This window comes from Numida meleagris, chromosome 3 (assembly GCF_002078875.1).
Source record: "Numida meleagris isolate 19003 breed g44 Domestic line chromosome 3, NumMel1.0, whole genome shotgun sequence".
Taxonomy (NCBI): Eukaryota; Metazoa; Chordata; class Aves; order Galliformes; family Numididae; genus Numida; species Numida meleagris.
This window is the reverse complement of record NC_034411.1, coordinates 33,033,153-33,105,241: the sequence shown is the minus strand read 5'-3', so window position 1 is coordinate 33,105,241 and position 72,089 is coordinate 33,033,153. Positions and strand designations below refer to the sequence as shown.

General features: G+C 38.9%; 1 long non-coding RNA gene across 1 annotated transcript; it reads left to right on the top strand.

Annotated features, from left to right (window-relative positions):
- On the top strand, positions 35,465–53,286 carry LOC110396700. Its single transcript, XR_002437182.1, has 3 exons — positions 35,465–36,252; positions 36,876–37,014; positions 47,943–53,286. It is a non-coding gene; the product is annotated as an uncharacterized LOC110396700 (long non-coding RNA).

Sequence of the window (72,089 nt, the reverse complement as noted above, 5' to 3'; positions counted from 1 at the left end):
CTAGATTGTCCAATTTACCTATAATTATTTGTCTACAAGTATAAGGGTGGAATTTCATGTATTGTGCTCACAAAGAGACACTTTATGTGAAGGAGATCGTTGTTTAGGTTTGAATAAGTATTAGTGTTTAAATGGCTTTCTCCTCTCATCCCCAGAACTTTACATTTCAATCTTTCCTCTACAAACCATGAAAATACTTTTGGTGGACAGGCAGCTCTTCAGCACATCCTCATGTGCTTTTTGAGATAAGACAGAGATGAAAAATATCTGTATACTGGATGATAAGGGTGGAAACATAACGTCACAGTGATTTATAGTATCTCTATGATGTACGTGGAGAACCTTTATTTTTGCTCCTTTAAAAGAAATGGAGCCTTGTACTCGAGGCTGAGGTTGAGACCATTAATTGGGAATTGTCAGAGTGAATTGCAAGTGCAGTGAGGTCTCCCTCAGATTACGAAGCTGAAGCACAATAAAACTATTCCAGTACATGGAAACTGTACACAATTTATCTGCTGGGGTGTGCATTATGTTTCAAAACACTTTTGATCTTAATGGTCATGGTATTCATTAAGGAACTATTATCTATTGGAGAAACTCTTCAGGTAAAATTTAGACAGCAGTTCTGTTATTTATTTACTTGCTAGGTCTTTAGGAACTAAGTTGTGTTGCTTAATCCCATCCGGTTTTAGAGGATGGGTGAAAGCGTGGCTCTGAATGGCCTTACCTCTTTTTGAGGAAGAAAGAGATAGTCCAAAAGCTGTCAAGATCTGTGTGGTAAACCATAAAGTGGGAACATCCTTCTGAACCTTATTTTGCACTTGTAAATCAAGGCCAAGACCTTGAAGAGCCCCCTTTTTCCTCAGTAAGAGGGGAGAGGCTGTGGATAAGACTAGGAATGGGCCAATTTGATACAACAAAGCTCTGAGCATCAAGCCAAATCTCTGCTAGGTATGAGTACTGCACCTCCAATACATCACTTATGCTACACTTGCTCTTTCTTTATCTCCTCTCTACTTGCTCCCTCTGATGAGGTGCCAACATGTTTCAGAAAATGGAACTGATGGTGAATGAACTGCAGCATGTTTTTCTCTCCCAGTTCCCACTGACAAACCAAACCCAGCATCTATACCAACTGCTTTGCATGGATTTCTCTCCCAAGAGTGTCACCCTTAAAGGGAGGACTAATGACACCGCTGCTGCTGCTGGTACTGGAAGACTTTGCACTGATCTTGGGAAACTCACAGGAAGGAGTTTCATGGCCCTTTATCCCTCTCTCTTATCCTGAAGAAAAACTGCAGGGCACTTCTCAAACCACAGTTAACTTCTTTGTTACTTTTAGTCATGAGAACAGAGGCATCTAATACGCACAACACAAAATATTTCTTAGAAGGTAGATACATGTGGTTTAAAAAAAAAAAAGCTATATTTTTTCTGTTCTTCCTGCTGAAGTTTTATCCACAGAGAGGGAAAGAGTGTACGAAGAAGTACTTACAAATCACTTATGTCAAAACTTGAAGGAAACTTTTAAAGCACTCAGAAAAGTTGCACGTGGAGCTATTTTAAAACTAACAACAGAGTGATGACATCTTGGAATGAATTCCTACAGAATTAGAAAGCGTAAGGTAAATTAGTTTCAGATGGACAACAGATATTTTTTTTAAAAATGCCTAAGTGAGTTAGAAACTTAAATCTTCATTTCAGACTTGACTAAAAGCACTTAGAGACAGTGTTGGAAATATCCAAATAATTGATCAGGACGGTATCTCTGATAAAAGCAGATTTTATTCGCAATTGCAATGGCGGGCGTCCTGCAAGCAGGCGCGCCTCCAGAAAGCAGTGTTACATCTTTTATGTCCTATTGCTCGACGCTTATCTTTTTCTCCCCTGGTTCCTCATTGGCTGAGTACTTCAGGTTCACAATATTCCCGACGCTCAACTAAACATAAAGATATTGGTTGAACATAAATTGTTGCTAGCTAAGCATGTATATTGCTAATTAACTTCTAACTCTTGCCTACTCAGCACCAGGTCATTATTTCTGGACACCTGTTGATTCTTGGATAAAGATAAGTGTGGAAGGAGGATAGAGGGAAGCATCCTGAGGGTTGCCTGTTGTATCCCTCCCCTAATCCTAGAGTGAGACAATTTGACCTTGTGTGGAGGCCCTAGCTTCTTTGATATTTGATAAACCTGCTATTCTTTTGCTGAGGGCCTCTTAGCAAAACAGAATAACCTTACAATATGCTTTTAGTCTAAAATACAGAAGCTGTGGTCTTGGTACTTACTAATTACTTCATCTACTTACTAAGCATGCATCAATATCTAAAGGACAGTTGATGAAAACAATCAGAGACCCCCCTTTCAATGAAATAAAGAGAACCTCAGAAAGAATTATTAGTATCAATAAAGAGACCACGAAATAAAGTACAAATCTTATTAGTTCTATATGCAGAAGCAACATCCCATTCCCACAACAGGAGATCAAGTCACAGTTTGAAAAAGAAGCTGAGTAACAGGCACACATGCAAAGCTGCCTAAATTTAAGATAGCTTTCCTTGTGAAGTACAAAATGCAAGAAACTTAGATAGCCTTATTAGGGGAGGATTGTAAGGAGCCTTACTGAGTATTGTCAAGATGAGATTTGAAGAAAATAGGTTTCTTAGAAGCCTCAAGGCTTGGCCTGAAGAATCTCAGGTTATTTATGGACACTTGTTGCTCATTTCCCCAGATGAGGAGCACTAGAGATAGCAGGTGAGAATATGAAGGAGATTAACAAAAGCAAATTATGTCTAGATTTCTCCAGTAAGCAATAAGGAGAAAAACTGGTTTTCCCAGAAATTCAAGCAAAAGGTACATGTGTGTCACGATATTGTCTAAGGGTCTGCGTCCGTGACAAGGGGGACAGGCCCGAAAGAGGAAAAAAAAACCGAGAAAAGAGGAAGGAAAGAAAAAAATAAAAATAAAAAAATTGCCGGCGATAAGAGCCAGCCCCCGGGCGGTCCGGCGGCTAAAGCGGCAGAGAAGCCGCGGAGCCGCAACCTGGGAAGAGGGGGACCCGTAGACGGATCTAACACAAAAACAGCGGCACCGATCTGAGGAGGAACAACTAATTTTACTAAATATATCAAAATGAGGCTAGTAGAATTATGATAGAGGGTTTACAGGCTGAAAATCTTACACAGTAAACTGCAGGAGGACCACGTGCTTTCTCCGCCGGGCTGGGAAGAACAGACCCCACGTCTCCCACGTGGCTTCACCACCCCCTCTAACACAAAGACCCCTGGGGAGTGCACCACCTCCCCTCCCCCTCAGAGGGCCACACCAAAAAAGGTAGTTTGCAGTAACCGGGGAATTAACTCTTTAACTGCCCGTACCTTACATGATGTAATGATGTGGAATACCGACAACAAAAAATCACAAAACCATAACAATGTGTATAGCAACTTATCCTATAATGTTCTCAAAGAGAAGGATATGAACAGAGGAGTGTATTGCCATTGCTGAAATGTTTGTGGTCATCTTGCAGCAGGGAGACACTTCCTGTAGGAAGTGCTATGTCCTGTCTGCTCTCTTGTCAGTCCTTGTGCATAATGTGCTCTGAAACTCACCATGAAGAATAAGTTGGTTTATTTTATTCATTTAGCAGTTATATATGAGTTATTTTTCCTGCTCAAAAGGGATTGCTGATTTTCTTGTCTTACAGCCTAAGACCACTTGCTTGCAAATGACAAACTCTGTTATTACCACTTAATTTGCTAATACCTTAGGTCCAAGTCTACAGACTTCTATGACAACATTTTGATACAAATTTGGGATAAGGATTACTTTATCCTGATATTGAAAACACAATCTGGGCAGTGCATGATATGTACACTTCTGATAAATAATTCTAACATATCTCATTTAGGTCAAATAACATCAACCGTTTTTCTATGAAGACTTATTCTCTATATACAGCTATACTTTCCATGATATGTATTTACAGTTAGTACACTATGGTGGCACCTCTATTGAAACATAAATCTTTGTCATTCCTTTTGGTATAAGGAGTATAACAACATGACACAAGAAACAATCATATTTCCAATGTCCGAGGTGGTGATTCTATATAGTGAATCAGTATTAGTAGGCTTGAAAAAACTCCACTATTTTTTTGTTTGCCAGTCTGTCCTGAACACCTAAATGACTTTCTGCATGCATCAAGGTCCTGATCTACCTGTTATCATAACACGAAAAAGTATCATCATATAACAATACATTTAAAGAGATACTATCAGAACCTTTACCACTAGTTTAAGTTTGGTTCTCTTTTCAATGTTAATTACTTCTTAGTTAGTATTCGATGGAACAGGTTAATTCATGAAGCCATGTTATGGCCAGGAAAATTGCAAGACCATTTTGGATAAACAAATCTAAATAACCTGGTTACATCAAATACAGACTCTAGCAAAATAACCTTCATTGATTCTAAGGCAGACATTTTCAAAAAAACAAGCCACTGACAGATGAATTTAATCTCCCTAATAAAGATGATTTTATTTTCTGTAGCAACCAAACATCTGTCAGTGACTTCCCTGATATTTCAAATTTTTTTAATTCAAAATGGACATCCACAGCACCTTTTGAATATTTGATGTTCCATCTGGTTAAGGTGTGTACTCCTACTACCGTCTTTGTCTTGCCTCAGATTTTTAAGAGGAAAGCTTATAAGCATAGTTGTCTAGTACTGCTTTCTCAAAGTGTGTGCTGGCAGTAGTGATATTTCACGTATTGGCTAGGTGATCTAACAGATTTCTGATATATCTTGATATATTAACAGATACAGTATAATTTGTAGGAAACATTCTTTGTAAGGAAAACTTTGCAATTTATTAACACTGAATTGTTGGTCTATTTGCAGATCTATTGCTTCTGTGTAACTCAAATTCCGTAAAAAGAGATGCATAATTGTTCTTACGTACCAGGAGCCTATACTGACTAAATCAGGAATGATTGTTGTAAAATAAGTTTTGCTGGAAATTCAATGCTCTTTGAAAATTTGTCTACCCTTTACTGGATCCAGTGCTGAAGTCTCATTTATACAAATTGTAGAAGAGCCAATAGTGCTTCTTTTAATTTTTGCAGCAAAATGGAAATATATCTGCCATGTCAGAATCTATAAAATTCTTCTACCAGAAGTGTACATGAATTTGATATTTTGATTAATTTTATATTACATATTCTGCCCTTGGATATTTATTTCAGTGTTTGTGCATCAGATGAGAACACGACTCACAATCTACAATTAAGAAAGAATGGACAAAACTTAAAATGAAGCAAGGACAAAAAGAAAGGCTTCTAGGTTTATGTAAAAAGATGTTAAACATGTCAAACATGTGTAATCTGAAATTTAATTCTGCCTTCAGAAGACCAGAAAGTGAAACTCAAGATTTCAGAGACATTTATATTGTTTTATGACATAGCTTAGTACCTCAATCTATTGGAAAACCATGTGTAATTACCTTCTTGTTGAGAGAATTTAAAAATTATTCCAAGGATACAAAGTCTTTATGGATAGATTTTAAGATATCCAATAGCCAGTGGTTCAGTTTCTCCTGGTGACATTTTCTTAATTCTATGGTCTTAGTATCCATGAACTCATAGTTCACCCATGAATCGAGCTCCAAAGCTTCTGGGTCAGTGAGCTCTTTCTACGTGACTTAACAAACTTTGCAGTTTACCTTGAGTTCAATTTGCATTCATTTCACAGTAGTTCATCAGAGGCAGAAAGCACTTCCCAGGAGATGATTACATCTAGTACCCCAGATGAGGCAGGATTTTTGAGAAATATATTGTGCTTACAATGTATTTTTCAAAACATGTGTAAGTTTGACATGTAAATATTGACATGTAAATATTCACAAGAGGATGAGTTAAGATTTCAGATTTACTTTTGAACATCAGGGCCAACTAAGAGAAAGTGAAGAGAGTGCATGCAAACACTCAAGCATACACAGGCATATAAAAACCTCAAATGAATAAAAATTACGTTATGACCATTGAAAGCACACTGATACATAAAAGTGCCAGAATCAGGAACTGGACCTTCAGGTGCATTCATCATAACCTCACTTTATATTTTTGACCTATTTTTTCAGTTTAGAGACTTACCTGATGGAAGAATATTTTGCTGCAGAAATCAAAAGAGATCCCATACTACATTCACTATATTATAGGATAGATATGCTACGATCTCAAGGTTAATATCACTGCCATGTAATTTTTTTGTATACCACACAAGATTGTATTAACATCTTGGGCGTTTTGTTTGCACAAATGAAGAATAAATTAATGGTACTGGATAAGTCGTTATCCCTTCTTTAGAATGTGTGTGTTGGTGTAGTGGTATACTGGTGACGTATAACTGGGAGGATATAAACAGTGATATCACTTTGGAGTTTATTGTAAGAAAAACAAGCAGTTTCTGTATGTAACTTAAAAAGTCAGCAGGTGAACAACTTTGGCAAATTTAATTAAAAGAATCCAATGATGTTTTCCTGTTTCCTCAAAATGAATTTCTTTGATTATTAGTAAGTGTATCCTTACACGATGCATTAAAAGTTACTTTGTCAATGATTCTGCAAAGTCTAAAAGCAATATATCACCTCCCTGTTTTTGCAATCATGAGCACAAGATGTGTTCTACCTGTGGGAGATCAATATTCCAAATTGTTTCCATAAAATACAACTACTCTTTCAGTGACAAATTTTGCACAGTATGGCTTGGTTATTTAAGTAAGGTATGGATTTTTCTTGGTCATGTGTTTCAACAGTTTCAAATTGCTACACCAGTTGATCTTGTAACATTCTCTACTTATAAGATTATTAAACTTCTTATCTGTAACTTCATTCAAGTATTTAATTTATGATTCTGTAATACCTTGTAGGACTGTACCATCAGACAATTCTATTGAATAGTAGCTTTTATAGCAGTCACTTTCTTCATTTTTTTCAGCTATTTGAATTATATACAGAAATCTCTGAAGATTTCCTTTATTAATATCTGTGTTAATTTAAATGTGATCTTCCATAGTAATTGCATCTTCTGGTCTATCCTGTTAGCTAGGTGATTCCATGTATCAGGCTGATAGGAACACTTCATTCAGAAGTGAACAACTTAAGCAACAACAGCTTTTATATTGACAAAAGTGTTTGTTAGTTTGCCTGAATTCACAAATTCCATGACCTATGTTTTTCGACAAAAAAAGGTTTAAAGCTTATGTTTTGCTTGCATCAATTTTATATATTTAGAGATGAGCTTTACAGTTATGAAGAAGTGAATTGCCTGTCTCAGTTTTGCATTGTGAAGAAGGGTAAAATAGATTTTATAGGTCAATTTTAAGAAAATTGATATTTAAGTAGATATTTAAGGATTTTCTTGAATAAAAAGAGGCATACTAGGGGCTTATATATGTGCTCAAAGTGCTTTACTGAGTCAAGACTTCAATGGAAAAGAAAACCACTTTAGAACAGCCTTATGCCACAATACAAATTCAGCCATGTGTATCTGATAGCTAGATTTACTCAGTTCTAACAAACTTCTTAATTGTTTAACAGAAATCCAGTTTTTTTTAGAGTGAAGGAAGATCTTTCCAGATTAAGAATAGAAAGTGATCAAAAAGAATAGACAACTTAAAATATGAATGTTAATGAAAACAGATCAGCACAATTCTGTTGGAGAGTGATAACACTGCCCTCCAATTGTTTTGGATTGCCTTCCTTTGATAATATTACTGTTTCTATCTCTATCAGTTGAATTTCTGATAATTACTTACCTTTTGAAAACAATCTAGAAAGTGAATGTTAGTGATGAGCTGGGATGGACTGTGATATTTTTGCATGATCTTTGTGGCTGGTAGAAAAGCAGTGCTGGGGGCATGCAAACAGCTGGAATGCTAAACAGAGGATAGTTTCCACGCAGGGTCAGGGCACAGGGTTTTGGGGTCTGTGTGCTCTGTTCCTACTGTCATGAGAAACTGCTCTCTAGGCAAAGGGGCACTTAAGTGTCCAAGAGGCTGCTTGTGAGTGAAGCAAGGGAGGAGGTGATGGAGGTCACCCCAAAGTCTCCAAGAGATTAAAATATTTTCTTTTCTCCTCAGTGACCCATTCTACTCCATCTCAGCTGCATGAGAAGCACAAAACATCTTACTACAATGGGAATTTATATGCAGATGAGTTTTCCATTGCATTCACAAGCAGATTCAAATCCCTGGAGTTCTTGGGAGCCAGACCTCCAGCTCAGGTCCTCAATGGTTTTTGGTAAGTGAAATTCCTTATCACCCAGCTGATGTTGCTAATGCTGTGATCCTCCCCTCCCTAGCCTAGTGAAAAACCCTAGAAATAGGTTCATGTTTACCACAGCTCTTAAGCTTCTGCATCAGAAATGGCAACTTGAGTCAACACTGATCAGAGGTGATGAACAGACTCTATGCGTTCATACTTAGTACAAAATGTGTCATTGTCCCAGTACTTCTGCTTAGTTACTGCAGCCCACCAAAAAGACCTGATGATGAATATTCATTTGAAAATGGTTTTGGTGATTGCAGTTGACTTTGAGTCATGGTGGTTAATGGCTTGCAACATGACAACAGCAGCTTTCCATATTTCTGAAGAAAAGCCTACGACGAATAAGTAATTCTAAAATACAGCAAGTCCTTATTTCAAACAGAGCCAGTGACTACAAAATCACCAATATAGCTCCCAAGCCATGCATAAATATCCCATGTCTAAATTACTTGGAAAAAATCACTCTTCAGCTTGACTTTTTGCATGTCTACAAGCATATAGATTTGTGAATTTCAGAATGCCTATGCTTAGTTTCAGTGGTCCAGTTTGTATAATTTATGTAGAAAACCTTGAAAAGGTAAAGATTCACAGTATATCACAACTAGAGGATTAAATCTACTCACTATGGACAAGAATTGGGGTTTATAAAACTGAAAAGGTCACTGCATTACTCTGTTGCAGTGAAAAAGGAAAAACAATGTGAGGAATTATTTAAGAGAGGAAGAGCAAAACAGCAAACATCAGCAAGCCGCTCTACAATACTTTCATGCACTGTGTCTTGACAGTTGTGTGTAATTCTAGTGCAGCATGCTCAGAAGATTGTAGTGGGATTGGAAGTAGCACAGAGGAGGATGACAGGGATGATCACTGATTCAGGACAGACTGCACAATGAATGAGTAACTAGGTTTCTCTCTCTGAATAGAGATAGTGGTATAGTAGAGGTCTGTGAAATTGTATGTGGTATAAAGAAGATAAAGAGCAAAGGAAGGTGCACGGAGCCTGACATACCTTTGCACAAAGCATCTGTAATGCTATGAGTCTGCTGTTTGCATCTTTGCAGCCCTTCACACGAGCTGCATGGAGTGCCAGAACGTTGCCAGCAGATCTCCCTTGCATCCCTGTGCTTTTATTCTGGTGCTGAGGATCTCTATGGCCCTGCAGCTGCAGACCCTGGTGCTGGGCATGGGGAGCAAACTGCACCTGTCATGAGAAACACCTTTGCCTACTCTCATCTCTTTGCTTCTGGATTTTTCTGGTTTTGGTTCATATCGAGAGGAAATCACACACATTGCATGATAAAGCAGGTTACTGTTGTTAAAATACCTGATAAACACTACCCAGAAATACACATGATCAGAAACTTAAAAGTTGATCAGTAAAAAACATCAGTACCTCATAAGCGTGCTTCAGCAGTGCTAATATCTCCAGTGCCATAATAAGCTAGAACCCCAGGAGGCAATTTGTATCAATCCCCACTGAAAACATGCAGTATTGAGGAAAAACTATTTGAGAGTAGAGTAAAACTAATTAGGGCACTAGGAGAAAAGCAAGGGGAGAGTGAGAAATGTGATACTTGTCTAAAGCCATTAGGTGAGGAGGCAGATGATAATACTGGGATCAGGTTCTTTCCATCTTGCCCAGGGAGTTACAGGAGCTAAGAAGGACATCAAAGACAGCAGGATGCAAAGGACTGGATACAGCTGCGAGCAATCCAAATCACCTCACAAGTGCACAGTGTTTTGCAGTAAGTATAGCAGAAAAGTGAATTAGAGTATTCCTAGTCCCTTGCTAAATCCAGGTGTGAAAGAGAAAGGAGACTTTACAGAGATGTAGCTGGGAGATGTCACCACATCTCCTGTATCCAACATGTACCATGTGGTTAAATAAATAATATCCTTTGCTTGTGTCCTTAGTAATAAGTGCATGAAGAAAGGACCATGGCCAATATTTTAATTCCAGGTTCTTGAGTATCTTCAGGTTGAATTGTGAATTTTCTGATTCTTTCAGTTAATGGCACCCTTTCTTGTGGTTTTTGTTTGTTTGCTGAGTTCTTTTCAGGATGCGTGTTGAAAACAGATTATGCTTGTCACCACTCTCTGGCCTGTCAAAACTAGCCAGATCAACAGCGTGGGCAGTGCTGGGACAGATCCACCAGGGAATGTTCACTCAATCTATTTTCCCCTTCAGAGCACACAGAAGCTTAGCATGCAGCTAGCACTTGGAAGGGAAGCAGTAATAATTTTCCAACCTGTTCTCCTGATAAACTCACAAATTTTCGAAAGGAATTTAAAGGTTAACAATTTCATTTAAAGTAGATACTGCTGTGGGAAAGAGTTGGGCATCTTTAATGAGGGTCTGCCTTGTCTCCTTGGTTGCAGTGTTTAAGTAATAGAGAGCCAGATCACGTCTGACACCTTGAGTATTACAGAGTGTGTCACAGGGAGCTCAGTAATACCCACACATTAACACTCCATTAACAGGCTTTTTGTGTTCAGTGGTCTCTCTGGAAAGACGTTTCTTACATAGATGTGAGATGCTTAAGAGTGACAATTCATGTTGCTTTTGCTGACTTGCTCCTGTTCTTTCTGTGCTTGATGAGATCATTACTGGAAAGAATGACCTGAAATTGTATAATCAGATACTATTAATACAGCAAGGGTCACCCAACCGAAAGATGCTGCAGTACACGGTGCACGCCCCTCTATGGGGTGCCTTCCTTAAAACTGGCCAGCTCAAGGCAGGAGCAGAACCCGACGGCAATAACATCTCCAGTTCTGGATGGGTGGGGAGGAAGGCAAGCAGGGTAAAATGCTAGAGGTGTCAGCCTGGATCTCACTGTACAAGAAATTGTGTAGCGCCCAGAACAGCAGCAATGAAAGTGTTTCCCAAAGATTGTAAGCTTTAACTGCAGTGAGGAAACACTAGAGAATGAGGTGGAAATGGTGAAAGTAAATGAGCTAGAGTTAATCATATAATATGATGGTGGAATGTGGATAGGGAGAAAACCCCTCTGAGTATCAGTTGGCCTCTCATATTGTCTGCTTCACTAGGTATCAGTGCTTCCAGATCAGACTGTGGCAGTCAGTAGTTGGTGTACGAGTTTGGCCAGGTACTGGGGTCTCTGGGTTGTTTCCCATTTCAGGCAACAAGTTCCATTTTGAAGGTCTTACTAGTCTCTTGTAGTACTCTTTAACGCATGAGGAAAAACAAGAGCAAGGACTTTGGTATCCCAGTGTTTTCTTAAGTTATTCCATTATAAAGGGTTCTCCTTTTTTTAATACTAAGACACACACTTGAAGGGAGCATATAAACAGGAGGGGGGACGATTGTTCACAAGGGTGGATAGTGATAGGACAAGGGGGAATGGTTTTAAACTGAGACACTGGAGAAGTAGGTTAGATATTAGGAGGAAGTTTTTCACACAGAGGGTGGTGACGCACTGGAACAGGTTGCCCAGGGAGGTTGTGGATGTCCCATCCCTGGAGGTGTTCAAGGCCAGGCTGGATGTGGCTCTGGGCAGCCTGGTCTAGTGGTTGGCAACCCTGCACTCAGGAGGGGGGTTGAAACTCGATGATCTTTGAGGTCTTTTTCAACCCAGGCCATTCTATGATTCTATGATACAAATTTTCGTACATATACATTAAGTTTAGGATATACTTAAAATATTTATTTCCACTGAATATTTGAAATGCTGATGGAAGTGGAAGCTTAGTGATGAGAGCTGGAGCATGAAAGTGCAAAGACAAAAAGGAGAGAGAATGAACTGAGGATATATGAGACAACTGGAAAAAGGAATGTACAGTTGTAGTAGAAAAGAGTTTAGGTTAGAAACACTATTGAAAGTCAAAGTAGAATATTTGCCAAGGAGTCAAAGGTAACAAGGAATGACGCAGAATGATGCACATTTTCAGGACATTCAAAAGAGGCAAAGAATTACTTTAGTTCTGCTGCAGTTGGATATATCTGGCTCAGACGTCAGTCGCCAAGGTCAATTACTGTCTTACCTTCCTTGATTCCAAGGCAAAAAAAAATCATAATAAATGCAGCCAACACTAAGAGAAGTATGAGAGCCTGCAGCTTGTTTTACCTGGGTAATGCTGGGATTCATTGGAAACACTGTGCCATTTTGATAACGTGAACCAACATCTCAAGGATGAACGTTTTGATTTGTATTATTTTATGGTCCCAGCCTGAAATTCAAGTTAAATGACGCATAGCACATGCTTATCCACAAAGGCAATGCTTAGTCTGAACTTCAGGCAGAACAAAAAGCTAGCAGGGTCCCAGAGCACAGCTGCTCACAGAGCATCTATGGAAACGCATCTTCATTCAAATTATTTCAATATATTTTTTTAAACAAGTCTTCATTTTTTACATGCTGAGTACTCAACTTTGTCCTGTTTCAGCCATGATACCTCAAGAAAATGGAGTTTTCTTTTTGTTGTCATTTTGACTTGCTTTCAAAAATAATTCTACTCTCTGACCTGGAAGTCTCAGATGGGGAGCGAAACAAACCCCCCATGATTCAGGAGGAAATGGTAAGAGACCTACTACTCCACCTGGAATGCCACAAGTCCATGGGGCCGGATGAGATCTACCCGAGAGTACTGAGGGAGCTGGCGGAAGAGATAGCCAAGCCGCTTTCCATCATCTATTGGCGTTCCTGGTCAACTGGAAGGGTCCCAGAAGACTGGAGACTTGCCAATGTGTCACCATTCTACAATATGACACCTTCTACAAGAAGGGTCATAAGGAGGATCCGGGGAACTACAGGCCTGTCAGCCTGACCTTGGTGCTGGGGAAGGTTATGGAGCAGATTGTCCTGAGGGAGATCACGCGGCATTTGCAGGACAACCAACTTAATGGTTGCTATCTCCACCGAATTTCTACTGGAAGTAGTTAATGAGAGGATTTGTTCCTTATACAACAAAGCTACAAGACAGGAAAAAAGGTCGAAGAAGAGGAACTCTGTGGAAATTTGCTGAAATAATGCTTAAGATGATTGGTCAGGGAGTCACTGGTAGGGATTTGGGGGATTATGGTTTACGGTGGGTCTTGCTTATGGCCAAGTGGGCCAGAGGCTATAGCTGGATTTGCTGAAGGATCTGAGAGATGTGAACGATGCAATCCATTCTACTAACTATATACAATGACTTCAGGCATCCTAAGTAAGTGAATAGTCAACCATGGCCTTCTTCACTACTGCCATGCTCCTAACAGCAGAAAATGCTTTATTAAGCAGTGGTAGCTGTTACAGGAGAGCCCCTTGAGCTGAAGTGACAATAAGCTTTGTTTTGGGCATGATGTTTATTTTATAAATTCTGACATCTACAGCAATGCTTTTGAGAATTGAGGGGGTTTCCTGACAAATCATAGAATCATAGAATTAGCTAGGTTGGAAAAGACCTACAAGATCACCTAGTCCAACCATCCACCTACCACCAATAACCCTACTAAACCATGTCTCTCAACGCTATATCTAAACGTTTCTTGAACACCTCCAGGGACGGTGACTCAACCACCTCCCTGGGCAGCCCATTCCAGCACCGGACCACTCTTTCAGAAAAGTAGTGTTTCCTAATGTCCAGCCTAAATCTCCCCTGGTGCAACTTGAAGCCATTCCCCCTCATCCTGTCACCAATTACAAGAGAGAAGAGCCTGACCCCCAGCTCACTACAACCTCCCTTCAGGTAGTTATAGAGAGGGATAAGGTCCCCCCTGAGCCTCCTCTTCTCCAGACTGAACAATCCCAGCTCCCTCACCTGCTCCTCATAAGCCCTGTGCTCCAGACCCCTCACCAGCTTCGTCGCCCTCCTCTGAACATGCTCCAGGGCCTCAATGTCTTTCTTGCAGTGAGGGCCCCAGAACTGGACACAGTACTGGAGATGGGGCCTCACCAGGGCTGAGTACAGAGGGACGGTGACTTCCCTACTCCTACTGGCAACACTATTTCTGATACAAGCCAGGATGCCATTGGCCTTCTTGGCCACCTGGGCACACTGCTGGCTCATGCTTGGCTGAGCGTCAACTAATACCCCCAGGTCTGTTTCCTCTACACAACCTCCAGCCACTCTGCCCCAAGCCTGTCACGTTGCCTGGGGTTGTTGCGGCTGAAGTGCACGACCTGGCACTTGGTCTTGTTGAACCTCATCCCACTGGCTTCAGCCCAGAGATCCAGCCTGTCCAGATCTCTCTGGAGGGCCTCTCTACCCCCAGGCAGATTGACACTTCCTGCCAGCTTGGTGTCGTCTGCAAACTTACTGAGGGTGCTCTCAATGCCCTCATCCAGGTCATCAATAAAGATATTGAAGAGGACAGGCCCCAGCACCGACCCCTGGGGAACACCACTCGTGACCGGTTGCAAGCTGGATTTAACTCCATTCACCACCACTCTCTGGGCCCAGCCCTCCAGCCAGCTCCTTACCCAGCAAAGGGTGTACTTGTCCAAGCCTAGGGCTGCCAGTTTCTCCAGGAGAATACTGTGGGAGACAGTGTCAAAGGCTTTGCTGAAGTCTAGGTAGACCACATCAACAGCCTTTCCCTCATCCACCAGACGGGTCACTCGATCATAGAAGGAGATCAGGTTGGTCAAGCAGGACCTGCCCTTCACAAACCCATGCTGGCTGGGCCTGATCCCCTGGTTGTCCTGCAAATGCTGCGTGATCTCCCTCAGGACAATCTGCTCCATAACCTTCCCTGGCATGTATCGACTGCACTGCTCAGCTTGGTGTCATCTGCAAACTTGCTGAGGGTACACTTGATTCCATCATTTATGTCATTGATAAAGATGTTGAAGAGCACCAGTCCCAAGACTGAGCCTTGGGGGTCACCACTCATGACCATCCTCCACCCTGACATAGAACCATTTATCACAACCCTTTGGCTGCAACCAGCCAACCAGTTCTTAATCCACTGAATAGTCCATCCTTCAAATCCATACCTCTCTAATTTAGAGAGAAGGATGTGGTGAGGGACCCTGTCAAAGGCTTTGGAGAAGTCCAGGTAGATGGCATCCATCTCCCTTCTCCCATCCACCGATGCTGTCACTCCATCATAGAAGGCCACCAGATTGGTCAGGCAAGATCTGCCCTTGGTGAAGCCATGCTGGCTGTCTTAGATCATCTCCTTGTCACATATGTGCCTTGACATGTCTTCTAGGAGGATCTGCTCCATGATCTTCCCAGGCACAGAGGTGAGGCTCACCGGCCTGTAGTTCTCCGGGTCTTCCTTTCTCCCTTTCTTAAAAATGGGAGTAATGTTTCCCTTTCTCCAGTCCCTAGGGACTTCACCAGACAGCCATGATTTTTCAAATATGATGGAGAGCGGCTCGGCGACCACATCAGCCATCTCTCAGAACCCTAGGATGGATATCATCTGGCCCCATGGACTTCCACACATTCAGTTTCATGAGGAGGTCTTGGACTTGTTCCACTGTTACAGTGGGATGGAATCCACTCCTCTCACCCACACCTTGAGGTTCAGGCTCCTGGCAGATGTGGGGAGCCTGACCACCAGTGAAGACTGAGGCAAAGCACTTATTGAGCACTTCAGCTTTTTCCATGTCTGAGGAAGCCACTTCTCCATCCTCATTTATCAGAGGGGGAACACTCTCCTTGACGTGTCTCCTCCTGCCTATGTACCTGTAAAACCCCTTTTTGTTATTTTTCACATCCCTACCCAAGTTCAGCCCAATCGGTGCCTTGGCTTTCCTGATCCTATTTCTACACATGTGGACAACAGCCCTATATTCCTCCCAGGCTACACAGCCCTGCTTCCACTTTGCATACATTTCTCTTTTTTCCCTCAGTTTAAGCTGCAGGTCCTTGCTCAGCCATGCCTGTCACCCACCTCCTCTGCTCAATTTCTTCTGCTGGGGGATGGAGAGCTCTTGCGCTCTCAGGAGGGTGTCCTTAAAGAGCTGCCAGCTCGGCCCTATTCCTATGCCCTTAAGGACAGCTTCCCAGGGGATCCCACCCAGCAGTTCCTTGAGCAGCTGGAAGCTCATTCTCCTGAAGCTCAGGGTCCTGACTCTGCTTTTTGCCAGGCCTGCATTCCTCCAGATCGCAAACTCCACCAGAGCATGATCACTACAGCCCAGGCTGCCTCCAATCTTAATCCCTCTAATGCTCTCCTCCACACTGGTGAGCACCAGGTCCAGTAAAGCTTCACCTCAGGTCAGTCTAATACCTGGACCAGGAAGTTATCGTCAACAGACTCCAGGAATCTCCTGGATTGTCTGCCGCCTGCCATGCCGCTATCCCAGCAGATATCTAGGTGGTTGAAATCCCCTATCATAACAAGAGCCCACGAACGTGACACCTCCTGCAGCTGGAGCAAGAAGGCCTCATCAACAGGCTCCCCCTGAGCAGGTGGCCTGATATAAGAAATAAGAAATAAGAAATGTAAATGTTTAGTTAGAGGCAAGTGTTTAAACATTTACCAAGAGAACAACAAAGAAAATCTCATGAGGAATGCAATTTGTTAACTGTTTTGCTTACCTGACCTTATTGTAGAAAGTGCATCTAATATTTCCTCCTTTTGTCACATGTGAATTTGGTAGATGCTTTATATTTTTAGAGCAGATGTAGAATTATTACAATCTATTTGCTCTGATTTTACAAAAATATTAGGATCAGATAATATTTTAACAGTCCCCCAAATCTGTATTTTGGCCCAAATATTGTCTTGTGGGAAAAGATATAAGATCAGGGTGAGAGCCCATTTTGTTCACATACCGATTTTTGGCTAGTAAAACATCAAACAGTGTTGTGTTACTAATGAAATGTTAAAGAACCATTTAAGAATGATTAGTAACAGGTTGTAGAAATTCAATGTTTTTAATGAATCCAAATAGTGAATGGATATTCTTTGCCCCCTCCCCTTCCCCCTTTCATTTAGTGAACACTATTAACACTTGCATTTTGACAGACTACTATATCCTCTTCCTTCCCCATCTCCTTGTCAGGCTTTGAGATTACACACATTAGCATGCTCTATCTCTGGAAAGCAAAAGCAGCAGCTCTATTTGCAGTAATTTCTTACTCTTGTTGACTTGCTTATTCAAAATACTGCAACTGCTTCCTAAATTTTATGTTTTACCTGGGCGTTTGTCAGAAGAAGCAGAGAAGCATTCAAGGCCAGGCTTGATGGGTTCCTGAGCAGTCTGATCTAGTGTCTGACAGCCTCACCCTCAGCAGAGGGGTTGGAACTAGATGATCTTTGAGGTCCCTTCCAACCCAATCCATTCTATGATTTATAGCAGGCTTCCTTCATTGATTAAAACAAAGTCCCAGGTTGAAGTATTTCTGGGTCCAAGGGTCCATCCTATTCCTGTGGTAAACATGTAAAGGCAGTGACCTTACATAATGACGTCCTTTGAAGACAGTGCATCTTAGATACCTAATCACTGACAGCTTGCCAGAAGCAGGGACACCTTAGTCACAAAGGCATCTCACATAATCATACCTGTTGTCTTACATCAGGTGCAACAGGTTGCTTCTTTGTTGCAGCAGCATAATCCAGGGTTGTGTATGAACGGTTTGATCCTCATTCATGCTGGAGTGTGGGCAGCCTGTATTCTGTGACTGTTAATGGTACTGATGAGATGCTTCTGAGATTAGATGGGAAGGCTGGATGCTACTGAAGGTCCATCAGTGGAACCATGCGACGTTGGGGTCGTATGGAAAACACCACTGAGGCGGTTCAGAATCTCACAGGAGAGTTGAGGGAACAGGTGAGACAACTGCTGCCAGGGATGGTGACACAGGTGCATTGCTCTGCATTACATAGGCATAACTTCTCTGAAATGGAAGAAGGTAAGATGGTTTGTGACAGCTGAAAGTCCACTGCTGGCTATACTGTTACTAGAATGCTTGCTTTGAAGGAGTAAACCTGTATTTCTCAGGGGTGTTAGGGCAACCTGGCAAATGTAAAATAGATTTCATATTCTGAAGATGAACATTTCTGGCCCTGAGCTCAAACACTGTCTCCTTTATATCACTGCAGCATGACAGTAGCAGCCTTGTGTTTTCATGGTTTTGATGGTGTACATCAAATACATTCATCCTACTTCACCTGCAGATCCTGTGAGAGATGAAGAATCGTAGCAAACTGTTCTTCAAAGTGATGCTTTACACAGTAAGATTTAAGGTCATTAAAAACTAGGCATGAGGATTTCCCTGCCTCTGTAACTAGCTTGATTAAATTATTAAAGTGATTAGAGGATATACCTATATTACTAAGTGTTCGTGAGCAGTCAGAGAAAATCCAGAGCTTAAAACAGTTTGTGATGAGGACCTGATATCCACACTACACAGATTTGGAAAGTTTTATTCTGTGCTAACTGCAGGCTGGGCCTGTGGACTGAAACCCGTTAATTGTGAGGCTGCTGAGTCGCACTCCCAGAATACAATTTCCAGTGCTGCTCATTCAAAGAGTCTCCAGTTCTGCACTCAGATTATTTCACAAGGCAAACCAAAATTTGGTAAATGGGAGATATTTGGGAGAATCTGAACAAAGCCACAAATATTAATGTACCAATAGAAAACCTCCTGATTTATCAGTCCATTGAAGCTTTGGACTTAATCTGAGATCAAATAAAACTAGGAGTAAGCAATCTCCTTAAAGCTTGTATCACCACTTCCTTGGTTGATTCTGAGATATAAACTGCCAAGTAAACATCACCTTGGGCTGTAAGCATTTCTAACTATTCATGTTACAGGTGAGTAACTTAAGCAGTAGGTGGAATTTAGTTTAATTAATCAGCACAAGAAAAAATAAAAGCCTACATTTACAACAAGATGAAATGGCAAAGACGTTTATCAAGCAAGATTGAAAAGTATTTGAAAAACTGTGAAAAGCTTTCTGCTGTACCACATACAACATGGACTAGATAATACCTTGTGCTCAATTCCTCTGAGCCAAATTCACTCTGGTGCAATGCTGCTAACTTCAGCTGAGTTTTATTTTTTATTTCTGTGGGCCAATATTGTTGTGACTCCTTGAGCACCTGTTTCCAAATTGCAAAACCAAAATTTGCTTCATAGATCCAACAATGTAACACCTTTTCAAATACCCCAATCTACAGTCTTTCCCCAGATAAACGTCTCCTAACACCTGCGAGATAAGATGCATATGAAGTCCACAGAGTTTAGCATATGTTCCTCCAAGATCTTTGGAACAATTTTCCACCATTAAATGCTGCAGGAAAAAAATAAAGGTTTGGGGAGGAGTTGTGGGGTGGATGAGAAAAACAGAATAAAAGCTGATTTGGACTGAACTGATAACACTGAATACAGCAAAAGACTTTTGACAGCAGATAGTTCTGGGAAGTCTCCCATGAATGGTTATTTTCTCTGTACCCATGTATGAATGGCTGTCCTAGCATCTAGATCATTAAGGGTAGAATGATTCTGCTGACTATAGGTCATATACATTTAGAAACCACAATAAGCCCTGTTTCAGAGTTCATATTTCCTAAGGGAGGATTTTACACATTCCTGGATAAGAGAAGAATGGAGTGAAAAACGCACTTGATGGCAAGAGCTAATTTCTTCCCACTATCCAAACTGTGAATGAATCCCTTTATTTTGCTTTGTGCTTTTCTACCACTTCCAACAAATCTGCACAGCTGATATTTGGATCTCTCCAAAAAGGCACTCCTGACAGCTGCAAGCAGATAACAATAGAACTTCTTAAGGTTTTGTCATTTGTTCTGACAGTACATGGAGGTATCATCATAAAACAGGATGACTGTTTACAAAAAAGCAAGCTTGGGTTTGCTTTTGATAGGTGGTATCAAGAAGGCTGAAAGACATTCTAATTCACCTAACATTCTTATACACAATGTCCCTTTAACACTAGACCAACAGGTTCCTCAATATTTCATTTCTGAACAGAACTAAACATTAGTGTTTCCGGTGATGTTTTCAATATATATTGCCATTAACACTGGTGCTGTACTGACCAAAATCAAGTTGGTGTGTTATTATTACGTACACTGATTTGTGATAGCACAAGGAGCACTAATGTGTAGAAAAAGAGTTGTCATGCTCATCCTCCAGGGAACACTGCAGATTAATGTCAATTTGCAACAGATTATAATATCTCCCATGATGTCTGAGTGTAACAGAGATTGTAGAATCATAGAATGATTTTGGTTTGGAAGGGACCTTGAAGATTAGCTAGTACCAACACCCTTGCTTTAGGTAGGGATACCTCCTTGTAGACCAGGTTGCTCAAAGCCTGGTTCATATAAGAATCATTACCATGTACATAAAAGACAGAATGTCTGTAAAAGTAATTTCCCTTTATCTCCAGCTGCAAGATGACAGTTGTTTGTGAAAAATTTTCAGTAAAGGAGAAAACCTGAGAATGCATTTTCTGTATTAATTTCAGACCAGACCAGATCAGTGCTTTTTCCTTTAAGAATCAAGCTACTACTATTTTTCCTCACTTACCATATCAACTGTGCTCTCCAGAATAGAAATAGACCCACAAGTATCTCCAGACAAGTGGCCCTGGTTTGATTTACCTGTTGTTATCAATTGTACGACATCTGTATGCACATGGCTGTCAGCTTTCAGAGTGGCTCTTGACAGATACAGCTAAGTGACAATCACTTCTGTGGTTGTCCAGCTGAGAAAGATTTTAAAACAGATGAGTTTGGTTCTCATTTACACTAGAAGTGTCTTGAATCTGCCCTGGCAACATCCTTGCCCTACACAAGGAGACTCCTTAGTATGACTGTAAATAAGAGATAAACATGAGGTGTTTATATTTTCTGCAGGGCAAGCCTCGAGACAGCCATCAGCCTGTGTTCATCTCTATGGTTTTGTGTGGCTCTGATCTATGCATGAAAGCTTATTAAATCGGGGCAAATACATAGGTTGCTCCAATAGTAATACTTCCTTTTTATTTCAATGGAAATTACAACAGATACAAAGAGCATAATAACACTATTTAATAGAGCAAATTCTCAGCTACAAAACGGTATTTTCCAGCATAGTCACCACCAGTAGCTGTGCACTTGTGCCAGCAATGAACGAGAGCTGGCATGCCACACTCAAAAATCTGCACTAGCAGAGTTGACCCACTGTCACTGTCGCCACTGCTGAAATGCACCGCTCACCACCTCATTGTGTGGACAACCACTGTTTTGTCTCTGTAAACATTCAGCAAGTATCAGTGACTGTCAATGGGTGCAATTTTTTTCTGCATAGAGGAATTAAATGACACACTTTTGCTACATACGCACTTCTGTGTCAGACACCATTCTGTCAGACTGTGCCTCTGCTGTCATCTGTTGCACAGCAAGAACGTGTAACAGGATATTGGTGGGAAGGTTCCACCTCTACTGCCATACAACCAACATCCCCTCTGATGTTGTGAGCAAACAATAAAATAGGACACATTACTTTTGGAGTAGCCCTTGTATGTTCTGCAGGTATGCTGTTGTATTGGTATTGTGAAGGAAATGGATCATATCTCACAAAAAATGCTGTAGGTGTTTGTGTCACAAAATGAAAGGTCCATTCCTTTTCTGACTTCTGTAAGTTGCAGTCCTAACATGTTAATTCAAGCAACATTGTTTATCCTCATCTGAAAATTTACAGCAGTTGTCAGAGGTCAGTTTCTTCACCAGAAAGCAGTCATCCATGGTCTTGACACCATAATTCACAAAATAATAAAGAAACCTAAAGCAATTGCATTTGTTTCTTTTAAGTTTTATTATTGAGGTTAATTTTCTCTCTGAAGACCTACACTTTTTCAAATGCTTGATTAGAAATATTTCCTCAAATAAAAAATAACCTCCATGGTTATTATTTTTTTAACTTTAATTTTTATGAGGGTACAGAGATCTCTTTACTAACAATTTTAAAGCGATACCAAAGCAGATAAATGAAAAGGTATAAACTAGATCTAATGTATCTCATGGGAACCCTCTCACAAAAATTCTCACTTGTATTGGTGTGCATTTTGAAGCATGTTCCAGCTAAAATCAATAGAAATCATCATCTTTCCTCCATTAAATTACTTTTGTTGCTGTTTAGGTGAACAAAGCTCTATGTTTATTTTGTGTGATAAACAACAGCAATTACACAGAAAACTTACAGTATTTTGAAATGATCTCTTTTCAGGTAAGTTTGCATAAACTGCATTCTTTCTAAAAGAAAAGGGAATCTTTCCATTTTTTTCCGTGGGTTGTTTGGCTCAGATACTCCTGGGAGAATTAGTAGAATGTCATGGAGTGATTGTGGGGGGCCATGTGAGAGGAGGTCACAATGAAATCACCCTGTTTTGAGATTTGAATCAAGCCTAGAAGTGAAATATTCTCCATTATCTTGCATATTTTGTATTCAATGTTCTTGTGCAATGTAAGCATAAAATGATTGCCCTTTCCATGTTTCAGTCCTGCAACAAGGACGTAAAATCTGCTTTCCTCTAAGGCGCTCACAATGCAAGCATTGAAATAAAACACATAGGAAGAAAATTCTTGTTCATCTGACTATAAATTTCCACACTGGAAAAAAGTGACTTTAAAAGAAATAAGAAAATGCAGTGGATGGGTGTTATTTAAGCATATAGTTTTAATGCATCTCATGCATAGCTAACTTCCATTCTTCTTTAATGTTTCATCCAAAGGACACAACGGGTAGTGCTGGGATTATTCTACAGCTACACATCACCTGCTGACAAGTTTATAACACTAATTTCTAGAGTCTGTAAGTCTCCCAAGCTCACCCTGATAAAATACAGCTTCCTCTTTCTCTGCAGGCTCTGTTTCATTCTAGTTCCAATATATACTTCCACAGTAAAGACTGAAGTCCATACAGACCTATTTTTCTAGACATCAACTATTTAAAAGTTTGGGAGAGAGCAACAACTATCTAACTTTTTGGGAGGGAGCTGTGTGCCTGGGAGAGGGACCTAAACAAATTTTAAGCCAGAACAAAATGAGGTTGTCTGGTATTTGGGGTGGGGATAAGGGGTGATTCAAGAGGGGGCTGCCCATGCAACATTATAAGGAGCTTTTCAGTCTGCTCAGGCAGCCTAACAAAAGGGAATATGGGACATTTGTAGGAGATCCTGGGCCAAGGTGTCTAGCTAGTTTAAACTGAATCAGTCCTACTAACTCTGCATTACTTTTTACAAGCTCTGGATCTTGCCCACTGACTTCTCTGACTGGCTGTCAGGGCATGTAAACATTCTGAAGAGACTGGAATGCAAAAAAAGGAGTAAAATCTGTCACATTAATTGCTGCTGCTCATACCTTTAAGTACAAGTATTTCCTCCAGGGTTACATCTAAATCTTTTAAAATAGTAAACATTCAACGGAATTATTATTCTCTGCATGAAAAGTGATTTTAGTCTACTACAAATTTGCTGTTTTATAATTCACTATTTCATAATCTTTAATGGAAAGAGAATGGAAAGGAAATTAACTTATGTCCGTCATGTTGCTTTCTTCTAAGACTCATATCTACACGAAGAGAGAAAACAGATTAGCTGTTCCAGTGCCTTTCAAATTCTTTTTCATTTATTCTCTTTCTGTCTTCCTCTTTAAAAAAGTTGTGTCCATGAATGTGAAGGACAAATGCATTAAGCTGAGTGAAGCACAATTCATAAAGATGCCTAACACAGAGAATTAGATTTTCTACTGAACTATGTCCATGATTTGTTGTCCTCATTCCTCTCCAGAGACTGGCATATTTTCACTATGAGGTCTCAGTTTGTATAAGCTAGGAGTTTGCATGTGCAGGGTCCTTGTGCTGATATCAGCTGATATTTTCAAGGAGGGGCAATAAAAACTTTGTATAGAAAATTAGATCTAAATGCACAGTTTTGCTCAGAGCTGTGACTGAAGAGATAATTTTGCATGGAAAGGTGGCTCTACATTTTATTTTCATAGCTTCAACACGATTGTCTCCTAGGATTCTCAGGATGCTGGTTTATTTAGTATAAAATACCTGGTAGACCCCAATATTGAGGGGCCATAGGACACACAACAAGAAGAGGTGGGTGCAGCTGATCAGCATAAGAGAGACCAAGAATCAATGGTGTATTACCTTATCACGGTTTATTGGATTTTGTAATTTTTTGCATAAGCACTATAAAAAGTTATCATGGGTCAGGAGTTAGGGGAGTTATTTAAAAACCCAGGGTCCTGGATTCAAACATTTGCTCTGCAGTAGATTGCTGGCTTTATCTTAGGCCGTAGATACCACCTCATATCTTGTAGACATAAAAATTCTAAAAATTGCTTAGCTTCCATTTGACAAATGAAAACAGAAATAAAAACTTCTTGCTTCCTGCATGAAGATATTGTAAAGCTAATTACATCAAAGACACAGCATGCCATTTTCATGAATGGAGATGGTAATGGAACTGTGTTAGGTTTGGTCCTTACATCTCAGGAAATATTAACTCTTCCAGGATGCATAAGCAAAAGTGTAATTAAGTTAACTAATTAACTATATCTAATGATACCTTTGTGGCAATTAAGAGAATACCATTACCCTCTAAAGCTTGACAAAAGCTACAACCTCTGTCCTTGTCTAGCTGCTCTGCTTTCATGCTGGCTGCATGACCTAATTGTTTTATTTGCTCAAATTTCCATGCAAGTCTTCTGAACCATTTTCCACTATATCGTTGTCTCTTGAGATCCCCAGTTTTGTAACAGAAAGGAGTCCTTCTTTGCTGCAGTAATTCTCCTGACAGCAACCAAAGCACATGTGCATTGAATCCTGCCTTGATCTTCCCCTCTGCAGGCAGTGGCTGAGAACTAAGCTGCTGCTCCCCATCATGCTGATGCTCCCAGTCCTCCTTTGGGATAGCCTGTCATGTTCCCATCTTTCTTATTTATCCTCCCCTTTCTCTCCTAGTGTCTGACAAAACCTTGAACCAACAAACTCTTACAGTAAATAGGAATGCTGTAAAGGTGAGAGCAATGGTAATGGTGTTCTCTAATATTAATTCCCACCTTTGGGAAATTGTAGGTTGTTCTGTTTTCCAGGAGCTCTGAAGATTAGAGACATGTCTGGAAAATGAACTTCCAGAGAGGCAGTTTGATTGAAATGAATGTGGTGGGGACTGTTATGCAGCGCTATCACATATAAGGGTATTTTCAAACCCCAAAATTAAGCCCAAAAAAGAAGACAGATCACTGCAACTGTCCAGCCAGCAAATGGCGTCAGTCTGGCACAGCAACCAATGTTTGTTACAGCAGGAATGAGTATTGCCACTGTGTGCTGGCTCACAGCATGTGACATTTAAATCTTTGTTTTCATCCAATCAGTTTTTCTGAAATTTTAAATTTTAGAAGTAAATTTCTCAGTGGTGTCTTTGTGCTAGAAGGTCTTGACAATTTTGTGAAGAAGCTTTCTAGTGCTTTTGAGCTATATTGTATCTCTCAAGAAAACAGAAGAAATAGGTTAAGGTTTAAAAGGAAGATAAAAAAAGGTGAAGTCAATCTGGAAGGCAACCAGCCTATCTGATGTAGCTGTCAGTGTCCCTGTTCATTGGAGGGGAGTTGGACTAGATGACCTTTAAGGGTCCCCTCCAACTCAAATGATTCTGATTATGTGATTCTATCTTAGAGAGGGACAGTGTTAGCTGTGGGAGAAGGGGTAGCCGTTGGGGGTTAAGTTGCCCTTCCTGCCACCCACTGTAGTTCAGAGCTTTCTGCATTGGCTCCAGATGCCTCATAAGAGCCACATCTTTCCCTCAGTACAAAGCCAGTCTGCTCAAAGACAGCTAATCCAGAGTCTCAAAGATGATAGGGGCATCAGTCTTTTCTAGGTTTCTCTTAGAACTGGCTTGCATCACAGGACATTTTCCAACATAAAATCTTATAGCTTCCCAGGAGAAGTCATCTCCTGAGCCACTTCTTAATGTCCTGCAGTAGAAGGAGGGAGCCAGCATCCTACGTGTTATTTCTCAGCAAGACAAAGGGATCAGAAATCAAATCAAGCAATTTTAGAGCTATGAGAGACCTTCTTCCCTTCCCAAGAAAATAGTATGAATAATGAAGAACTGAAGTCAATTTAAGCTTTTCTGTATGTGTACATATCCTTCTATCTGATGTACTTTACAAACTTTACAGAAATCTTCATCCTTGCGTTGACAGTACTCCTGTGAATCATCAAATGTATTTGCTTAACTTGGAGGAAACTGGTAGCATACCATTCATCTGGTTTGCATTTCAAGTCTAGTTTAAACCTTGTGGCAGTACTTTTCATCTCATAGTTTATTCATATGTGAATTGCAAATTTAAACAATTCATTTTGAGTTGCATACTTCAGTTCAGACTCTGTTCTGCTAATTACCTTCTCATTTTGCACCTCATGAAGCTCTGGTTGATAGTAATTCTCTTGATTCTTGTAGTAGAGTTGTAGTTGTAGTTGTTGTAGAGTGCTCTACCAGAAAAGTTTTCAAATGTGGACATGTTGCTGGCTTGAGAGAGTCTGCATTTTGCAGATAATATTTTAACTTACGATAGTTCTTGGTTTTGAGCTAAAGTGCTGGGTGAAAATGCACTTATTAAAATGCTGAGAGTCTCCTCTAAAGTAATGATAACATCATCAAATTTCAGAACCATTGGGGCAGCTAAAGCTAGAGAATTGATTGACTCTCTTGCAAAGTGGTTCTAATTCAACTAATTAGATGTTGAATGGGTGTTAAAGTTCAGGTTGAGTGATTCATTGCTTTTTCAGCAATTGTACTTTTCTCACGTAGAGTTTCTGAAAGTTAAAAAATACCATAGTCATAGGCATAAACATGAAATAGCTTTGTGCTGGAATACCTATTTTTAAAATACTGACCCTACCTTTTCATGAGGAATATAAAGCCTGATTATGCCTATTCCACAGAAAAATACTATGAAATAGGCAAATTTACACCATTTCCATAATGCATTTCCAAGATACTTGGTAGGAGCTATAAGTTACATGCTGAAAATGAAGCCTTCAAAATGTGTGGTCCTGAGGATCTGCTAGCAAGCTTAATCACAGCCACAAAAATCTTGGCGCATGTGTCCCCATGTATGCCCCCAACTCTGTCTCTCTCACCAAATTCAAGACCTTCAGTATTTCAGTTATTCACTATGAGAGCTCCCCACTAAGCTCTCTTTCCTGTAGGGAAGAGGCCATAGCATAAAGCAGTACGATGGTACCTGTCTCTTAACATTCTGTAGTGGTTCAGAGCAGGCAGAGCTCAGCCCTTGGAGCCTCTAGATCCACAGGGATTGCTTTGGAGGAAATCCTTTCTCAAGCAGGTCCCTCTCACCGTTTCTTGTCCTCGCACCAGCCTGCAGTTTTGCTAGCACAGAAAAATGGAGGGCTATGGAAAAAACAGGCTCAGGGTACTGATCCAGCTGGAAATGAAGCCATTGCCTCTCGCCAGATTATTTTTCATTTGGGCCCATTCAGGTAATTGTGTGGCCACATGAACTGCTGTGCTGGCATTGTGGAAGATGTGGTGTGGGGGTCCCCAGGCTCCTGCAGCTGGCATGGACATGCCTGCTACAGGCTGCCGCTGCTCCAGACACCTAATGAGGCAGAACTCCATCAGCCCCCTGATTTTAATGGTTACCAAATTACACCAGGTACCATAAGTAAAATGAACTATGGAAATAGTCTGAGTGAGAAATAGAACTACTAAAACACTCAGCAGAGCTTGAACTCCAGAAATGTGGTTTAATCAGAGCTTCATATTGTATCTACAAGAAGCAGCTGCCAGTGGAGTGGAAACAAGTCAGAGCCATCCTTATTCCTGACAATGGCCAGCTCTAACAGGCATCATGGTTTTCAATTAGCTCTGGAAGAGCAGCTGAACTGCAAATGTGTAACACTGTGATCGGAGAAACACAGCAGTGCCTGCAGAATCCATACGTACTTAGAATATGTTTTTAAGCAAAGCATAAAATACATGAAATCCTGTAGGAGTTTAATTCTGCTGTCTTCAGTACCTGGTTATTATGGGGAGGAACAGCAATGATGCCTGCACCTAATATCTAAGGGGGAAAAACCACACACACAGTGCCTTGCAGTCCACATCTATGGGACAAAGGGATCTTTTTCTCCAGACAGACACAGAGGAAGGGCAGGCAGTGCCCTAATCCTGCAGGTGCGACAGGGAGACCAAAATGCCAGATTGAGACCTTTGTCCATGGAGGTCAGTGCTGGAGTCTGTGGGAAGTGGTGTGGGCAGCAGTTCGTGCCCACATACTGAGAGCATCTGTGAAGAGAGACACGAGCAAGGTGATGGCAAAGCTCACCAGCACAACATGCATAGTAGGCAGTAGAGGACAGCAGCAGCGCTCTTAGTTCAGAGGAGTTCATCTCCAGAGAAGAAGTTGCAGCAGCTGGCCTGATTATTGACTTGAAAAGCACTGAGCACTGACTATTTTAAGCTGGACAAAGGTGCATTAGCCAATCACCTGCTGGGAACTGCAAAAGTCGTACTAAGAGAAAAAGAGTAGCACTTGAGAGTAAAAGGGTGAAGCTGAAAGTGGTGGCAGGAAACTTGTTGCCTGTCAATGGGTGTTCGAACTGTGTGAGTAAAGAATACAGAAAAGTTTATAATGAGATCAATCTAAAATGTGCCAGCCCTGGCTTTTCTATTGACTGTCTGACTAGAAAAGCAGGGGACCAAAACAGCTAAGGACATGCATGGAGTCTAGGAAAAAGGAACTTCTGCTGAGTCCAAACTTGAGCTGAGACAACACAGAGACCCTAGTGACCCCTTGGGTATATTTCAAAGGCATTAGTGGAGGGATGTCAGTTCCACAGGCTGAGGATGTGGGTCCTATGACCACGTGGACATTTGATGAAGGTCAGGGGAAAGCAGAAGGAAGCAGATGATAGAGAATGGCAATTTGTAGAAACAAAAAGCAGTTAGTCATTGGAGCAATTATAAATACTTTTTTTTTTTTTCTCAGAAGAGAAAGTTTTAGAACACCACCAATGCGGTATTTTAAGGCACTGACTTAATGCCAAACAAAATGCACTGGAACACGACATATGTACCTTCACTTTGATGGGCTGCAGCAGAGCATACAGTAGTTCCATTTTGACTGACTGACTCAGTTGTAAGGAACTCTTTCTTGCACAAAAACCCTCACAGTATCAGAAAGTTTTCCTGCTAATGAAATCAGAAAGTTTTCCTGCTAAAATCCACCATACTGCCTGTTTGCTTTCTCCAACCTATAGCCATGTTTACCTGTCCCTGATGCTTTGAAGCTCAAATCAGAACTGAAAGTCAATTTTCCTTGATCTGTCATCATTCATGAATGTAAGTGATGAGCAAAAGAAATGATAAGCACACGAGTGCAACATATCCTTTTCAAAACAGAGCTGCTGAACTTTTGTTCTTTGGTTCTTACTCTTGTAGTGTCTATACATATTACATGCAGAGTGGGTCCCTCCGTCATCTGTTCGCTGGAACTTAAGCTGTGTTTCCCTTTGACAGTAAAATTAATTTAATCTCTTATAAGAAATGTCAGGAGTCACAAACATTAATATTCGGGTTAGGATTTGACACTACAGGAAAGGGGACTAGATGATGGGAGGGATAAGCATATAGGTTGTAAAGAAATAGAGAAAAAAATAGACATGCTACAGGCTACTTTCAGAAAATGAAGGATGCTTTCCCTTGGCAAAAGAAATCAGTCATTTACTCCAGACTCAAAGCTGACCATTTTTCCTCACAAATTTGATGTCTTCATTACTGTTATTTCAGAAAATGCTCAATGTTAGCAGAAATAAATAATTATATGGTGTCTAAAGAAGGAGGTGAATTCCACTGTGTTTTTACATTTTCTGCCTGTGTTGTTGTCTGTATTTCTAATCTGCCACACACCTATTGCGGCATTGTGCCATGACAGATCAAGAAATATGAAGAAAACAGGCCCACAGCTGCAATTTAAAACACCAGTGTGAGTCTGGGAGCACATTGGTTCATTGCCACTGTTCAGACTGCAGGTCTCAGGCTCACTGAAAAATGAAGCGGGCTTGAAAATATACTTTCTACAATGATCTCTTCAGGGTTGTCTCTGTTATGATCCACTAAAGGTGGGGTAGCTGAGGTTTTTAATGCAACATTAAAAGCTAGGCAAGCTCTGTCAGTCACATTTTCCCATCTTCTTCTCTCCCTGCCTCCTAAATAATATGTTTCTTTCCTTTGTCCATGGATGGGGAATCTGGGCAGAATAACAACCATTATTCCAGCAAGCCTGAACATGGCTAGTGTAAAAACGTTAGAGCTGATAACGTAAAAAAAAATATTTCAGAGGAGCAGGAAAACAAAAGCTAATTTTGTAGTAAACAAGGCTTGGTTTTTTTTTTTTGGAGAGTGTGGGTTGGTAGGCTTTCAAGTTGCTATTTTGCCTGTCTGAAGTTCTCAGTTCCTCTTCAGTGCCACTTTGGTGGCTTTGCCCCAGGAATGACCATGAGGAAGGAAGTGTGTCTCCAAGGAGATGCCCCATCAAAGATAATCAACCCTGCAGAAGCAAGCTGTCACTTCCATAGCATCTGAAGCCAACCCTCCTCTTGTGCCTTGGTGGAGCTGGGCCACCATACTGCCCCACTTGGCTCCCTTGATATCTCTCAGATAAATAAACAAAGATGCTGCATGGAGAAGGAGCATCATTTTACCCTTTTCAGCTGGCAGTCACAGACCTCGCAGTCCTGAGTGGAGGTAACAAAAAGGGTACCCTGACTTTCTTTTTCACAGCTGAACAAAAGTGTACTTTCATACACCATATTAGAATTGAGCACATTTCTCACAGCCTATTCTGGTTTTCTGAGATATTGCCCCCCATCTTTCTGCAAGATTCAAGTGAACTCCAAAGATAAACATGATTTTTGGTCAAGTGTTTCAGTTACAAGTTAGTTTGGAAAGGTACGGTACATTTGTTACTAATAACAGTGCAAAATCTGAGAGGCACAAAACCAAGAATCAAGAAAATACGGTTTTAAATCTTGATGTTAACTATAGGCATAAAAAACAACAACACAGAATGGACCAGAAATTACTGATTTAGCCATAAAATAGAATTGTGTATGTAAAATTATTTATGCGTTTTAATTATTTCAGTGTAAAATTGTGGGGACACGTTTTGTAGCTATTAGGCTCTATTGGAAAATTGGATAATGCATAAAAGAACAAGATAAAAGATAATAAATGCTGCAGCGTACAGGAATTGAGAGAAGCTGTAATACTCCGGTAGCAGTAGAAAAGATTATAATATAGATGAACAGACTATTTAGTAATGATACATTACCTGATGCATTACTATTCAGTAACAATACAAGCTAGCAGAAAGAATATCACTGCCAATAACCTTTCCAAAAAGCCCCTGATGATTTTTCATTCAGACATAAAGAGAAAACTCTATTTCTGGTGTAATTCTATGAAAAATCTCTATCATGCCTAATCTATAAATGTTCTGATGACATAACGCAAGCGTTTTGACACATATCCTATCATGATGGAATAGTTAAACTTCTCTGATGGCCCTAAGCACAAGTACCTACAAACTTTGTTTTATTGGAGATTCTCTTATGAAGACTGAAAATAACCCGTCCTTGATTTGAACTGTCAGATCATCTTGGAAACGAAAAAAACAGAAAATTAAATCTTAAAAATGTAAATTAAAAATGAAGACAAATTACATTAAACACTGACGGAACCGTAAAATCTGTAGCATTCATGAACTGATGATATTCTTGTGCTTATGCTAATGAATATAATGGATATAAGTCACTACAGATTTGTCACTCTTGATATATGTATTTATATTTACTATACTTTTCTGTACATTCAGTTGAATGCACAGAGCAAATAACAAGAATATAAATATATAGCAGGATAGTTAAACAATTGTTAACAGAAAGGCACTGCAAATGCAGACAATCACTTTTTGTATTAAAGCCTGTTGTTTTTTTTTAAAGTTATGTACAATGTGTCTGTCAGAGAAATGACTTTGGGAATCAAAACCCAGATGACTAGCAGAGTTACTAATTAGCAGAAAGTTAGCAAAATAAAGTACTTTCTAATTGGCTGCTTGGTACAAGCTTCCATGTTAAAAATCTGGCTTTTCAGCTCAAGGGTACTTTTGCTCTTCAGCAAGTGAAACAGGAGTGAGAGGAGATCAAAGAGGATGAGAACAAAGTGTGAAAGAAAAATATCAGGTGATTAGCATATCCAAAAGGGAATTTACCAAATTACTTCCTGCTTGCTGAAGTGTTACCCCGAAGTACTTTCAGTTTTTCTTCTAAATATTAAACAGGAGAAATGGATTGTCTAATTTTAATTTTTACATCACACCACATTAACCCAGGCAGATGTAGTAAAATGCTATGATTTGGGTAAGTGGGATTTTCAGATCATAAATATCCAGAAGACAATGTGTGGCAGCAACTCCCAGAAGGTTTTGGTGGTGCCTTTGGTTATGAGCTTAGCCCTATTCTAAAACAGTTATTAGAAGAAAGTAATGCAGCTGTAGATGGGACCAGTGATGGATAACTGCACTGGTTTGATGGAAATAGCCAGTAAAACCTCTGGTAGAATTGCAAAATTATTCAAAAATTAAGCAGAGCAATTCTGTAAGGAATAAGTGTTGCTGGGAGAGCAAAACAGGAGGCAAAAACAGGAGCCTCAAAATAGCAAACTAGAACAAATTCAACCACAAAGTATTTTTTTTTCCTACAGATTTGTATGCAACTTAGCAACTTATTTCCTTGCCTTTGACCTTGGAATCTCCAGAGATTTTCACAACAACTTTTAATTGTACACAATTGGGTTGACAAGACAGAATTTGATCTGACTGCTCTACGCAAGAAGCCAGATTTTCATTTGCATGAAGGCTATTCCACATCACAAAAGATTAAAAAAATATATGAGAAGGCCTTTAAGAAAGTGACTACGCTTCTAACTCATCACATTGATAGAGACCCTCAAGCACAGTACCCTGGAAGCTTATTATTACTGATAGAATTTGGAGTAGAGAACATGAATGTGGCCTGAGAATTGATCTTTATACTAACAGAATGTTTGATGTGAGCGTAAACAATACCTACAACTGTTTTTTCATACTTCCTCTGCATGAATTTGCAGACAAGTAGTTCTCTAGGTACCTATTTTAGTTTTATAACATCCTTGTCACCTCACAACACCGGGAAGTTTTCAATCTGTCAGGCAATCAAAGTGCTGTACATTCTTTCCTTAAGCAAATTATATTTGTGGAAAGGTCAGAATAGAACTAATTGAACTTTAAAAGAATAACTGGATTAAAAGACTTAATGATTTGAGTATTTTTGGAATTTATCCAAACAGAGAAAATTATCTTTATTTAACATGCATTAAGTAGCAGTGCTGTGCTATGGCTGAAACTGACACCTCAACTCTGTTCAAAAATACCTTCCTACACTTTTTGGTGAGAAAAGGAAAGGGTTTGGGTAATGCATGGGATTGATAAAATGTCAGTGGGAATTCAGGGGAGAAGAGCTCTGTCCTAAATTCTGACATACAGGAGACCTTGCAAGGTACATTTAAAGCACGGTCTTTGAAATCTACCTTTTTTTTTTTTTTACCAAGTTCTTTGTTTCTAGTTTTGTACTGGATTTCAGGTATCCTTGATCAACTTTGAAAAAATTACATGTTGTTTGAGCACTTCTGTCTGTTACCCAATTTAAATAGGAACCTACAAACATAGCAAAAGAGGTTCTAGAAAAATGTTTACTCTCTTTTTTTTTCCTCATTTTTTTTCTTTGTGAATAATCATTAAAATATGGAGGAAGATAGTAACATAAATGTGCTCATATTTTTATGCCTTTTTCTTGTTGTTAACTAAGAAACAGAGCTTACTTCTTTTGAACACCTATCTCCCATCACCAGTTTTGCCTTCATAGGTAAAGCTCACATCATTTCAAAGGAATCAGTTAGCTATTTATTTCTTAAACACAGTGAAGAGCTCATTCAGAGAGGACCATCTTCTGTTCCTTCTGTTGTTTGTAAGCAGCAAAAAGCCAGGGTCCCTGGGCCAGAGACAACCCCATGAGAGGAAAGGCTTACAGTGTGGAGGGGTCAAAATGAATGGATACTTTCTATTAATTAGGACACAGGCCAGAAGCAGAAGTGAGTTTTCTGCCTCTTCCAAGTGCAGAAGCTCATTGCAGGGTGGAGTTGCTGCGTAGGCAGCACTGGGACTGAATGAATATTATGAATTCACTGGACAGCAGCAGTGATGAAAGGAGCACCAAAGAAGAAAAATAAAATCTGCCAAGCCCAAAACTTGGACAAAACAAAACTTCTTCAAATAGGATTTGAGTCATGCTGAGTGACATGAAGGGGGAGATACATCAAACAAGCTGGTATCCTTAAATCCAGATTCTGCCCTGGCTGCTTGTTGTCAGAACAGCTGGTGCCTGCATGCCAAAGGGGATGTTTTCTCAGCAGGAGCTGCTTAAATGTAAAAGAACTAAGCTTTCTCTACAGTTTTAAACTCATTAGTCGGTTATCAAGGATCTAGAATATTTGGGGTCTCTATCAGTGAAGGTAAATGGATCATTTCCCACTGTTCAGGAAAGACATCAGTAAGTACCTCAGGGCCAGATCCAGAAAAGTTAGCAGAGCTACTATGTGGATTCCTGCCCTACTGGGATCTGCTGATTTATGTCCACCCCTCCTATTCCTAAATGCTCAGCCCCTAGTTTGCCACTTCTCAGACCTGCCTTTCGCCCCCACATCACACTTCCTTGCTGCAATGCCTGGCTGCTGTATGTACATTGACAGCGCTGTGCCACAGCCTCTCTTCAGTCCCGGGGAGCCATGTCCACCTGACCAGTGACTAGCTGTACCTATGGTATGCAGCACCTGGGTCATGGGGAAAGACAGGCCATGGCAACACAGTGGGCTGGGAATAACTGTAGGTCGCTGCTGCTCACCTGAGACAGAGCTGTGAGGAGGCCTCAAGGGAGAAAAGAGTCTGTCATTTCATAGTAAGTGGCATTTCACAACTGCTTTCTGTCTGACGTCTATCTTCTGTTCTCAGTACTTTCAAAATAAGCAGTATTGTCTTATTGTCAGAACAGACTGTTAATCTGGTTTAGGAAGGTTTGTCAAGTTTAGGAATCCTTCCCATATGTTTTAGCTTTGTGGAAATGCCATACTGTGTGATTAGCATGTATGCTTTGCCAGAAGGACGACCCACGATAGAGCAGGTATGCGCACACTTCTCACACCTAACCATAATTCCTATACCAACTCTTCATGTAAATGGCACACAAATATCACTTCATATTTGACAGTAACATTTCCCAAGTAGTATTGGAACAGATGCTAATAAGTGGATCTGGAGGCTATTTTGTGAACAGACCAAAAAAATCCTCTGAACTGGCTTACCCAGCTAGTGAGTGATGATGGTGAGGGGCTCTCTGTAGGCCACATGTCATGATTTTTTATTTCCACGTACCTTCAACTGGGGCATGTTCAGAATGGAACTTGTAGGACCTGACAGTATGTACCATCAAGGAATTTGAACATCACTGTCAGCGATGCTGTTGTAAGGCTCTTTCAAAACAGCCACTGTGAACCCTGTTATCTTCTCTCTCATTGTATCTCAGTAACAATATATCCAAAACACAAACAAGAAGTTCAATCCTTGTTACAGTAGCCACTCAAAATTTCAAAGTATATACTAATCACCTCCTAAGCCAAAGTCCTAAAGACAACTGCAGGCTCTGCTCCTAGCCTTTTTTACAGCATGTTGTGTTAGTTGATAACTGCCTCCCTAAAATTGTTTAAATTAATCCCAGATGGTCTGGACTCTTGTCAAAGCTCCTGTTATCAGGAACTGCCAGTTTTGCAGACCCAGGCTCTTCATGGATCAAAAGGAAGGAATGGAAATGCTACTGCTTTTTTCAGGTAAAGTAAACCCTTAGGAGACTGAGGTATGAAATGGGAGGAATAATTTTTCTCTGCTCTGGGGAAGAAATCTTCATAAGAACTGTGCATTGGATAAGTAACTATTTTCTCAATTTTCTGATTGTTACATAAAAATATGTTGAATTTTACTGCACAAGCTCTTCTTCTTGGAACAATGGAAAGCAAGAGGAAAGAAAGAATAAAGAAAATTGTAGTATAAAGCAAAACATTGCATTTACTGATTAACTTTCGGAAGAAGCAAATAATTTTCCTACTGTCCTGCTATGATCACATCATATATCTGCTCACAACGCCCTTGTTCATCACAACATAGCACTTGGTATCACTTTTAATATGTACTTTGTCCAGTGTCTGTCCTCCTTACCTCTCACATCATTTGCTGGACTGACTGTTGTCTAGCACACAGTATGACACCAACATCTTCCAGCATTTCTAAAATCTTCCCGCAAAATCCAGCACCTTCCTCTCATGCTGCCCACCACCTGGGAGGATCTCCCTCTCTATCTTACCAGTTTTTCCACTGACACCACACATCACTATATGGTGGTATGGCAAAGCTACTTGGCTTATGTGATCATTTCTTTGCTCCATTTTTTTTACAGGGCCTGGCCAAGGTAAAATCCCAGTTCATGGCTCAGAACCACTCAAAGATGAAAAAATAAACACCCTAAATAAAGAAGGCTGAAGTTCATATCCACAGGAATAAAATGCTGAAGAGATTATTAACACAGAAGAGGAAAGGTCATTGATTCTTTGAGTACTGGTAGTAATACCTAAGAAAAATTGCTAGGTGCAGAGAGAGATTGTCTGCAGAACTGAAGGAACAGTAATGCCATAGTCTGAAAAATGGGGAGTACATGCAGCAAACATAACCCTTCTGATTCACTGCCAAGTAATTAAATGTATGTGTAGCCTGTCTTAAAAACTTTTCCTATCTTCAATGCATTTAAAGTGAATTAACACATCTAAATGATTATACTTTTGTTCATCTTTATTATCTCAGGGATTTCACTGCAGTCTTGGAAATATTGCCCCTTTAACCTGTCACTCATTTTCTTAACTGTTTCCTTGGGCTAAATAAATGATGGCAAAGTACTCTTGCTTCTAAACAATGAGCATGATGAAAGCCACCTGGATGGATCTGTACTGGACAAGGTCTCCTCATCTACACATGGCCCAATGGCCCTGAGCTATACTTTGCATCTAGCTTGGAAGCTGGCCCTGGTGACATCCACAGTTTCTTTCGCTCAAATTGCTCTGTGATATCATGGCCTGCAGAAGAAATCCATAGCAGAAGCTCATGATATTTGGAGGACCTTCATTTTGCCACTAGTATTATGGGCTTCATACAGAGTTAGTAACATTGGGGTTTCACTGATATAAATGGCAGTGTTTTTGAAGTAATACCAGGCATGTAGACAGAAATGAAAATACGTCTATTCCTTCCAATTAGACACAATCCAGTGGGATTAATTTCAGCAAAAGCTCAAATGTCCTTTTAGTAACTGTCCTTCACCACAAGAAAAAGATATGGAGAAAGAGAAATGCAAGAGGACTCAGACAATTATCTTTTCAGATTTCAATTAAAAAAATACTTGCCTGTGTTTAACATAGAAGAATCAGGATGTCAGTGTTCTTACAAGCTTGTGCAGAGACTTACTGCACCAAAATAAAATCTTCCGTCAGTCTTTTGTGGACATACTACACTTGTTTTATTTCCAATATCTCTATGTGCCTATGTATCTATGCAAATGTATGTATACACATAGAGAGAGAAAGAGAATGGATATATAGGGAGAGTGAACATACATATAAAATCCAACATGCATCAACAGTTACTTCACAATAATTCCAGTTCCTTTTAAGTGATTCTGTCAAGCACTTGCAAACAGCAAGTAATTGCAGACACATCAGACAGGAAGATGCTCCATATAATCATAACTGAGTGTTCTGAAATATTACAACCTGGGCAGCAGTGTTCATAATTTAGGTCGGAAATTTCCAAAAACCTCAAAGTGTATACTGAACACACACAAAAAAAACAGACCAAATGATTTATATGCATTTTATAAATTCCACATAACTCCTTTCCAGAATCATTGATTCTAAGCATGTTTTTAGGTTTATTAATTTAACAGAACACTTTATTTTTACAAGGAGGGAGTAATCATTTGTAAGCTTTACAGACCATTGTAGACTGATGTAGCTCTTCTAATCTGCCCATTTTCTGCTGAGGAGATAGTGTAATTAGTTTGTCCCTCTCAACTGTTTTTACAAAACCTCACAGGATATATGGGCTACTTTCTTCCCTGCTGCTACAGAAAAAGTATTATCTTAAAATATCTCCAGCTGAGATATTATGCTACAAATCCTTTTCAGAAACTGAATTTCACAAGCATTCCCAGAGAGCTGCAGATAAAGAGAATCATATTTGTAGGCATTAGTGAGAAGGAAATGAAACAGCAGATACACTCTGTGGTCGGAACTCAAGTAAAATATAGTCATCAATACGTGTCCCCCTGGAAAAAAATAGATTGAATGTGGGTTTTCTGGAAATGAGTATAGGAAAAGAATTAACAGGTATAACATAGTACTGTCTTCATGTAGAAAGCAAAAAAAAAAAAAAAATCCTCAGCTGAAGGTGAATTACTCAGCAGCAACTTAAGCTTTGTTTTGTGGGTTTATGGAGGGATAGATAAGGGACAGACAAAATGCTAGCTATGTTAAGATGTAAAAGCACTGTGGGAAATGATATAAAAAAAAAAAAACCAAAAATGCACCAAGTAAAAGTTCCTTTCCTGAAATTTGTGATAGCATTGTGGAAGGGTATCTTTGAAAAAAAAAAACAACGAACTGGATTCATGGAATTCTTATTTCCATTGAAATAATACTGCAGATAAGGCACACAGTTCAAGTTTACCACTGTGGACAACAGAACATGATCTTTTGGAGGGCTAGAGACTCTATGGATTTCAGACAATTTAGAAAGAAAGGAACGCCTAAAATCTAAGAACAGTTTTCATGATGATACAAACTTTGAAATTAGAGTAACACTGGAAAGAATTACTGCATTTAAATAAGGAATACAAAATACACTCTATTGGTATCTCTAACCCTTTTATTTATGCCTTGCACATGTTCCTGAAAAGAAAATATTTTCTTGAGAACTTTCTTGTGAAAAGATAGCAGTGTGAACACTCTGGAAAGTATGCTTTTTTTGCATGCGATTCCTTCTAAGAATGTTCACACAACTGCCTTCAAAGCTCTTCGTGAGCCTGGGCCCAGTTCAGCCAGAGATGGAAGTTACAGGATAGTAGCAATGGACAGCACAACATGAAGAACAGAGCAGTCTGAAAGGACAAACACTGCAGGCACCAAGCAGAGCGAAGTGTTTGCGTCTTTCAGCTTGAAACAGATTTCTAAGTGATCTTCATTCAATCACTCTAAATAACTAACTGTGTCTAAGAAGTGCATCCTAGGTATAATAACTCCTTGCTCATCCAGAAATGGTGAGAGGGTCCCTCACTTTGGATATGGCCACTCTGCACTGGTCTAAGGGCACGTGCAGTCTTATAGCTGAGCAGCAGGGAGATCGTACATCACATTATTCAATCTAACAAACTAAATGGCCTGAAATCATGCTGGATGAGCAAGGGACACATTTAAGAAGTACAGATCTACAGCAATGTCCTTCATTGATAAACCTAAGGAGGCAACCTATGCACACATAGGAGGTACTGACAGGTCTGCAGGGGCAAAAATAAAGCTGTAAAAAAGGGAAGAACACAAGTGAATAGAACCTACAGAAGGGCACACCTTTGTGGCCCAAAGCCCATGACTCCAGCCTTCTGCCACTGGAGCCCTGGCAGCAGCATGGGGAAGTGCCTCAGCTTCCAGCCAGGGGTCAAGGCTTTCTCTCAAGAAAGTATTCAAAAAATGTGTGTTGGCAGGTATCCCAGTGTGCCCAATGTCTGTATGTATATATATAAACATGAATACATACATATATATACATATATCTATGTATATATATAAACATGAATACATACATATATATATAACTATGTATATATATAAACACAAATACATATGTAAATATTTTATATCCTCAGTAGTTAATTTACTTCCTAATAAGGAAAAAATACACAGAGATACTATCAAAGGTTCAGTCATTTCATCATGTAGCTGCTCAATTTAGGGTACCACTATCAGGTACATATTGCCTAGAATTTAAATGGCATCTTTCAATTTCTTAAACAAAAAGGAAATATTGAAATCACTAAGCAGAAGAGCATGCTTTTCATAAAAGCACGTGGTTCTACTTTGCTACGGTAGGAGCTCACAGGAAGAGAAGTCTTTCTAGAATGGTACTTACTGTGCGCTAAGATTTCTAGCCTGGGGGTCATTATTATTTTTTGAATTATTATTATTATTTTAATGTAGAGCTGCTAAAAAATGACTAAAACCAAACAGGAATTTAAAGGGTTTCACCATCTTTTTGATCTGCCCTGATATGATTCTGAATAATGTGACAAGCATTATTCCATTTCCTGCAATGGTACTGAGACTCAGATCTGGATTATGTCCTCCGCTAAACTCATCTTTTGCACCAAGAGGTTCACAGACATCCCTTTTGCTCTGTACACACTATTGAGGACTGACTCAGAAATACCTTTATTAAATACACCAATGAAACGACTGACGGGAAGTTAAGGAGAGTCAAGGATCAAAGACTCAGCAGCTGGCTGGAAGATCTTGATAAGCATGGCTACAAAAGTCTGTGGAGGCACTTCCACAGGATGCCAAGAAATTCGGGACATATTTATGCACCAGTCCAGTCCTTTTGGATATCTGACATACAGAAGGTCTAGAGTTCTGCTTACTTAGCTTTAGATCAATAACAGTGCATCCAACTGAAGGTGTGCATGAGCATGGGTATGTGAGTGAAGGAGATCATTTACATCTGTGAATCTTTGCCAAAATCAAAGGAGATGTTGATTTGCCCCAGTTAAAATCTTTTCTATGTTCTCTACTAATATACCCTTTCAGAAACATTTTCCAAAATTTATATTGTCTTGCTTGCATGGTCAATAATTTGACCAAGTTCAATACTGGCAATATTGTAAAACAAACATTTGAGTTAGTTTTCACTGTCTATCTTGCTGCTGTACACTTCATGAGAGATTAAACTTAGGTTTCTTGTGCATGGGAATGACAAATTGGGAGTGGCATCATCAGGAAGAGATATTTTACCTATGCTTATATGCTAAGGAAATTTAAATCCAAAAATGCTTCATCAACTCAGTTGAAAATCTGCCAGTATAGAAGGGAGGGATTTTTCCTCCTTTTATGTGGAAAGAGAAATGGATACAAAGAATGTAATAGCCAAAGGAGAAAGAAAAATATAAGAAAAAGCATTTTAATAGTGGAATAATATCTAATCTAAGCCTACTGACAAAACTACAAGTCTTCTCCACAGTTCTAAATGACAAAAATTGGGTTTTGTGAATCTTGAAGATTCACAGAAATGCCAAAGACCTGTAGACTAAATTCAGTAAGCAGATATTTTCTAACAATTTTAAGCTGAAAGAGTTTTTTAGAAAACTCATTTTCTTTCATTTGGTAACAGAGATAATCAAACAGAACATGAAATCTTGCAGTTGTGTAAGACTGCATAAGGAATTAAGCCATTATTTCTCATTATAAATAATTTAACAGGCAGCATCAACAGACTCATGTAGGCTCATGGTAGATGACACAGCTGTGACTCATGGTGAATGCCTCTTTGAGAACCAAGTTCTAGCAGGAGTTGCAAAGAGATGTGCAATGGGTACCTGTGCAGCTGACTGGTGCTAGAGGCTGCAACAACTTGGTACAGGTTTTGGCAGAGAAAAGGGTGTGGAGAAGACAGATAAAAATAAAGTCACTGCTTGTTCTCCAGCTTCAGTGAAGTTTTCCTGTTTTCCTCTCTTACTGTCATTGTACATTAAAAAGTCTCCGCATTTCTTCTTGATGTGATAATTAACAGAAACACCCAGATCTGATCAAGCACTCATCATGGTGGTGCTCCCACAGGCAATACTTCAGGAGGCAGTCAGTTCTGTTTAACATCTTTGTAAATGGTATGGAGCATTCTCAGGCAGCTCAGACTGGTGTCACCGTTTTCATTACCCATCAGTGTTTGGTCCCTTGGCCAATTTGCAATCAATTTGCTAGCACTTGTGGTCAACACACACAATGCTTTCTTCTACACGGTTGATGTAAGGCTCAGGGATGTAAGAAAGCAAAGATGGTGATGCTTAAATCAAAGCAGGAAAAAAGAGATGACATTATAAACAAGAAAGCTGCCATCACCAGCTGAGCAGGGCAATAGATGTTCAGTCTAACATACCTTACAAAGTGTGACAAGGATTTAGCTGAAGTGTATTATCAAGGGCAAAGCAGGCAGTCTAGGTAGACCTTGCTTTTGGAAATGTGTTTGCAACACACAAGGAACAAATATTCTGATAAAGTAAAAAGTACCTTATCTTCATGTGTAGGAGGTCCCCGTTTTAGTTTTTCTTGCACATTTGCATCCAAAACAAGTTTAATAATTTGTTGTTATATATTTCATGAAATACTGTAGCAATTACTTTGCCAAAATTAATCTAAACTTTGCGTGGGCATCCTTGTCCTCTGCGTTACCTTTCTATCCAGAAAAGCAATGAAATTAGTTTACTGTGATTTCTTTTTTAAAAATAGAGTTATTTTTATGCTGACTTACATCCAATCAATTACATTTTTTATTGAGGCTGTAGATGTTGCAGCTTAACTGAGGACATAGCCGATGTGATTTGTAGTCAGAATTTCATCACTCACGATGCTCATAGCTTTCTTCCTCTTCATACCTTTTCACATTATTTCATTAGTGATTGTAATCAAATTGAACCAGATGGTAACTGTCAAGTTCATATTTGTTACACACTTTGGATGACAAAGCCCCAAGTAAACTAACTGTAATATTTATTGAGAAATTAATTTATGCAATAAAGCCTGTACTAAAGGCTAGATTATTGCCTATTATTAAAAGTATTTACTGAATAGAAGCGGAGCAATCTTTGGAACATGCTCAAAAGCTCAAGTTCTAACTAAATTTTGTAAAGAAGCCTCACTGTGCTTTTCAGTAATAGTAAGACGCTTCAAAGATAAAGGTGTCCTGAATGAACTCTTGTGGGGGATGCATTTAACCCCATGAAAGCCAATGAACAGCCTTTCTGGAAACTACTGTGGGCTAGGAAGAATTTATTATTTCAAAAACAAGAATGCAATTCACAATGTAGCCAACATTGATTTAAATGGGGTTAGAGGTCCACTTTAAATCATGATCAAGCTGGGAAAACCAGAAAATCTTGATATTTTTACTTCTCTTTGCACTTTTCCATCTTTGCTGAAGTTTTTCCTTTCTTTCATCTCTCTGTAGTCATCAAGAGGCAAAGATGTTACAAAAAATTTCAAGGATCATATTTTTATTCAGATTTCAGAAATGTCTATTTTAGAAGTTTGTAAATATGTTTTCTTTTTGTGAAAGATATGTATTATTCTTTTCAAAGGCAAAATGGAAAGGGTATGGAAAAAAGAAAAAAGGAAAAAGTGAAAAATGAAAGTGAAGCTAGAATATCGGCAGATGTTTTAGGTAACACGTATTATGATTGCAAAAATAATGTTTTGAATGCACAGTAAGAACCCTTCCAGTGAATATTAATGAGCAGGAAATGTACCATTTCCATTCAGAGTGTTGTATTTGATTTGAAGATTCCTTGTTCTCACAGAAATTGCCAAATTTTCAGCCGCAAGTTTAGGTGAGAAAAATTAAAAAAAATCAGAACAATCTAATATTGACTACATTGATATGTAATTTTACAATGGATAAGTTTTCTGCTGATAATCATGGAATTAAGTTGGAAAAGACCCTGAAGATCATCAAGTCCATCCACCTAAACTATTAAGTCCATCACTAAATGATGTCCTGAGCATCACCACCATGTCTCTTAAATACCTCCAGCAACCATGACTCTGCCACTCCCCTGGGCGGCCTGTTCCAATGCCTAAAAACCCTTTCTGTGAAGAAATTCTTCCTGATAATCAACCTAAACCAACTCTGGCAAAACTTGAGGCTGTTTCCTTTGTGTACTATCACTTATACATAGGTTCATGAGATATTTTATAAGCTACATATGCTGAATGCAGATATTTTCATTTTTTCTGAAGGATGATCATTTTTTTTGACAAAACTGATTTTTATATTTGTGAAAAGTGCATTTTTTCCACCGGAAACCATCTTAATGGAAAGTTTTCAAATGACACTGATTGTTTTGTTCCTGCCAATAAGTTCAACATAAAGTATTACTATTACAAAGTTTCCTGCTATGCCTATTAGCTGTAACATATTCATACAGAGTTTGACATTTGTTTAATTTTCATTCTTCTCAACGTCAATTAAACAAAAAGCTGAAGAAGCCTGCAAAAAAAAAAAGCACCAAAACAATACATTGAGAGTCACAACTTGATCTTTCCTACTGACATCATACAAATTAGCCTGTTCTTATTTAGCGCAAAAGGTCTCGAATAGTATAAACTCACTGCAACTCAAGTATTTCATATATATTTACTTTCCACCATCAACTTGCATTTCTCTTTCTCATAGTAGTTTTGAATTTGCTTTAAAGAATAATGTACCAATGGACTTTAAGACAGTCTCTGTAAGGAGAGGATCTGAATACCCAGCAGATCTGGGCCCCTACCCTTGACCTCAGTGCAGGCTGGTGGTGCACTGAGGGACAATTGGGAGCTCCAGCTGTGGCAGTGCTTAGGTGCCATAACATCAGCAACAGCTACCTAACCCAGGGGAGATCAGCAAACAGATGAGAGGGGATTTTCATACTCAAGACATGATCCCTGGATGCCATAAGACAGTGCAGATCTGGTGAATCAAAGTGAGAATTTAAAGAGCTGCAATGAGACTTTCAAGCACACTGAAAGTCTCTCATTTTTGGTAGCTGTTTCCCTTCCAGGTTTGTGCCAGCTGCTTCTGCTGCTGATGCGCAATTCTCCTCCTAGTTGGCAGATGCTGGCAGCATCTCCTGCAGCCCAGCGACTGCAGGGTGCATGCCATGTGCCAGCCTGCATAGACAAACAGCTGTGGGCCACAAGACATTCGGCTCACATACAGAGATTTTTTTCTCCCAAATGGCATCTCTCTTCAGAGATGCTGTATTCAAAATTTTGTATAGTCAGGATTTGCACAAGTAATCAGCGTTTGGCTAAAAACAGGTATTTAGCAGGGACTTAGCTAACTGGGTAATCTGCTAAAAGCAAAAGCTACAGAGTAATAGAAACTGAATAGCATAGCTATATTGCCAATTACTACATATGCAAAAGTTAGACCATCATGTTATTCCAGTCATCGGTATTCAGATATTCTGAACTGGATTTTTCACAAAGCATTCTGTATCTGAAACAAATGGCTGATTCACATAAAGCTTAATGAATGTCAGTGCAAAAGAGAGCAGAAATAAACTCTCTGTTTTCTTGCCACAACTTCAATAATCACTCTCATTATATAAAGTTTAAAGATTTCACAGTCATGCTATGTGCTATGGTGCAGAAAGAGTGAACCATGAGAGCCTTTCTGAAATTATGTTTATGAATAATCTATTCGCTGAAAGACAATCCTATAGATTTATTTATCTGATTGCAATATATGTAAGCTACAATCAAAATCTTTCAAATATAAATGTTGTCATTCCCACAGTAAGTGGTAATTTGTATTAAACAAAACCAGGCAGCATTGCTCAGAGATTTTATAACATTATTTTAAAAGTATGCATGCTTTCTATTCTTCCAGGATAACATTAAAAATACAGTGGGTCCTTTGGGATAGTAATGGATTTTTTAATACTTTTGTTGTGGCTATCTCTTGTATAAGAATTCATCCATGAAACCGTTCATTAAGGCATTTAATTCTCTTTCTATTAGATACTAATGTTTTCCCATAGAAATACCACATCAGACAAGCAGTAACGGAATAAAATTACTGATTAAAAAAGAAAAAACAAAACTATTTATTTTGGTGAAACATGGTTGAAATGTTCTTGTAAAAAATAATATCATTATCTCAACAGGGAAGTTTTTACAACCCAGCCTTACTCTGTGAAATAAGATTCAGTGAGAGTACTTGTTTGAATAAATGTATTTAAGTGTTTTACAGCCTAATCCAGTTCAAATTGCAGTGTAAATCACTTAGTACTTCTGTCATGTAATAGAACCAATGCACCATTGTTTCTTGAACATTATATCATGTATTTGCTGTCAAAAATAATTGTATTTTTGACATCTTTGAGACAAAATGTACAAATGTAGCAAAACTTATTGAAAAAGCGCCAAAGTTTAATAGGTTCAGAAAAAAAAAATGGAAACTGGAGATAAAATATTTATAGAAAACCAATATCTGAGGTGCTCTAAATAGTAATAATCTGAATAATTTTACCTCTGCTCAACAGACCTCTTTAGATATAACCCTTTTTCTGCTCTTACAAACTTGCAGTGGATTTTAAGTAATATTTTAAATGTTGCTTTCCTGAGAAGATGAAATATATACTGCATATGATTACATTTTCTTCAGCCTGACGCATAAAAATAACATTGAGAATTTCAAGTTATCTGTGGGTAAATCTCATATTCTGTCTTTAGTTTGCACGCAGGCTTCCCATTTCAGTGTATTTTTATTTTATTCTAAAAGCTGTATTTTAGGACTGCAATCTAAGGCATCTATAATGTCAAAGAATCTTGATGATGTTGAAAGTTCTTTGCAATATTTTAAATAGGATAATGAACCAGATATTTTTTAAATATTAGTACTATATTCCTTATATTTATTAATGCCGTTCCTAAGGGCAGAGCCAGCTTTAGGCATTGCACACCTGTCCAGCTGCACACAAGCCCGTAACGACTTATGGGTCTGCTTAGGCAGGCTGGGTACATCAAGGAACAAACAGTCTGATGAGACAGTACAATAGCAGCAAGCAGGTTAGCCCTGCATTTTACAGCAGGGACTAAATGAAAGAGCATAAGCAAGATGGAAACAAGTCACCGCAAGCAGCAGAGTGAATGAGCAAACTTCCTATGGCTTTATGTCTTGTTACAGGGCCAAAATGGCCCTCGTTGCCCCTTTTGCCTTCAGGACCTGCACAAGGCAGAGGAGCTGGTGGGTGAGCTGGCAGCTGACTCTGCCAGCCCTCATTCCTCAGCAGCAGAGGTGGCTCCAAGCGAGTAGGAGGGTGCTGGGCAGAGAGGCAGCCTTGGTGTGGGATGCATCCCTTGGCAGAAACTATTCTGTCATTGGGGTGCTTGAATTAATAAGAACTTCAAGAAGAAAACATGAATACTGTCAATATTAACATGAAAGGCATGAACGCTTTTAAAAGCCAAGCACTCCTCATGGAAACATTTATGTGAAGGGATGGTTTTGCTGTAGATGGACTGCACATATGCAGCTGTGCTATAGTTATCCTTCTTCCAAATGCATTAGTAAACGTCCTTCATAAGATCGTAGGGGTGTGTGAACCCTTCTCTTTCCCACAAAGAGTGATTAGTTTCTTCTCTTCTGTAAAAGTCTTTTTTTTTCTCCTCAGGGGAGTCTTTCTCCAGTTGTTGAGCAGGATGGATGGATTCGGGAGTGCCAGTAAGCAGGAGGAAGAAAGGCTCTTTCCATACCAAGAAAACATTTTCAGAAGTATCTAAGAGATGGCGGTACCTACAATACCTTTGCCAAGTTCTCTACAGCAGAAACCCTATCAAGAGTATGATTCCAAAGTCACTTAAAGGCATATTATTTTCAATACAAATTTGCTTGTTCTGAGTATTGGAAGAAATGTAAATGCCTCTCCTAGGGTAGACTTGTGCATTGCCTGCCACATCTGATAGCCCGTGGTGCAAACCGCAGGGTTGGCTCCCATGACTTGAAACATTCACACACTCCAAATGAGGGGGATGCATTCCCAGCTCTGGGGTACGGTTGGAATGAACAGAGGCAGGTTTTATCTAGGAACTGGTAATGGACAAAACTTTCACTCTGTATAGTTTTGAATTAGAAAAAGGATAGCTAAAATACAAAATAAAATACAAAATATATAAAATATATTGTTGACAGTGGACAACCACAACACCTTATTGCCAGTGTTAAATATTTGTCTGCTAACTTGTGTCAATACATCAACTTCAAATGTCAATAAATAGAAATCATTCTAGACAGTCTAGAAACTAAGAATCTGCAGATAGATTTCCTGGTGTTAGATCCTTCTGGTGTTATAGGATACCACTGACTTTGAAGCAAATCTGTTTGCTGCTTCAGGCTTAGGAACTAAAAACACTTGAATTGTTTATTCTCAGTTCTAACCTTGAAGTAATCTCAGTCTGGCATATCAGCAACACTTCTGCCCCACCAGATATAAGCTTTTAGAAAGAATAATTCATCCAGTAACTTAGAAAATTCAATAAGTACCCAAACTGGGTACTTAAATTGTAAGTAAATGAGAAAAAAATGCAAGTTACGCAAAAAGTTTCTTAATAAGGACGCTCTTGGTGCAAATGTGGTTTATGAGTTGAGTCAAATTGAAATTGAACAAAAAAACTCTTAGGCTATAATCACGGGAATCAGACTGTGACCCTATGACTCTAGATATTTAGGGCAACATACAGTTTCATTGGATTTTTTTGGATAATCACCACTGGCACTGCTCTCAAAATGCAATAGCATACTGAGGGTACACCTAAAATGGATTTTTATAATCACAGGGAAAAGGACTGTCCTCTCAAGTATTAACTTTCAAATCATTACCGTGCACACTAGAAATGATCAGATGTCAGGTGCGGAGTCTGAAAGGCTTATTCTTTGAAAATAACAATCAGAAAACTTGTCTCCTGCTTGAAGTTTTGAAGTGAACAGAAATCCTGTTCTTACACAGTTAAGAGAATTTGTTGTAAAACTACACCCTGGTTGTTCCACCGTTTTATTCTACTGTAGCTATTACTGCTTTTACTGTTGTATGTTTTATGGAGCATATAGGGAATATTTAGTATTCATTGTTAAGCATTTATGTTGACACAGTGGAAAAGTCATATGTTTTTAGTTTTTTTCCTGTTTTCAGAGCTTGTTAAAAAACAATTTTGCTGCATTCTTCATCATATCAAAGAAAAAAAATCTTAATTTTTATAGCACATCATGACATTTTGCCTTCATGGCACAGCAATTATTTAATCTTTGGAAAGGATTGCAGGAAATATGTAAAAGACTGTAGCAAGCATAAACCTTTTGTTATGTGCTCTGTCTTGTGCAGACAGACTTCCTGCTGGAGGCAGAATCAGCAGAAGAGGTGTCATACGGGAGCTGCTTGGCATCCAAGCCCATACTCAGACTCTCTCTGAACTTCACTTCCCCTGATCTGCAGCCCTAAATTACTTATCTGCTTAATCTCACATCCAGTAAACTAAAAAAATATAAACACTCATTTCAAAACCACACACACTCTTCCCAGTGCAAAGATGCTGAGCTGATGAACCAAACTTCTAGAAAATTCCAAATAAGACATTTCTACAGCTAGCTCATATGTAGACAATAAAATTCATTTTAAACAAGTCAAAGTTTGTAAGAAGATGCAATATCTCCTATTAGACTAACTGATAACATCTGTAAGACAAAAAAAGAAGACTTCTGATACTGAGTCATAGAATATCTTATGTACCTGACATCTTGTGTGGTTTTTACGGGTATGTAGATTGTTCTTATAATAAAAATGTGGATTCTTTTAACATCAAACCCTTCCATGCTATAGATTATCACAGTTAGAGAAACACCTTTAATACAAACATATATTAAAATTAGCTGAAACTTTCTATTCTTCAGAAAATTCATAAAGCAGTAAGAGTTTTGCAAGTTTTGTTATAACAAGGAGTGAATCCACAGCTGGAAAAGAGGCACAGAAGCTGCTTCATTCCTGAACTGATTTTGGCTTTGTTTATTTGCCTATCTGTAGTAATCTTGAAATCTTGATCTCTAACTGAAAACTGAAGTATTTATCTCAAATTCAGCTCCTATGATGGTCAGCTCTTTAGTACCAGACACTGCACTGCCCCTGTTGTTTTGCAGTGCTTCTGAGTCATATTCTTCGACAAGGAACAGAAAAAGCCTTGGGGTACGACCACCAGGAACACTTTCTGCTCTCTGTGCTAATGGAAGTGATTGTTGGCTCTAGGGCTCTTCTAAGGATTCATGCACAGTATGTTTACTCCATGGTCCCATTAGACAGCAGAGATTGTGCATTTTATAGTATTACCTTTGTTTATACTGAATAATAGCTCCTGATGTAAAGAGATTATGTAGTTGCAGTGTTAAACTGAGACTAGAGTAACTACTTAATGGATAGTTTTCCACAGAGGTCATCAACAGTTACGTGCCAAACTCTTCTATTTAAGATTATTTCAAAATCATAGACAATACAAATAGATTAGGATTTCTTCAAGCTAGGAAATTTTTGAAGCTATGTACTACGTTATGGTTCCTTAGTTCTCCTGCTCATCCACCTTAGTATGCAGTTGTTGTTGTATAATAAGACAATGTGCAAGTTTGGGCATTACAGCAGGGGCTGGATGCTATGTTCCTGCCTTGATCATGCCTGGTGTCCTTCATTACTTATTTCAAAGTAACTGCAGAAATGATAATAGCTGCACTGGCTTGAGAACCTAACCAGGGAAACTTTGCCCTGTTAACATCATTTCTGGAAGGTAAACTTTTTTTCTTTTTTTCATTTGCAACATATTTGTTACAGAGAAAACGCTGTAAGCTCTTTGGGGCAAAGAATGTCTTTTGGATCCGTGTTGAATGTAACATCTACTGAAATGGATTTAGTCAACTACAATTTATCTCATCAGTTCAAAGTATGATTTCAGACAGAGTGAAACAACAGACTGAATGACCACAGGCCAGGCCTACAGGGAACATGACTTCTTCCTCAGAGGCTCAAATTCCTGTATGGTGAGCATCCAGATTTAATTTACCTTTTCTTAGTCTCTAGAATGCTTTGGGAAGCAGAAATGTGAGCTGGCCAAAGGGCTCAATTCTCATTCTCTTCAAAACAATTCTTATAGGAAAAAACTCACAGAATGGTTTATTAAACAGCATTTTGGTGCCAAAGGGATTAAGTAGTTTTCTTTCAGCGAGAAATAAAACCTACCAAAGAAATCTGAATATGAGGAACCACAAATAGATAGTATTTGCCCACTGGCAGTTTGAGAGCTGTATTTTAACATTAGCAGATGATTTCTGTAAAAATTTTTAGACAGGCAGTCTATGGGAAAATAGCAGTCACTTTTTAAAGCAACAGAGAGAAAAATCACAAAGCCATTTGTATACTTACAGCATTCAATATTTAACACTGTACAAGCGTGTGTGAAATAATCACATGCTAATACAGCTATAGTTTGATTCTAAATCCCTCCCTTTCTAGTACTATTGTTCAGACATGATGTGTGTCATGTCTTATCACATCATTCTGGATTATTGTAGCTCAGAGTTATTACATCACTGCTGACATAACATGATATGACCTGACAGGTCTGAGATGATCTCATGTGATTCCATGTTTATCACGAAGATCATTTTGCATTGATTAACATTGTTTTAAGTCATTTAAGGTCAGTGCTTATTTTATATGCATATTTTTAAAAAAAAATCTTGAAGGAATAAACCCCATTTCAAACATCACATGCAAAGAGCAGAGAGTTCATGAGGTTCTTTGAAAGAAATGACACCTTTTGTGGTGCTCCAGTTATGAGAGTGGGAAAAGTCCATGCAGTGAAAAGAAACCAAAATCAAATATTGCTCACCACAGCTAATCCTGATCATGTACCTCCACATACTCCAGCAGCTGTTCACCACCCAGAGCAGAGGTATCCCCAGCCCACCTGTTACGCAGGTGCTGCAGCAATACTGCGCTCCAGGTGAGCCCTCACATAAGTGGTCCCAGGACTACAGTGCCATGTCTGAGCTCCTCATACAACAAAGTAAATCATCTGTATTTATATCTGACACTTCTAATACTCACTGCTGTCACATACAGTATTCACAAAATCTAACCATTTAATCTTTCTAGACCAATTCCTACCTTGCACTCTGTAGCTTAGAAATGAAGGAGATGTTAACAGTAGAAATTTTTACTCTCCAAAAGACTAAAACTCTTTTCTTTCCTCATTTTTGGGGGGAATTGCAAGGACCTGTTGTAATAAATGTTTTCCATTCACCTTGCGGTGAGATTTAACTAACCGAACTATAATGCTTTTGTCTGTACCTGAAATAGGATCTATACTCTATTTTTGATCACTGGAGAGAAACAGACATTTTATATGTGATATTATCTAATTCAGGTATTGCCTGAAGTTCAAATGATTCATATCTCAAAATGGCCTGTTTATTTCCCCCAGTGATCTAGAGACTCTAGACAATCAGTCAGCTCTAATGTTGACTTCCATTTAGAAGTTAGGTCAAATGAGCCGCATCCTTAGGGTCCAAAAGATATATAAAAAATGCAATGTACCGAATAATGTTGGCAAAAAATAAAAAAGAGTTTAACAGGAAGATGCCTATAATTGTCAGCTCTGTGGTATGTGTTCTTCCTTTCTTTTCTGCAGATGTATACACAATTAGAGTTTGCAGCCAGGAGCTATTATAAGTCAGAGTAGTGCTTTCCCAGTTTCTCCCCAAGCAAATATCTCTTATGATTTGAATGGATCTTGTGTCTGAACTGGGACCATGGAACTGTGTTCAGTATTTGTGTTTTGCCGTAGGGTTTCATTCTTTGCCTGTACTCAATGACAAACTCAAAGAGATTTGCACCAGTTATTTTAAAATAGTAGCATTCCAATGAAAATAAAACAGACCCTACAAAATCTACATTCTGTTATTCCTTCTGAATGCTAAACTAAATTGGCATTGTTATGGATTCAAATTTTATTTGGTTTTAATTTGTCAGATGAAATGTTGCATCTCCTTGGGCATATAAGTCAAAATGTGCTGCACATTACACAAAAACACATTTTCTTCCTATCCCAGAAATCTCATGAAAGTGAATTATAGTTAGATGACTAGTATAGAGACTTCAAAATCAAATACAGTAATATTTCAAGCATCATCAAACAGCATTTTTGATCACAGTTACTAAGAACAACACATATGCAACTTTAGCCAAGTAAAGAATGGATCTTTCTTTGTACTTGCAAATATGATTGACAATTGCAAACTGACCTAAAATGGCAAATTATATTCAGAATTATGTAGCAAACTGCTATTATTTAGTTACTACATAAAACAGATGCTTTCCTTTCCAATTTACATCTAATGAATATGGATGGCAATTGGAGTATTAAATAGCAAGTATTATAACCAGTCTGAAGGAACTAATGATTTAGCACAGTAATGGCATAAAGATTACAGCAGGCAATAATAAACAAACAACCGAAACAAAATCTCAGCCCTACCAGAGTTCCTCAGGGTTCTACCACTGAGTTAAGCTGCTTTGTGTGTGCTTCATGTTATTACTTCAGATATTAAGTGTGTAATATTTATGACAAGATTACCAAGGTTGCACTGGTAGATTAGCTCCCTCTCTTTAAGCTCCAATTCATTCATCTTTCAATGGAATTTGAAAACTTTTCTTTTAAGAATATATTTAAAATAAGATATTTGCTGTGGACCTCATATTTGCAATAATTTTGGCCCCAGAACAGGTTAAGGCTGGACCACGAAGCTGGTCTCACTGTCCAGGAAAACAAGATCTCCATATTTTTATGCTGAACAGTCAAACAAAATCATCATCATGTATTTTTAATTGCTCTTGAACTTCTAAAATAAACATGAATTGTTTGTGTCTGTATGCTGTTAACACCTAGACATACATCTTATATCTACATGGACAGCATGTCTTCCTAGCAGTTCTAACAGAACATGAAGAGATGCATTTCAGAGAATCATAGAACCCCAGTCGGAAGGGATCCACAGAGATCAATCACTGAGTCCAACTCCTGGCTCTATAAAGGACAACCCAAAATTCAAACCACATGCTTGAGAGAATTGTCTAAATGCTTCTTGAACTCTTGCATCTTGGGGCCGCGAGCACTGCCCTGAGGAGCCTGTTCCATGCCCACCACCCTCTGGTGAAGAACCCCCACCTGACTCTCTTCTGACAGCTCCGTGCTGTTCCCTCAAGCCTTGTCACTGTCACCAGAGAGCAGAGCTCAGCAGGCCCTCTCTGGAAGGAAACTAGAGACCTGGTCATGAGGGATACAGAGAAAGCTGAGGCAGTCAGTGACTTCTTTGCCTCAGTCTTCACTTGCACGGCCTCTGGCCACACTGTCCAAGTTGAAAAAAGCAACGGTAAGAATTTGAAGAAGGTAGATCTGCCTGCTGTAAGTGAAGATCATGTTCAAGACCATTTAAAGAGTCTGAAGGTGCACAAGTCTGTGAGACCTGACAAGATCCATCCATGAGTTCTGAGGGAACTGGTAGATGAAGTTGCCATGCCACTATCCATCATATTTGAAAGGTCATGGCAGTCTAGTGAAGTTCCCACTGGTTGGAAAAGGAGAAACATAAGCCACACTTTCAAGAATGAAAAAAAGAAGATCCAGGGAACTACAAGTCAGTCTCACCCCTGTGCCTGGCAAGATCATGGAGCAGATTGTCCTGAAGGCCCTACTGGGGCACACGGAAAATAAAGATGAAGTGATTCGTGGTAACCAACATGGTTTCACCAAGGGTAAGTCATGCCTGACAAACCTGGTGGCCTTTTATGATGGAGTCACAGTGTCAGTGGATAAAGGAAGAGTAACTGACATCATCTACCTGGACTGGTGCAAAGTGTTTGACGCTGTCCTTCCTGACATCGTGATTGTCAAGTTAGAAAAAAATGGATTTGATGGATGGACCACTCGCTGGGTAAGGAATTGGCTGGATGGTCACACTCAGAGAGTTGCAGTCAGCAGCTCAATGGCCAAGGGGAGACCAGTGACAAGTGGTGGGATCAGTGTTGGGCTAGTGTTATTTAACATCTTTGTAAGTGACATTTACAGAAGGATCGAGTGCACCCTCAGCAAATTTTCAGACAACACCAAGCTGAGTGGTGCAGTTGACATGCTAGAGGGAAGGGATGCTATCCAGAGGGACCAGGACAGGCTTGAGAGGTGGGCCCATGCCAACCTCTTGAAGTTCAACAAGGCCAAGTGCAAGGCCCTACACCTGGGTCAGGGCAATCCCCAACAAAGATACAGGTTGTGCAGAGAATGGCTTGAGAGCAGCTCTGAGAAGGATTTGAGAGCATCCATTGATGAAAGATTCAACGCGAGATGGCAATGCACGCTTGCAGCCCAGAAGGCCAACTGTATCCTCAGCTGCATCAAGAGAAGTGTGACCAGCAGGTCGAGGGAAGTGATTCTGCCCCTCTACTGTGTTTTCGTGAGGCCTCACCTGCCATACTGCATCCAGTTCTGGAGTCCTCAACACAAGAAGGACATGGAGACTGTTGGAGCAGGTCCAGAGGAGGGCCATGAAGATGATCAGAGGGCTGGAGACCTCCACTACAAGGGCAGGCTGAGAGAGCTGGGGCTCTTCAGCCTGGAGAAGAGAAGGCTTTGAGGAGACCTTATAGTGACCTTCCAGTACCTGAAAGGGGCCTACAGGAAAGCTGGGGAGGGACTTTTTATAAGGGCATGTAATGACAGGACAAGCAGAAACAGCTTTAAAATTGAAGAGGGCAGTTTTAGACTAGATAGTAGAAAGAAATTCTTTCCTGTGAGGGTGGTGAGACCCTGGAACAGGATGCCCAGAGAGGTTGTGGATGCCCACTTCCTGAAAGCATTCAAGGCCAGGCTGGATGGGCCTGTCAGCAACCTGGTCTAGAAGGAGGTGTCCCTGCATATAGCAGGGGGGTTGGAATTGAATAATCTTAAAAGGTCCCTTCCAACCCAAACCACTCTATGGTTCTATGATTTATTTTTTCATAATTTCCAGAAATTTGCATTGTCTTGAAAATGAGTATTTCGTAACACTCTATATTATTATTTGCCACTTCTAATTATTGGGTTACATCTTACAATTAATTGGAGAGTGGTTCATACTGTGAAGGTAACACCTGTCATGGTAAGAAGGGGATTTAGACAGTTCTGGAAAGCAAAATATGCCTATACTTTCCTCATTAAATCATGGAAAGTGATGCAGAACTGAGAATTCTATAAACCAGCAGACAGTTAGTTAAACCATTAAGCAATCATTAAAATAAATAAATCCATCACCTCTAGTGCACTGATCGCCATAGCAACAGAACTGATATCTTGTGTACAACTTACATATCCCAGCAAAGAACATGGATCTGAGGAGGAATGCTGCTCTAAACCAAAAGAGAAGTCTGAGTGGTGCAGCAGTACTTTTTTTTTTTAATAAAGAAGATGTATAAATCTTTTCCACAGCCCTTTCATGATAAACTGTATGCTCAGTGGACTTAGACATTTGCGTGGTTTATAACAGTGGATAGATGCATGTGTACTTATGGTGATTACACAAATGTAACCAAATATCACACAATCTCACCACAGAGGAGGAGACTCATGTTGTCAGCTGACAAACTGAAATCTTTTAAAGGTTTCATTTTGGAAGGTAATCAGGGACAATAAGGAAATACCTCAAGGGCTAAAAATGACCCATATCTGTACTGAGTTGCATGTAAATTTTCTGTGTTTTGATGCTTTAAAGTACAACCAGAGCGGCCATCAAGTTTTACTAGCTTAGGGCTGCTACAGTTTGCATGACGTGCATGAAACACTCCTTTATTAATTTAGAATAATTCTCATCTGTTTGTTCTTTCACCATTTTCACTGTTTTAGCAAATTTTCTTTTCTGAAGAAAGAAGCTGTTCTGAATAGCAAAAAAAGCGTGCACTTACCCTCTCCATTACAAACACACATATAATACTATTTGCTACAGGTTCACTTATTTCTTTCTCTTAGTCTTTCTGATCTGCCTAGATTTAGCACCTGATAGGGAGCATCCTCAGTATCCAGCCATTTGTCAAAAATGGAGAAATACTGTTAATTTCATGTGTAGTATCACTTCTCATAAATCAGCGGAGCGCCATGGTATATTGATTTGTCCTTCTAATTAAAATATGAAGTACAGTTTATATAAGTCCCATAACTGAAGTCTAGCTTCCATGTAAATATCTTCGTAGATAAGACAAGGTAAATAACTGCCAACATTGCACCCATACAGCACAATTCTAGATTTTTTCTATGAATAATTCTAACGTGAATTTTAAGGGCAAAATGACACTACAAGTTGAATATTCATGCCAAAGATGAAATAAGTATCTATCCTCTATCTATCTATCTACTGATTGCTTACATGACCACAGAATTACTTATCATTAGAGTCTTGAAAATGAAGATGGACATAAATTCAAATGACTGCAGAAATTGTTTCTTAGGAGAGGAAAAAAGGTTACAAGTTAAAATGAACAAAAAAGGGTCATTATTTGTTCTCTAGGGATTGATTAAGTATGTCAAAGGCAGTCAGCCAGCAATCTCTCAGTCTCTTCTCTTCAGTGGGAGGTAATGAAATTTAATTAGTGAGAAGAGACAGCTTTCACACTAAGGAGAGGAGTGAAGAGAAAACAGGAACATCAATGTGCACAGAGAATAATACCACAGTACATAACAATCCTTATTAAAACTGAATTAATACGCAAAGCTGTTTGGCCTCTGCTCTTTATTACAGAGTTTTCTCATTTTAAATAAGAAGTTGAAAAATGAGCTAAAGCTGTATTTTTGTTATTAAGAGTATGAGGCTTAGTTCTTCTAGGGCTTAAGGCAGAAGTACAACCAATACAATTCTGCCGATTAACACACGCACAAAATTTTTTCCCCTATTAGAAGCAGTATTTTCTCTCTATTTTTTTTTGTTTGGCTTGTCTGTTTTATGGACTTATGTGCCCTGAAGTTCAAATAAATTGGGGTTTAGATTAACCCAGTTTTTACGTGCTTGGATTTCACTACAGATCCCCAAGCAAGGTTTGCTAAAATGGGCATTGCTAATGCGTCTACAAACGTTCAGAGGGATGGACAGCAGTAGATACACTATAAGCCCATGCCTATGGTCTCAAATTCCTTGCAATATTAGCTTCCCTGAGGAGTGAAATTCTCTTTAAAAAGAAAAGACTTCCTGGAATTGCCATTTGCATGCAAGAGCCTGGGAACGTAAAGGATAACGCACACGTGAGTCACCTCTAAGGGACATCCAAAACAGACCCTCTTGAGGAGAGTACATGAAGCTGAGCTTGACTTGTGCAGACCAGAAGTCACACTGATGGGGTAGGTGTCACCTGCATCTCTGCTCTCTCCAAGATACAGACCCACCTTACTGCTGAGCACTGAGGACAAGATGAATGAATGAAGTCCATGCTCCTATGGCTCATCAGGAGCCATGGATTCTGAAAATACATATTTTGAAGTATTGCCTGTGCATTGATACCCTTTTCTTTTTCTTGTTCTTCAGATGACCTGCCAAGATCCATGACAGCTCTATATCTTCTGGAAATACAGGCATTCTATAGCTTTACACGTACTGTGTCTTACAAACAGTATCAGCATAATTCAAACTTTACAGTGCATTACACAAACAGTTAGGGTTTTTGTAATGCATAGCGTGAAGATAACCATCTTTTATTTTCCTCCTCTGCTGCAGGAGGGAGACTACAGGGACTTTATTGTCCAGTTCTCTTTTGAATATATGGCTGAGCCATCTTCCCCAGGACCAGGCATCACGTTTATCTGAGGTGCCACTGTTTGGAAAATAGCAGTTCTGGGCTTCCTGATACCCTGGGTGACACACGTCCAGTGCTGGGCTGTCCCAAATCTGAAAGACTCCCAGTCTCCTTGGTTTCCCCAGATGGGGCCAAGACCTGATTTAGAAAGGCCGTAGCTATTTCCTGGGCCTTGGGATTCTTGGGGCCCTTCTGACCTTAAGATTTTTTTTTTAAACTGCAGAACAATAATTCGAGTTCTAGTCTTGAAACTGTGCTATCCATAAATCCAGTGTTTTTTTTTTTAAAACAATTTGTTGGCATGTATTATTTTTCATAAAAATTCTAGTGATTATCTAGTGATAATTTCAAACAGTGACTGTTTAACTTCCAAGACACTTAAAGCCATGATTTCCAAGTTTCTTTTATGTACCTTGAGTACAGAGAAGAAAAATAAAATGAGGACTATCAGAAAAATAAAATGTTGATGCTTATGTTCACATGAGCTCACACTAGATACGTTCCTAAGTCCCATCAAACTCTTTTCTTCTTTTCCCTCTCTCCTACTACAGAACAATTTGTGACTTAATGTTGATATTTATGGTCTTAAATACATTTTTGAGCCATTCTAAAGAAGCCCTTATAGGAGTATTACTGCATAAAACTTAAGGGAAAAAAATCAGGAAAACTACAGAGTTTATAATGCATGCTTACTATGTTCAAGAGTTCTTCGGTAAGACAATCTTTCTGAGCCTCTTCACAAGGTAAACAAATCTAGGGCAAAGGGAAATCCTGCCTTATTACTTTGAACAAGTTCAAGTGAAACAGGAACAGAGTTTCTGGAGATGATACCTTGAATAACTTCCCGTTTCCATACAAAATCAAGTTTCCATCTGCCATTGGAAAAATCTTCTGCCATGAACAGAGCACCGGCAGAATTTCAGTACTTTAGCTAAAAGTAAGTTTTATTTTGCATGTATTTGAGGATCACACTTCAAAATTCTGTTGACCTTTCCTGTCAACTGCAAAGATGATCCTATTGTAGTTTTTCTATGTTTGTTATTCCTATGGATCCTAAGTCTTTCAAAATGATCAGCTTTAGTTTTGTTGTTAGTACAAAATGGCACACAGAAAATAGCATTCCTGTCTGTCTGGGGAGTGCTTAGATCTGCCAGTTTCTCTCAGAATGTATCTATTTGCTAATATTTTTTACTTTCGGTTGAATTGACTCATGTCGGCCTAATGAGCTTCCTATTGAAATCCCACATCTGATTACTTGAACACATTAGAATTATTCAAAGCAATGCAGCCATTGATCATCACTGCTAATTTCTCCTGAGAAAGTGTATTAAAAGATCAAGTGAAAGGGAATAAAGAATAAAAGGGTACAAGATCTAAGCCCATGAAAAAATTAGCATAAAAACTAAAAGCTAGAGCTGTAAGAAATGTGTGAGATAATTTGATGAGATAAGGAATGTAGTTTGGATTTCACAGATTTCACACCTACTCCAAATACTACATTATATACTTCTACCTCGGGCCTAAAGAACCTCCAAGTAGAATCAAGATTTACTCAGAAGCAACAAATCTAGTGCAGTAAATCATAGTGTTCGGGAAAGGTATCCATAATAAACTTCAAACTGCAATATCAGAAAAGATGACTACGTAAATATGTGACAGTTTACATGACAGCCAAGGAATCAAGGGGAAAAATAAAAGCCAGTTCATCAATGAAAGAAGATTCAACTTAAAGTTTTAATTTAATACTAGACTGCTTGTTCTTGACGTAAGTCTGATATTTCATAATTCCCTGAAGATATTACATGAAGCTTAATTTTCAGAATCTCCTAGATGTGCGAACTGAGTTGCAAACCACAGTGTTAAATGTAGGAGAAGACGCCTCATCAGCCGTGGTTTTTATCAACTGCAAAGGTAGTCAGAGGGGGAAAAAAAGATGAAATAAATCTTTACTTATTTATTTTAAATAAAAAAGGGAAAAGACATTTCATTTTCAGAATTGCAATAAATCCCACAGTCTGAAGTCTCAGATATGAATTAAATTAGCCTATTTCTTACTTCAGTCTTTTTTCAGTTATTTTCTACATGGGGACTGGATTGGATGAAAATGCCCTCAGATGCTCCTCCCAGCACCTTTCTATGCTGTGAGGTAGAATATATTTTCATGCTACTTAACTGCCAAAAACAACAGAAAGAATTAGAACAAACCAAAATAAGATGCTTCAATGCACAGTGCTCTCCTTCTGGAGAGAGCACGTAAGATCAGACAGCACAGGACTGTTGCTAGTTATGCTACCCTATGTGCATCTGAGAAATGCTTAGATATTCCAGTTAGAGATGTGACATAAGAACTTACATAAAAATAGAATATGATGAGACCAGCAGAAATATCTCAGGTGGAATTAGATTAAAAAAAAAGAAAAAATGTGTCTGGAAATATTAAAGACCGTCTTTCAGATTCCAGCGGGAGAGAAGGCATATCTGAATGAAACTAAACTATTGATTTTAGAAATAAATGTCCTTGTTTGTATGAGCCATATCTGAACCACGGTTTACAATATTACCCATAATTTAAAACAGTGTCAACAGTCCTTTTAGGAGAGCTCATACACAATATTGTATTCATTCTGGATACATGTCTATAAAGGACTTATACTAACTCAGGGTATTGGAAATCCACCAGAAACATTCTATGGTTAATGGAGAAACACTTCCTCTTTTTATTTAATAGGCAGAAATTTTATTGTCAATAGCAGAGTGTTTATGTGCACTTTAATACTCCCAGTTATATATAACCTCAGCTGATGCATACGAGTGGAACGCCACTGATTTCAGTTGTGTTACACTCACTCTGGATGATAGGCCTCTTTGAGAAACTGCACTATGGCAATGAGGCCACAATAGCTGACACTCTACAGGAAGGAACATAAAATATGCTCTTGAAACAACAAATGTTTTCTTTGAGAACAGTCTACTTCAGGTTTTGTGTACTTTCTCCTGTAGAGTGGAGGTGGTGTCAGTTCTTGGACAAAAGATGTTCACTTAGCTGCTGAGCCCAAGAAAAACAAGACAAAGTTGAGTTTAATGTTTTTACTGGGTTATGCTGAAGCTGATACTCAATTCAGGAAGTGTTTTTGCTGAAGGATATTCTCTTTCAGAAGCAGTTGAAAGAAAGTGAAAATGGAAGGTGAGCAGAGGGTGCAGGAGATCTCCAATTCAAACATGTCCCAAAATTCTAGCCATTTTAAAATAGCTGACTTTATGTGAAAATATAATTCTGTCAGAAGCATAGTAGGGAGACCAGTTTGCTCAGGGAGCTAATGATTTACTGCAGGGTAAGGTGTGGATGTGGAAGATTTGGAGCAACTACACCTTATAGAAGAGCTCTGGACAGCAAGGTACACTCTACTTTCTGAATATTTTTGGAGGTTTAAAAGGCTGTAGAAGAATCAAAAACTAATGAGGTGGCATTGCATTTTGTCAAGGTTGGCTGCTAAGAGTTGATGTATTGTCCTCTCAGCAATGCCATAGATTCAGAGGTCTTTAAGTCTGGAAGGGACTTCTAGGGCTCCTAGTCTAACTGCAGAATTACTCAAGCCATTGACACTCACTTGAATATATCAGTATTGAATTCTGTAGCTAAATCAGAACTTCTTAGGAAGTTTCCTCTTAGTTTGCCTTCTGCAGCAGAGTAATTGTCAGTGAAATAACGTTAATGAAAACAGTCATTAGCCCAGAGAAACTAATGTCTGTATCCACTTTGCCAAAAGTGCAACTCCATTTGAGTTCCAAAGAAGTCTCCATGGAAAAGCGAGCATTTTACAATGAAAAAAGCTTGCATGTGCCATCCTGTATTCTTGTATGCCAACTGGCCAAAGAAGGAGCAATGGGATTTGAACTGAATATTAAACAGAAAGAAGCAAGAACTAGTAGCAGATCAATTCTGCAGGCCTGATAATATTTCTTTTGCAAGCGATATCTATGTACAAGTTCTGCTTGCAAGAAGCAGGTCTGAAAATACAAGGAGGAAAAGAAGTTAATTTTGTTGAATTAGGGGAGCTGGGTTTTCTCTATAGACTCTCTGATTTAAGAGACCATAGTGCTTGGAGTTTTCATACAGCTTGATAGATTCCTACAACACTGTTGGGAATGAGATAATCATTATTACACCGTAAATATTAAGTAAGCAAGCTTTCCAGGTGCTCAGGAAAATGGACAGCAAGCCTTAATCATAAGACACATGCTTTTTTTTTTTTTTTGATCTGTAATTTCCCCCAAGCACACGTGGATCAGCTTAGTGACCTGTGCTCTGAGTACTGTACAAAAGATCAGAAAGATTTAGCATTTATCAGGTGAATCAAAAGTTTATCTGGATTGATGAGAAAAGGAAGCCAGGAAAACTCTATAAAAAGTGTTTTCATGTAGAACATAATAATCCCTAGCCCCTAACACAATAATTAGAATAATAAATTCAGAAATACTAGTCATTATTTATGAATAGAAATAGATGGCATATTCAAATTAAAACATTAATTTATCCTTAGGCAACCAAGAAAGTCTATAATTATCAAGTTGTTAAGATATAAATGACATTACAGCAAGGCAGGGAGAACGGGTCAGAACTGGCTGCAACAGCTAATGAAGGGAAAGTAAAAAACTTTTCTACCATTGCATTATTACATTACAACTAAGAAAACAAGTAACCTGTTTGAAGTGTTCTATGTACACCATGCTGATTAATTCTTTTATTTGTTTTTCTGCTAGTTTTCCTTTATTTCAGTCTGTGTAGTTCTGAAGTATCCAGTCTGTTCTTTGTACCTATATGTCTTTCTTTATTCTCAGCCTTTGGTCAAATAAATAAGATTTTTTTTTTTAACACTTATTTTCTCTTCATTTCACTGCTTATGATTATTATCAGTTTAAAATGCAGTAACATTCAATTTGCATAACAGAAGCCTGAATCTAAACAGTACATTTCAGAGTATCAATCAGATATCTCTGTATGGTTTTAAATAGACAACGTAAGAAAAAACTACTGATAGAGTATGAAATCAGCTCAACAATCCTTACTTTTGCCTGTGTCTCTTAAACAGAAAAGTCAGTAGGCTAAGGCTGGAGAATAGGAAAGTGATTTAGACACCGGTATATATTGTAGGAAGTTCAATATCAGATATTATTCCAGTCTGGACTGGAAAAACATATGATGGCTTCTCAGGAAACTTACTTAGCAGTCAATTTTTCCCCAAACCTTGGAAGACTGAAACGGAGAACTAAAAATTCATCTAATGGAGAAATATGAATTGACAGAATCTGAAGTTAATTGGGAAATATGATATCACTCTGAACTCAATCACATCAATTTCTAGACATTGTAAAGAGTAGAATGTTTGATGATAATTGTTTACTGTATGCAGAAAACAAACTATTATTCCTCTATGAATTTGATATATTTACCTGTTATTTCCATATGGTAAATTATTTTGGACAGGAAGCTTTACTTAATCCTGAATTTTTATGAAGTGAAGCCATCTAGGCTAAAACCCCAATCTTAAAATTCCATAGTAATACCAACAGTAATAGTAATGTTACAGGAACTATTATTCTCCTAGATACAGGGAATAGGTTTTTTCCTTGACCAGAAATTAACAGGAATCTCAGAACACACTTTATGGATATCAGCTGCTTTTTAATCTTCATCATACTAATCTTTGATGTTGTTTATCTTTTAATTATGGTTGCATGGTTTTATGATTTTCGGTTATTGGTACTCCACATCATAACATCATGTAGTGAATGTACCTGTTCCTCAGAAGAGAAGGACTACTACAGTCCCCACGGTACTTTGCTCCTCTGTTACCATTTCCAGCCGGAGGGAAAAGATAAAAGCTCGCAGTATAAAAACTTGCAGATCACGAGACCTCGTCCCTTTTTTCCGCCATCTCTCGTCTTGGCAGCACCTCGCTCTCCAGCCGTCTTATCGTCGGTAGTAGAGTAAGGCCTACCTTGACTTTGGGACATTCTCTCTCTCTGTATTGGATTTATCAGCTTAAATTGTAATTATATTGTATTATAGTGTGTTGTTTTGCATTCCGATATTTTATTTAGTAAATTAGTTTGTTTCTCCTCAGATTGTTGCCGCTGTTCTTTGCTCTCAGGGCCATCTCCCTACCCTTTTCCCCTTTCCCCTTTTCCCGGGACGTGGGCCCTTGGGTCCCCCGTCCCCTTTGTCACGGAAATCGGGCCTAACACCCGTAAACCGTTGACAATGGGTATTTCTAACTTTTCTTGTGCAGAGCATCACTTCTACTAGAAGTTTGTAAACACTGGAACAGATGCCATTTTGTTTCACGTGGAGCTCTTAAACATTAGCAAGCATACTCCCACTGAGTTACTGAAATTTATACATGTAATCACCTGGACAACGGACATATGGTATGATTTTTAACATAGGTAGTATATGCTAAAGTCAATTTGATAGTTCAGCAGTTGCAGAATCTTTAGGCTAGTCTGTATGCTTTTAACTGACATTAGGATCTTTACAAAGAAAATTATTAAAAATAATTTGAAGAGCTGCCTGAGATACGCAAAGAATAAAACTAGAACAGAAATGGATTAAAAGAACAAATATCAAAAACCTTTACAATCAGGAACGCCAGGAAAATGAAAGCCAGCTGTAATTTATTATTTAAGATTTTAATATTTGGGGTAAGCTCTTAAAAGCTATCATTATATTAGGAAGCAAGGAGAAGTCTCGAAAGCGGAATATCTCCAAAAAATAGAGTACATCAAGAAGAGGAACTTGTCATTATGTTTAGACAACACTGACGAAATACTTCTTTTGTCAATTCCTGTGAAAGATCAGTTAAGCAAATGCTTACAAAGTATTCTGGAGGTGAAAGTAAGTGTTACAGGATGCTATCATACTAGTGATGTAGCGCCTGTGAATTTTCTTTCAGTCTTTCTTCCAGATAGAAAAAGAATTGGAGAAATAAAGAAGGCAGCCTCCCTTCATCTAAACACCTGGAGGTTAGGCAGGGCTCCACAGCAAGGTCTTCTGCTAGGGACCCTCATGCCTGTCTGTGACACGTCCCACAGGGCTCCGAATCTGCAAGTTGCAGGAGACAGTGGCTTTGGGGGGAAAGACTTACTGGATCAAAGCACACAGGGGAGAAGCCTGGGCTTCTTGAGAAATGCAAAAATGCTTCAGCAGAGCTTATGGCAAGAAATAGAACATTAGAGCATTTTCAGTTGCACAGTACTGCCTGATACAGGCTTGCTTTCTTCCAAGATCTCTGCTTGGGGATTTTTATTTTTGTTACTGTAATGCTGCCCGTAAGTGATTCAATTTCTCCGCATTTCTTTGAGAATAGTGAGATTGTTTCTTACAGGCAAATAACGTTTTCTAGAATTATGTGTGGCAAAACAACATCTTGTATTTGAGGAAGAAATTTTTAATACATGTGCCTCCTTATCTCAGATTATCCCAGTTATGTTCATTGCCTCATTCTTGACTAAAAATGCTAATCTAAAAAAATATCAGTCTACCATACATATATGTCAAATAATGCATGAATTCCTAGATGGATCCTAACTCTTATTCTCCCCTGGTTCCCAAGTACAATGAGAAACACATGAACAGGAGCTTATGTGCCATGATTAACTTACTACCTGTAATGCAAGAAAAAGTTAGCTGTTAACTTACTTTTGCTAAGACTTGGAATATCTGAAGCTCACGTGTATCTAAAAGCACATCAAAGATGTATGTGTTTTATTTCTCTAAAGAATAAATATCTTCCATAAGGAAAGATAAGGAACAGATTCTGGAGTATGTGGATCCATATATATTGCAACCTACAGCTGCATGAAGAAAACTGAGAATGGCTGAAATAATACGATAGTATATTTTTTGCTTTCCATTAGACATATTGAACAACCAGTACAAAACAAATAGGGTACCTGTTGTGCAGGCATTTAATAGGTCACATACAGGAGCAAACTCAGGCTACATATAAATGTAATGACTGGGAAGAATGAGCTTTCTGTTCCTGCCTGAATTACTGTCAGCAACTACAATATTGCCATCACATTCACAGGCAAGTATAATCTTACCCGAAGTAAGAATCTTTAGAAGAAGTGAGAAAAATGATATAAACTTTCCTGGTACCTCTCAGGGGACCTACTGGGTCTGCTAAGAAGCTGTTACCTGACTTAAGGTCACCTGACTGTTACCTGAACTCAAGCATCTGTAACCTGAAATTACTGTGTACAAAGTCACGAGCAATGCCATCTACTTTTTATGCTGTAAATACCATATAACTAGAACAAGAGTTTCATTGTTCAGTGAACATTGCTCTGTTTGACTCTGCTATAATGCAGTGTTTAATCAGTCTATCTAAAATCACAATCACATCTCTAGTAATTTTTCTTGCACCACTAGTGATAGGGGTTTATATGCAAACAATGATAATTTCACCAAATAAAAATAACTACATCTTCCCAATATGTATAGAGAATGACTCACCTGATGTTCTGATTCTAGTAGATACTTGAAAAACAACTTGAATATCATATTATAATTTCTGTGCTAACAGCAGAAAGTGAAGATAATTTGAAAACATGATTTTAAGGCTGTTACCTGCTCCTTGGAGAGCTAATTTTGTGATAACTAAAAGTTAAAATAGCTGATACATTTTCTTTTGAGTTAAGATAGTGGTATTAAATGGAACATGTAGGAGTTAATCTTTCCAAATACAGCAGAGATATATTTCTGCTAAAAGAAAAAAGTATTTTCTTCTTTTCTTTTAACTGGAGTTTGTTTTTTTATAAATAGCGTTAGGAACAAATTAAGAGATTTGTTGCTGGATACTTCTATAATAGCACATCCAAAGAACAGTGTACAAATTAATTTTGAATGCAGGCATTTACTAACTAACATGAAACATAAGTTCAACAGTTTTATCTATTTAAATGGATCATTTAAATATGGATCAATGGGTCATTGGAGTCTCCTTCTCTGGAGACATTCAAGACCCCCTGGATGCCTACGTGCGCAGTCTGCTGCAGGCAGCCTGCAGGGGGTTGGATGTGATGATCTCTAGAGGTCCCTTCCAAACCCTACACAACTTCATGATTCTGTGATTTCTAAAGTCAACAGTGCCTAGAGGAGGCTTTATTAAAAATAACTGGGAAGTGTTGACTATTGTTTCCATTGAATTCAAGAATGCACAATTTTTTTTTTTTTTTTTTGACAATTATTCAAACTACACCAAGGCATATGGTGGTTAAGTCTATCCAGATGTACTTTATTATTGATTCCTAATAAAAGATTCTGTGTTAGGAAGACACATGGGAATGCGTTGATTCATTCTGCACAGGACAGAAGGAAGTTTATGAATATGTAACATAGTAAGAAAATACTATGACTCAATGCACAAGAAAGTGAAAATTTCTAATTTATGTTCTAGAGTTAAAGTTTTAGTCTTTTTCAAAAGGACAGTAAATTTGAATTGAAGCCTGCTATTCACAGAAAAATAATATCAAGTTCTGACTCTTTTTGCAAAAAAATGCAATTTATATTTCCTGTTAGTTCCACGTAGATCACAAAAAAGTATCAGCAAGATCATTGCCAACTTATTCATGTGCTTTCTTTGGAATTACCTTTGCAAGGATCTCATCAGAAACATTAAGAGAGTTCAGAGTGCGATGCAGTGAAATGCACAAATTATGTAAGATAAGAAAAATGATTCCCAAGGGAAAAGCTGTATTCTAGCCATTATTTTTGCATAAACATACACATATTGTGCACCAAAACACTATTTTCAACTAAACAGTTGATACAACATTTAATTGCCTCACTCAGTACTGCTTTGGTACAAAACCATTTCATTCCTTTCTAGAGCATCTCTAAACTGGAGAAAACTCTCCACTGGTACTCAGGGAATAGAGGAGCACTGTGTATGTGTAACTATGTCAGGGTTATTTGTAAAAAATTGCTCATTTAAAATCCCTTGAAAGAGACATGATAGAAAAACAAAATTCACTAACTGGAGAGAAAAATAAAAAATGATGCTATTATTTTTGAAGTAAGTCATATATTACCCATTTATTTGCACTATCACAAGGTGCATTAGGCACCTAGTCTAAAAGAGGACTCTCTGTGATCTAGGTGAGAAACAATGCCTTTCAATGAAGTGGTGAATTTGATGCTAATCTTTTTTCTCTGAAACATAAGAAAAGACAACACTCCTGAGATCGCTAGTACTGTTGATGGGATCCATCCATACGCACATGCACACAGAAATCCTTCTGCTCCCATTTGTCCTGTCATTGAATTCCTTGCTCATTACTTGGACATCAGCAAAACTACTTACAGCATTTTCCTTTCTTCCATCATTGGGATGCACCAGGAAGATTTCATCTTTGAAAGCCTTCTTCCACCAAAAACTCCTTTTTGATTAGATATGACTGCCACTAAACAAGCTGACCAGGTGGGTCAAGGAAGAGCCCATCAAAGGAGCGGTTTGTCCTGCAAGGAGAACAGGGAGAGAGCTGAGTGGAGATGGTATCAGAGCATACTGTTGGTGCTAGTTTAGACCAAGACCTCCTGTGGCAACAAATTTATTCTAAAAACTAATGGTGTTCAGGAAAAAACTGAAGCCTCCATTAGAGAAGAGAGAAAGAGTTACAGGCACATGGTGACTCTATCAGGGCAGATCTATGAGCAGCAGAAAGTGGGGAGGAAGGTGTACAGGAGTCTAAGACTTGCGTCTCTTTAAACAGATTAAAAAAAAAAATCTGTATGGACAACCATATGGGTTATGCATTTCCCATGGAATGCACACTTCCTATAAATTTTATGAGTACGAATATTGTAATTTGTCAACAGACAATATTATACTAGTCTTTTTACTGTCCTAAATTTCAATATCATCTATCCTCTCAGGATTCCTAAGTGTTTTTGTAAAATTGCTAGTCCTGACTGCTTAAGCATACACGGAATGCATAAAACAAATAAAGGTTACACCAAAGGAAAATATATTGATGAAAGTGTCTTCAAATAATACAAACAAACAATTACTCCAGATACTGTGCAATGAATTCTTGCTGCCTTTCTTTTTTCTGCTGCTAAACATGTTTGATGAAGTGTTTGCCTATATAACAGAGATGAACATGCTGTTAAAGTACTGTTAAGGACGATGGTTACACCATGACAAGGAAAGGAGACTCCCATTTAAGCTGCCATAGGTTTCAAGATTAACCCATCCACTTTCAGTTTCCTTCTGCAGTAAGCATGCAGATGATTCTCATAACAAGTAAAGCAAATTTTCTCAGGAAGCTCCATGTAAAATGCCAGAGTTATGCTTGTTCAATCATAATTGAGCAGCAAAAGAGCATATTAACTGTCCTTGAGAACGGGCATCTAAATCTAATTGCCATGAACCTTTCTGTAAGAGTTATATTTCCACTTCTCTAACAATATTAGTTGTCCTACACAGGGTCCCTTCAATCTGACTATGACTTTATTACTAAGGCAACCACTTGTGTACTGCAATCAGCAGCCATTTATATTCAACTTTTCATAGTCTGACAAAGCAGCGCTTTTAAATAGCATTTTCTTTCATCTGTAAAAACTAAGTCCCAAGGGAGCTTTACCAGCTTACACCAGTTGAAGATATGGATCAAAGAGCCTGAAAACCTGACAGAGAGCACAGGGAAGAGAAGCAACAACCTGGGCAACTCAGCAACGACTAATGGATGTGATGAAGGAATCCCCAAAGTCTGAAAATAGGCTGAGGTCCAGCTCTTTAATTAGCACAATGCAGTCTGAGTTCCCTGCTGTGCATAGCTGAGAAGGGAACTGAAATGAAATCTGTTTCTTTGCAAGGAAGTACAGGCTTGAACATCTTCCCTCTCTGTGTCTTACTACTCCTCTAAAGCATGCAGAGCAGGATTTTTCAAGCCTGTCAGTCAAATCCACAGCAGAGTGATACATTGTGCTCTACGTGCTCAAGTAGCGAATTTACTGTACTTCAGCATTATCCTCTTCTTAGAGATCCTGGGGTTGGTAATCTCACCAGAGCCCTGGGAGAACTGAATCGACTTTGTCATGTTGATGTGACTGGATGTGACAGTGTTTACAGCACATATCTGGTACGTTTTTAAGAGCTGTGCTGAGGATGTACAAGCTGCCATTGTTAAAACATTTTCTGATTTTTTGAGAACTTTTTTTCCAATTCCACATTTTTGCCCCCTTAGTTTGTATTTACGTATGGTGCCCCCACTTAAACCAACCACATACTATTTTAATGTTGCATTTCTAACAGTAAGACCACATGACTACTCTCAGGAGTAGTCTGCTCCATGAGGGTGCCTTCCTCAGGGCTGTGGTGATTCACAGCTCCTGCCTGCCTGCATCTGGGCCCCCAGGGCATGAGCAGCTGCAGCCCATCACATCCCAAGGCAAGCTCACTTAGCTGCCATCAAGATTTGGGCAGGAAGGTGCTTCTACTCTTACAGATCAGATCCAGCCACCCTGGCTATCTGCTCCATTTGGGATTTCCCCCATTCCCTGTCTCACTCTCCTGATGGATACTAAGATAACTACTACCTCTACATATGTTTTACTGTTCAGATGCATGCAAGAGCTAAAATCTCTTGGCTTGAACCAAGTTCTCATTCAAAGACAAGACCTGAGATTTCTCTGTTGTAGGTTCTCCCCAGAAAATACAGAAAGACAAGTACACATGACATTCCTTCTCCAGAAGACAGCAATGCATTGATTTCAGCAAAGTAGTTACAAGCAGGGTCTGCTCTCAAATGAGCCTGATGTTTTCTTTGTTTATTCTTCCACAATTAACAAAACATAATTTCAAAACAGTGCAAGGGCTTGGTGGTGGAGTATTTTTGTTTCATTTTTATGATTTT